General features: G+C 43.6%; 1 protein-coding gene across 1 annotated transcript; it reads right to left on the bottom strand.

Moving 5' to 3' along the window:
* Window positions 1-10,348: 10,348 nt before the first annotated feature.
* Window positions 10,349-50,073, bottom strand: MRPS9 (mitochondrial ribosomal protein S9). Its single transcript, XM_027554782.1, has 11 exons — window positions 49,891-50,073; window positions 43,755-43,934; window positions 36,020-36,082; window positions 35,900-35,930; window positions 28,696-28,775; window positions 19,748-19,833; window positions 18,589-18,664; window positions 16,082-16,250; window positions 15,052-15,160; window positions 14,031-14,200; window positions 10,349-12,765 (listed from the first exon to the last, which is right to left on the bottom strand). Exons 1-11 carry the CDS (start codon window positions 50,023-50,025, stop codon window positions 12,674-12,676), a joined length of 1,191 nt encoding a protein of 396 aa, XP_027410583.1. The 5' UTR covers window positions 50,026-50,073; the 3' UTR covers window positions 10,349-12,673.
* Between the last annotated feature and the right edge of the window lie 10,875 nt (window positions 50,074-60,948).

Raw genomic sequence — 60,948 nt, 5'->3', positions numbered from 1 at the left:
TCAATAACCTCAGATATGCAGATGGCACCACCCTTATAACAAAAACCAAAAAAGAACTAAAGAGCCTCTTGATGAAAGTGAAAGAGGAGAGTGGAAAAGTTGGCTTAAAGCTCAACATTCAGAAAACGAAGATCATGGCATCCGGTCCCATTACTTCATGGCATCCGGTCCCATCACTTCACGGCAAATGGATGGGAAAACAATGGAAAGAGTGACAAACTTTATTTTGGGGGCTCCAAAATCATTGCAGATGGTGAGTGCAGCCATGAAATTAAAAGATGCTTGCTCCTTGGAAGAAAAGCTTTGAGCAACCTAGACAGCATATTCAAAAGCAGAGACATTACTTTGTTGACAAAGGTCTGTCTAGTCAAAGCTATAGTTTTTCCAGTAGTCATGTAGGGATGTGAGAGTTGGACCATAAAGAAGGCTGAACGCTGAAGAATTGATGCTTTTGAATGGTGGTGTTGGAGAAGACTCTTGAGAGTCCCTTGGATTGCAAGGAGATCCAACCAGTCCATCCTACAGGAAATCAGTCCTGAATATTCATTGGAAGGACTGATGCTGAAGCTGAAACTCCAATACTTTGGCCACCTGATGTGAAGAACTGACTCATTTGAAAAGACCCTGATGCTAGGAAAGATTGAAGGCAGGAGAAGGGGACGACAGATGATGAGATAGTGGGATGGCATCACCAACTCGATGGACATGAGTTTGAGCAAGCTCGGGGAGTTGGTGATGGACAGGGAAGCCTGTATAGCGCAGTCCATGGGTTGCAGAGTTGGACGTGACTGAGCAACTGAACTGAACTGTACAGATACTGGCACAAGGCCACCCAAGGTCACCACGTACATTCCCTGCCTTGGACACAGCAGCGACTTCTCCAACAAGCCCTGATTCATTTTTAGTACAAAATAGTATTTAGAAATCAGGTTGAGTACGGTTGTACGCACAGCTGTGAGTAGTGGCTGTGTCGGCAAGCACCGTTTCCAGTGGATCATTTTCTGGAAAGGTGAGTTCCTGTCTTAGCACTGCAGGTCACCTGGCCTCCTGGCCCTGGTGCAGGAAACACCAGCATTACCCCTCAATCACTGAGAACCCCCCCCCAAAGGCCTCCCCCCCATTTTCCATCCTGGAAAGAGTCACTGGTCCATACCACTTTCACCATCAAATGCACCTGTGATCCGCATCTGCACTCTGCCTCCCTCCAGTCTAACAGAAGAAGGGAGCTTTCTCCTGTCTGCGGTTACAGCCTCCTCTGTCCTCACTTCCCTGGCTTCCCCAGGGCTTCTCTCCTCCATGTCACCCCCTTTCCTAACATCTTCTTCTCTTTCCCCGCTTCACTTCCTTCCCCACCTACACTTCCTCCATCTTCACTTCCTCCCCGCACCTTCACTTCCTTTTGCCATTATGGAAACACAAATTAAATCTACACTGAAACAACACAGAATGGCTAAAACAAAAACCAGTGACAACATCGAATGCAGAGACGTTGGACCTCTCACACCTGGCTAGAGGGAACGTAAAATGGTTCAGTCCCCCAGCCAATAGTTCAGTCGTGTCCGACTCTTTCCAACCCCATGGACTGTAGCCCGCCAGGCTCTGTCCATGGGATTCTCCAGGCAAGAATACTGTAGTGGGTTGCCATTCCCTTCTCCAGGGGATCTTCCCAACCCAGGATCGAACCACATCTTCTGCATTGGCAGGTGGATTCTTTACCACTCTGCCACCAGGGAAGCCTCTAACAGTTCAGCAGTTTCTCATAAAACCAAATAGGCAGTGACCATGTGACCCGCACGCTTGGGTCACTGTTCAGAGAAATGAAGATTTGAAAGTGAAAGTGATGTCACTCAGTCATGTCCAACTCTTTGCGACTCCATAGACTGTAGCCTACCAGGCTCCTCTGTCCATGGGATTTTCCAGGCAAGAGTACTGGAGTGGGCCACCATTTCCTTCTCCAAAGAAGACTTAGGTTCACACAAAAATACGTACCTAGAGGCTCACAACAGTTTTGTTTGACCTCAGACTGGAGGAAAGACTCCAGTTAAAACTGGAGTTTCAAGTTAGGGAAACAATTAAAAATTAGCCATATTCACCATTACGTGCAAAAATAGCCTCCCCCACACACAACAAAATAAAGTCAGTAGCGTAAAAATGCCTTTTATGAGCTCTTTCCTGCTTTGTAGTTGATGCAAACCAGCGGGTGATCAGGGAAAGTTCTTGTGTGATGAAAGGGGAAGTTTTCCATTTAATGTATTCATGTTCCAGGACTTTCTAACCCCTGAACAAAGTTTTGAGACATGAGAGGAGGGGGACATCCCTCCAGTTTAAATGCAGAGGTGCTGCCGGACTCACTAGGAGCCGCATGCTTCCTTCTTGATAACATCCTGACGCCTCTCATCATATAGATGAATCGGCAGGAATTAACACTCAGCTTTATTTCTTGCCTTTCTCATTAGAAAAACCCATAAACTTTACCTGTTACTTATGCTAATGTTTTTCAACAAACTTTGCTGTCTTATTTGCATAGTATCAGAATATTGCTTGAAATCTTGCATTCGTCTTAATTTCAAGCTCAGAGACACGTGAGCACCAGGATGAGCTAAAACCTCCCGGACTCCACACTTGGTACTCCATCGCACGCAGACAGCATTTTGTTTCTCCATCATCTGTTGATGGGCACTTGGGTTGTGACCACTTTCTGTAAATTTTAGAACTGATATGACAGCCTGGAGAGAGGGGTGAGGCCCCACTGCACTGCCCCACGAGCCATCCATCCTACCTGGGGGACACTGATGGTTAGGAACTGGGTCAACAAAGAGGAGACAGCTGATACTTACAGAGAAGTGGCAGGAGGACACAGGCTCCAAGATGAGAGAAAGTGTCTAGAAGGATGAGATCCAGGCCTCACAGAGACCAAGTGAAAGGGCCTCTGCAGTTAACACCCTGGTGATACTGGAAAAAGCCAGGCCCCCATGTGGTGGAAGCATCCTGGGCCAGGGCCTGGCAGAGCAGGGTGTGTGTGGGGTGTGGAAGGATATGGACAGGCACCAGGAGGAGGGGAAGTGGGCGGGGGCTGCGGGGGGGGGGGGCCCTGGGGAGCAACAGGCACACTCCCACCAAGGAAAGGAGCTGTGCAGACCTCCTGGGTCTGGGAGACCAGAGGACAGGCTGACCAGACAAGACTCACTCTCAGCAGAGGAACACCTGAGAACAGAATGGAGCTGGAGGAACAGCTGGCTGTCTGTGTCCACCAGGCAGAGCCCATGGGAAAGCCGGAGTCTTTGAAAAAGGGAATGGTCAGTGTTGACCTTGGCCATGGGGCTGGCACATGCACCCCAGAAACGGCAGGGTGCTCTGGGGATAAAGTCACAATTCATGCCATTGACCTGATCAAGGTAGTTCAGGGCACTGACCCTGAGGGTGTGCTTAGTTGCTCAGTCATGTCTAACTCTTTGCAACCCCACAGACTGTAGCCCACCAGGGTCCTCTGTCCCTGGGGATCCTCCAGGCAAGAATACTGGAGTGGGTTGCCACGTCCTCCTTCAGGGGATCCTCCCAACCCAGGGATTGAACCCAGGTCTCCTGTATTGCAGGCGATTATTTACCATCTGAGCCACCAGGGAAGCCAGGCCCTAAGGGTAAATGAAAGAAAAAACAGACATGCAAGAATGCTGGCGACACATTATTTACAGGATCATTTTTAACAAGCCCACGTGACCAACAGTATGGAAACTAGCTAAGTCCATGAGGGAGCATATGCTCAGTAGATGGACTATTATGAGGTCATTAAAATGATAATTATGAAGTTCACAGTGGTTACGACAGTAAATGAAAATGTTTTAAAATCGTGTGTGTGCTGCAATTACAACTACAGAAAATATGCGCTCATGTGAAAATATGCAAAATAGAACTCCTGAAAATGCTACTAGCTGTCAGTTGGGGATCATGGTAAGATTTATTATTCTTGTTCAATCACTAAGTCATGTCTGACTGCTTCCAACTCCAAGGACTATAGCCTACCAGGCTTCTCTGTCCATGGGATTTCCAAGGCAAGAACACTGGAGTGGGTTACCATTTCCCCTACAGGGGATCTTCCTGACCTGGGAATCAAACCTGCATCTCCTGAGTCTCTTGCATTGGTAGATGGGTTCTTTACCACCAAGCCACCTGGGAAGCCCGGATGGGTTTTTCTCTTTCTCCATTTGGTAAATTCACTTTGAATCTGAGTGCTGCCAGTGCTGGTTAGAACAACAGAAAAGCAGCTTTATATCTTATTAGTTCTCAGCCTATTGGAAAGAGCTGCTGCTGCTGCTAAGTCACTTTAGTGTGTCCGACTCTGTGTGACCAATGGCAACCTACTCCAGTACTCTTGCCTGGAAAATCCCATGGATGGAGGAGCCTGGTGGGTTGCAGTCCATGGGGTCGCTAGGAGTTGGACACGACTGAGTGACTTCCCTTTCACTTTTCACTTTCATGCATTGGAGAAGGAAATGGCAACCCACTCCAGTGTTCTTGCCTGGAGAATCCCAGGGACGGGGGAGCTGGTGGGCTGCCGTCTATGGGGTCATGGCTGAATTCTTCCCCGAGGTCCTCTGACAGTACGGAGGTCTAAGGAGACACATCTATGACACATCTGCCTTGGATGGGGGAGGCTGAGTGTTTCCAGCCAGGGCTGTCTCCTTCCCCAGTGCAGCCCGGGTCAGCCCGCAGGCACCTGGATGCTTCTGGCAGAAAACATGCTGATTAAACTCCTGCCACTCTCCGTCCACGTGTCCTGCCAGGATGAATTGTGGGCGGAGGGCAGGGAAGTGGAGAGATGGCCATCCTGGCCAAGTCCCTGGAGCTTCTGAGCCCCGGGGGCATGTCCCTGGGTGGGGTCTCATCCACCCCCACCCCTCCCACCTGAGACTCAGGATGAATCACCATCCTAAATGGGTTGATGCTGTGTCTCAGTCTTGTAACACTTGCCTTCCACTATTTTGAGTTAAATTCTCTCCACTTTTCTTTTTTTTTGTAAACTAGCATTTAGACAGTTTATTAATATTAAAAACGCTGATGTAAATGTATATTTTGAAATAGCAACTCAACATCTCAGGGGAGCCATGCTGTCCTGGGGGTGGCAGCTGGAGGAGGCAGCTGGGGCATCCAGCCTTCCCTCTGCAGGAAACTTCCTTCTCTGCAGGATGCTGTGGCCAAGTCCTGCGAAGGCAGATCTTGGTCATCTCCAACAATCCACCTCTTGGAAAAGGACCCAGTTTATCCTCAACACAAAAATAATTTATTTGTCACTATGTGCAGCAACAGAGAAGGCAATGGCACCCCACTCCAGTAGTCTTGCCTGGAAAATCCCATGGACAGAGGAACCTGGTAGGCTGCAGTCCATGGGGTCCCTAGAGTCAGACACGACTGAGCAACTTCACTTTCACTTTTCACTTTCATGCATTGGAGAAGGAAATGGCAACCCACTCCAGTATTCTTGCCTGGAGAATCCCAGGGACGGGGGAGCCTGGTGGGCTGCCATCTATGGGGTCCCACAGAGTCGGACACGACTGAAGTGGCTTAGCAGCGGCAGCAGCAACATATGGGAACTCAACCTCTTATGGTGATCCTTTTGCAATACAGGCAGACCTCGGAGGTGCTGTGGGTTTGCTTCCAGACCTCCATGGGTACAGCAAATATCACAATAAAGTGAGTCACATGAAATGTTTGGTTTCCCAGTGCATAAAAGTCACATTTATGCTATACTATAGTCTATTAAGTGTAGTATCATGTCTAAGAAATGTACAAACCTTAATTAAAAACATTTTATTGTTAAAAAACACTAACCATCATCTGAGCCCTCAGTCTTATTTTTTTCTCAGACCCATTGGAAGAGTCACTATCAATGGTGGCTATAGCCTTAAAAAATGTTTTTCATAAATAATGACTTGAAAGTTGAAATTACTCTTTGAGTAATTTCATGGACTGCAGGATGGATGCTGTGCTAGCTGGCATGAAAACAACTTTAATCTCATTGTCTCCATCAGAGATACTCTTGGGTCACTCTCAGTAAGCAGTATTATTCTGAAAGAAACTCAAACAAAATTATTTATTCATTCATTTTATTTTTGGGTCTTCATTGCTGCGAGAGTCTTCCCTAGTTGTGGCGAGCTGGGGTAACTCTCTAGTTGTGATCCACAGGCTTCCCATTGCAGTGAGCTCTCTCGTTGCAGAGCACAGGCTCCGGGGTGCATGGGCTTCAGTGGCTGCGGCTCCCAGGCTCTGGAGCACAGGCTTGATAGTTGTGACTCTTGGGCTGAGTTGCTTCAAGGCAAGAATGTCTTATCATCTGTGTGTGTTCACCGGAGCACTTTTCATTTTCTCTAAGGACCTTTCCTTTGCATCCACTAGCAGGCTGTTTGGCACAAGAATGTTAGCTGTCAGCCTGCCGTGGCTTTTGATGTGCTTTCTTCATTAAACTTAATCATTTTTGGCATTTTTTTTAAGACGTATTTATTTATTTTTGGCTGCACTGGGTCTTTGTTGCTGCGTGCAGGCTTTCTCTAGTTGCGGCGAGCGGGGGTTCTTCGACTCGGTGTGTGGGCCTCATGGCAGTGGCTTCTCTTGCTGCAGAGCACGGGCTCTAGAGCTTGGGTCAGCTGTTGAGGCACATCGGGTTAGTTGCTCCGCGGCACGTGGGATCTTCCGGGGTCAGGGATTGAACCCATGTCTCCTGCACTGGCAGGAGGATTCTCAACCACTGGACCACCAGGAAAGCCCCATTTCTAAATTTTTATTTCAAGTGAGAGAGACGTGGATCTTCCTTTCACTTGAACACTAGAGGCCACTGAAGAGCTATCAATTGGCCTAATTTCAATATTGTGTCTCTGAAAAGGTGGAGGCCCAAGGAGAAGGAGAGAGATCAGTAACGGCTGGTCAGTGGAGCAGTCACAACACACACACGTTAATCGATGAAGTTCCTGTCTTTTGTGGGTATGGCCCATGGCAGCCCAAAACAATTACAGTACAAAAACGTCAAAGGTTACTGATCACATGTCACCCTAGCAAATTTAATAATAATGAAAATGTTGGAAACATCAAGAGAATTACCAAAACGGGACACAGAAACACAAAGAGAGGAGATGCTTTTGGGAAATGGCACTGACAGCCTTGCTCAACACGGGTTTGCCGCAAACCTTCCATTTGTAAAAAAAAAAAATGCAGTATCTGGGAAGCACAGTAAAATAATGAAGTATGCCTGTGTGCAAATATCAAATCATTATGTTGCACACCTAAAACTAATATAGTAAAAAGGAATCAATTTTATAAGTGAGATAATTATATATTCAAATGTAAGCATATGAAAATATATCAGAATTTAGTTTCATCTGCAACGGATGGATCTGAAAATATAATTAATACGCCTGTTTCCAAGGGCCTTAGAACATCCATGGATCACCTAGGTGAACCTGGGGAGGAGCCGGGGAATCCACCCCTTCACCTCACCGCATGGAGTTGCTTATTCTGTTGTAAACTACTCCACCTTGTGGTTAAACAAAGGTACTGCCCGCTAAAAATCTGGACACGTCACGGTGAAAAATCACTATTTTATGTGATAGAAGTTATGAATGAGCTTTAAAAAGTTCAAACCACACATAAAAGGAGAAAGTGAAAAATTATCCATAATTTCACCGCCTAAAGATATCTAGACACAAGTAGATTCTATAAATCAAATACAGGCACATAATAAATTAATATCCTTTGATAGAAGAGAAATAGTCATCACTTGGCTTCTTCACTTTCAACGAATCAACGTCTCCAGATGATTCAGGAATGACAGCTGGTCAGGATTTGATCAGTTGGCATGTTGGAATAAAAACTCGGAACCCTGTCACCCAGCAATAAGGGAAGCCACCCCCTTGGTGCACCTCGGTGTCCCCGTCTGAGAAAAGGTCAGAGGTGTCAGAGGTTGCACCCCAGTGGGACCCCGCGTCTGGCCCCTGACCTCCTGGTTCCCGTGTGGGGAGCCTCTGGTTGGTGACCACTGGACCGAACGAGCCCCAGGCTCCCGCCCACTGGACGATGCTCCTTCCTCCCCAGTGGTACTCTCCTACCTGACGTCTCTCCAGGGCAAGGGGCCTGTGCTTCCATCTCATACCCTGGTTCCCACATGGATCCATGGTTCCCACATGGATTGGAAGTTTCATGGTTTCAATTTGCATCAACTTGAGAACCCCTGGTGCCGATGTGTGTGCGGGCCTCCAGCTTGCTCGGCATCTGTATGCAGAGATGCCTCCAGGGGGAGCCCCCCTACGCCGTGTGACAGGCCACAGTTCACTGATGCCCTTGTCGCCACCTGTGGGCAGCCAGGCCAGAGTGAAGGGAAGCCAGATCCAGGAGGGCCTGGAAGAGGGACCTCACCAGGAATCCAGCCAGCCTGGCGAGGTCAGCCCACCTCGCGACACGGCAACGCCCAGGGCACAGCGCCAGGCAGCAACAGTGGGCACCGACTTCCTGTCATTTCCTCAGGCAGGCGGCTGGTGTGCAGTGGGGCAACTGCCAGGAGCAGCTAGGGTGCAGTCTCTGGCCGCTGCCCTGTGGGCAGGACCCACCTCCTTCTCTGGGCAGTTTTAATGTTTCTGGTCAAATTGCTAGTCACAGTGGTTCTCTAGGAGTGGTTTCTGAGACTGCCCCGTGTCTCACTTCGGTTCTGAGGGGTCCAAGGAGCCCTGGAACGCCAGGATTCTGCCCCATTTTTCAGGCCGGAGGGCAGAGGCTGTGGGGACAGAGGACAGTGGTCTCCTGAGCAGCTGTCACTCCAGGCTTTGAGCCGACCTGCCAGGTGAGGGCGGCCCATCTTTGGCTCCGAGTCATTATCTCAGTCGACATTTCCCAGCAGGGCCTAATTGCCGTCTAATTGTTTTCTGTTTGTTGTGTGTCTCTAATTAGACACACACTTACGGCTTGGAGGACAGGAACTCCATCAAGGGTTTTCTGCAACCCCTGTCCTGCGGGACCCCAAAGCGCTTTGTCCCCAGTGAAGACGCTGCAGGCAGATGGACGATCTGGGTCAGACAGGCAGACGGGCTCAGCTCCTGAGTTACCTGAACCACCCACGACAGGTCGGCAGTGACAGCCCTCCCCGAGGTGGCCTGCTCACTCCCACGCCCCCTGCGAGCCAGGTGCTGGGCAGGAAGCAGAGTCCACGGCCCGCGTCTAATGGAGGAGACAGGTGCACAGACCAGCACCGCACGCCACGGTTGGGCTGAGGATGGGCGGATGCGAGGGCAGGAGGGGTGCTGGGGCCAGCGGCTGGGCTGCTCATGGGCACCAGGCAGGGTGGCCAGGTGGAGGGTCAGAGCTGGACCTGGTGGCAGTGTCAGGGGTCGGCCACCCCGCTGGCGCTGTTGGGGAGCTGCAGGCACGGCTGAGCCTGGGGCCAGGGGTGAGGGGCCCCAGACCACTCTGCACAGCCCTGAGGTGAGAGACCCAAGCCCGACCCTGGTGCCCAGGTCTCACCTCCGGGCACAGGACTGTCTGCCAGGCCTGTCCCTGCTCCACTACGGCTTCCTTGGGGGTGGCCTTCGGTCCCAAGTAGTCTGTGGGAAGAACCCCAAGGAACAAGCAAGCAAGACCCTGGACTGGGAGCTGAGCACCAGCCCCTTTCCTGCCCTGCAGGACGTCCACCCAGCCCCTCCCTCAGGGGTCACATACCCCGGCAGCCTCCCAAGAAGACCCTCCTTTTCAGTGTCAAGTCCAAGTGTGGGGCTTCTGCAACCTGCAACTGAGGTCCTCACGTAACTGACCTGCAATATTCTGCTTCATTAATCACCATCATGAAAAATGCCCCTCCCACCACCTGCCCCTCACTTCAAGGTAGCATACTGAAATCACAGGAGAAAAATTTAAGCAACAGTGGGGAAGCTGCAAGGGAACAGTGATGATGGCATCTCCGGCGGAGAGGTTGATGGCAGGTGAGACTCAATCAGGAGAGCTCGGGTGAACCCCTCACTCTCCACATGGAGAGGAAGACCCCACACTACAAGGTTGGCTCCCCGGGCAGGTTTCAATCAGGTGTTGGGAAAATGAAAAAGGAGTAAATTTGCATTTCTCCTGAGAAGTCTTCATAGAGGATCCAAAAGCGGTCCTAACTTTTGTGGAAGCTTTAAGCAGCCGTGATTTCGTGGGAAATGGCAACCCACTCCAGTATCATTGCCTGGAAAATCCCATGGTCAGAGGAACCTGGCAGGCTCTCATCCAAAGGATTGCAGAGTCGGATACGACTGAGCGACTAAGCATGCATGCAACAGGAATTTACCATTTTCATGAAGGGGTCTCCTCCCATGCTTTAAAGAAAATTTCCCAGAAGGAACCTGTCTGGCTGGTATTTATAATGTAGTAAGTAAATGTTTGATGAACAAAACTTGAATACAAAGAGGCACTAACATAGGAAGGCTAGACTGTGACCCTCCGTGCTGCTTCTGCAGGAACAGAGCCTGAAAGGCCGAGGCCCGGAGTAAAACCTAGGGTTTTCATTATCAGGGATGAGGAATCCAAGAGACCAGGAGCGACTGCTTGGAAGGCCTGGAGCAGGCGTGTGGTTACCGTCTCCAGGGACTGGCAAGCTTGGGCGAGGCCCCCAGAAGCTTAGAAACTCAAAGTTAAAGCAGGCCCTCGGTGCATTACATCATGACCCGTGAGTGTCTTCTGATTCTGATATCTAATTCTACCTATGGTTCCTTTTAAAAAACATCTGAATTTTATCACTTTGTTTAAAAAAACTAATGGCCTGAGTTGAAGGAACACAGTGATATGACTTTGAATTCCTTTTTTCCTACACTTTGCACCTCTATAGTAATTTATATTTTCCAAGAAATGACAGGAGAGAATTGACAAGATCTTGCTCAGTGCTGAAGCTCAGGAGTTTTTACAGCTTAGCACTCAAAGACGACTGCCAATTTTTAATAATGAGTTTACTGTTTCTTATCCAAGGGTTTACATATAGTAAGAAAAATTTCTATATCCCAAGGCTGGTCACCAAAGGTGGCAGTATTTTTGTGAGATGTTGATTTTTATGGCTCCTTGATTACGTTTTTAAACTTTTTCTTTTTTTGGCTGTGCGGGGTCTTCATTGCAGGGCCTGGGATTCTCGAGTTGTAGCGTGCAGGCTTGGCAGGCCCCTAGATGTGTGGCCTCAGTTCCCCTATCAAGGACGAGGCCCGCGTCCCCTCCCTCCAGTGGAAGGCGGATTCTCTACCACTGGACCACCAGGGAAGCAAGCCCCTCGACAGTTAATTTGGTGTAAAGAGTCACAGCCTTCACGATAGAGGTGCCTGATGTCAGCATCGTGCAAACGTGATGGGCTGACCTTCCCTTAGATACTGAGAGGTCCTCCTGGTTGGCCACCTCCCTCGTGTATGCGGGCCACACACCCGTGTCTGTGGGGCTGCCAAGTGGGGTGTAGCCTGGACGTCCTAACAGACGTGGAAGCTCTGGGTCTGCAGCGTCCAGCTAGCTACTCCATCCAGAGCATCGTGCTTCTGTGTGTTCTGAGGGGCCAAGGCAATGAAGCATCCTTCATTTTCAAGGACACTGCCTGTTCACACCATGACTCCCCCCGCCCATCCAGACTGAGACCCCCGCACACACATGGGTAACTGAACGATAGAGGATACGGGGGTCAGGGGCAGGTGGGTTTCCTGATGAGAATCACAACCCACGATGACCGGGCACCTACCGAGGCCCTGCGGGCCTGCGGACTGTCCTGATCCCCCAGTGCTTGTATCACATTTGGAAGGTAAAGTGGACACTCATGTCCTCCCCTCCCAGGCAGGCAGAGATCACGCCCAGGGCCCTCAACCCCTGCTCCCCCTGGGCCAGGCCCTCTCACCACACTGTCCGCTGTATCCAGGGCTGCACACGAAGACCAGACTTACTGTCCCACACAAAACCCCAAACCCGCTCACACCCGCGATTCCCAGTGTCACAGGGAGGGACCCCCAGGGCACCGTGCGAGCCCAGAGCCTCGGAACTGATTCATCCTGTGACTGCAAGTCCGTGTCCAACCTGGAGGGTACCGTGCTCCGTGAAATAAGCCAGACAGAGAAAGACAAACACTGCGTGGTACCACTTATACGTAGAATCTTAAAGGAAAAAAAACAAAAGTCAAACTCATAGAAACGGACAGAGGACTGGTGGCTGCCAGGGGCCCCGGGAGAGGCGGGCCTGTCGTCGTCGTCATCAGCGACTCGGCGGGGCTCCTGACAAAGACACTGCGCTGGCTCCATTCTTTTCGACAAGCATCTCATCCCTCAATTGTGAAAACTGTGTAGCTGTCTGGAAAATCGACAGCACGCGGAGGATGGAGTTCAAGTCTGTGCTGCTCTTAGGTCAGCAGTGTGGCTCCAGAGCTCAGATCCGTGGGCTGGGCCTTCCCATCTGAGAAAGGTCTCCTGGCTGGGTTTTGCTGAATGTTCCTTTCAGATCAAATACGCCAGGAGTCTGAGTTAGGCTTTGAAAACTCTCTTCTGAAAAAGTTTTAAAAGTGAAGCAGCAGAACAAAGCTAAAACATTTTAAGTAATTATTTTCAGAAGGCGACCTTCACAGCATCGCATTAGAGTACAGCATCTCACGAGGCAGCCGCCCAGCCGGCCCTGGTCTCCCGTGTGCCCCTCGCTTTCCCTCGAGGGACTCTCAGCGCTTCTTCCAGGTGAACTTCCTGCGGGCGCCCTCCTGGCCTGGCTTCTTACGCTCTCGGACACGGGGATCCGTGGTGAGCAGTCCAGCTGCAGCATAAAAAGAGACGCCTTTAGGAACCACGGAAGACGCAGGGAGGCAGTTGAGTCGCGTGAACCGACAGCTCCTGGAGTAAGAGGAAGCACCCAGGCCCACGGCCGACTCCCCGCCTCACATAAACCTCCAGACAGCAGCGTGCTTTCCCTCTTCGGGGCTATCTTCCTGATTTCTGGGACAAACACCAGGCACATTATTTGAGTCTGCTTGTCTTCTGCTCTGAGAGCTATGATCAATTCCTCTTTGGTTTTAAAACCTGTTCAACTAAGGACAAAGCTGTTCCTGTTTGGCATCACTAGTCACTGCAAGGAAAGCCTCCTGGCGCGCTTACCGTTACAGAAGCGCAAGTCTTACAGACACTGTGACTGTAAAGGTCTATACTGCCACACACTTCACCATCCAGGAGGTTTTTCTTTTCTACCTCTGGTCTCCATTATGTACAAGTAACATATGACTTCACGAACACATTTGAGAAAAGAAACTTACACTTTTTAATTTGTGTGACAATAGTATTTCTTGGGACTTTGTTTCAAGATCTAAAAAAAAAAAGTTTTAGAGTTGTGTTCTCAGCACAAGACTTCCATTCTGGGAGAGTAAAGTCAGTCTTGCTGGTGGCTTCCGCTCTCCCAGTCCTCAGGAGTGACTGCGAGTCACTCTCAGCCTCCGTTCCTGATGTTTGTAAGTATTACACAGGCTGGAGCTTTTCACTGTTTTCTTCACTCCTCCAACACTAGCACTTCTTTGCACTGTGTGCCAGGCTCACATATTTTGTTAAGAGTACTTTTAATGCTGCTGCTGCTGCTAAGTCACTTCAGTGGTGTCTGACTCTGTGCGGACCCATACACAGCAGCCCACCAGGCTCCCCCGTCCCTGGGATTCTCCAGGCAAGAACACTGGAGTGGGTTGCCATTTCCTTCTCCAATGCATGAAAGTGAAAAGTGAAAGTGAAGTTGCTCAGTCGTGTCTGACTCTTAGTGACCCCATGGACTGCAGCCCACAAGGCTGCTCCGTCCATGGGATTTTCCAGGCAAGAGTACTGGAGTGGGGTGCCATTGTACTTTTAATGGCCACACAGCAAAGGCAAAACTTCACTTAACCATATACCCATGGCTTTTGCACGTAATCGACTTAAAAGGTGTGGGAAAAAACAACGAGCTTGCATGGAAGGCAAACCAGACCTGTCTGAATTCTAGCTGAAAAGAAAAGTGCTGACGCTTTATTACTTTTCAGGGCTCACAGAAACTCAAGCTAGCCGTACCTTGGCGCATCCATTCAACCTCATCCTCGGTGATGAAGCTGCACAGGGCTCTGGACATGGCCAGGCGGATGGCCCCCGCCTGCGACGACCGCCCGCCCCCCGACACCGTGCAGGTCACGTCGTGCTTCCCAAGCCGGTCGAGGAAATGAAAGGGGAACATGAGCTGCTCTCTGAGGACATCACAAGAGATGGAGTTAGATTTGCGGCATATACACATGACTTCACAGAACGCTCACACTCTAGTCGTTTATAGGAACCACAACACACGCAGAGACACTGCTGTTTCGGATACTCAGACACCGTGAGAGTGGGGTCGGTCTCTTTTTTTCGGGTGCAGTGGCACAGCTTGCCTCACTGAGGGTGAGTGACGATGCTACTAAGGGAAGCTCTGCTCACCTGCTCGTTTGGGAGCTTAAATATATATCTGCTTTAATTCCTGAAACTTTTAAGATTCCCAAGCAAATGCTTATAAACATAAAGAAACTGAGACTAAAGTTGAGAAAAAAATCAGGAGATATGAGAGCATTTGCATCAGGGTGGTCAAGGTGAGAAAGAACCCCCAGGAAGCGGGGTCTGCACAGTCAGGAGGCAGGTACCCAGAATACAGCAAAAGTCTATGAGGACAGGGAACCACACCCAAAGGGGAGTAGCTAAAAACGGTCCCTCCACTAGTGATCTGAATTAACCTGGACTGGAGCTTCCCTGGTGGCTCAGTGATAAAGAACGAGCCTGCTAATGCAGGAGGTGCAGGTTTGATCCCTGGGTGGGGAAGATCCCTCGGAGAAGGGAATGGCAACCCACTTTAGCATCCTTGCCTGAGAAACCCCACGGACAGAGGAGCCTAGTGGGCTACGGTCCACGGGGTCGCAAAGCAGTCAGACATGACTTAGCAACCAAACAACAAACAACAAAGAGAAGCAATCGGGCAAACGCCAGGAAATCATAAGCCTTGTTGATCGGGATGTATCATCAAGTGTATTTCCTTTAGGATCAAAAAGCCAAACCCAAACGCAGATCTCACCTGTCTTGGGTCACTGGGAAGTAGAGCAGGTAGTCGACCCCATTTATTTCTATCTTCCCACTGCCATGGCCATAAACAACCGCCTCCGCATTTGCAGTCTTTCTCTTACCTTGAAAAATACAAGACATCTATGCGGTGAACATCTTGAAGCCCAGTGCTCTGAGTGAGGCAAAACTACATTAATTTCCTCCCCTCAGAGTAACAATACCTAACACTCTATATAGGAAAGTTCTATAATTATTACATGTCACACAAAAATAAAACAGGCAAACTATACCATAATTGATGTAATGAACTTATTATGGGGGTGTTTTGTTCTTTGATCCCATTTTAGAAGTACTACAACCAAGTAATTCACATTTGTTTACATTATTTTTTTTTAATTAAATTTACCTAGTATTCTTTTTTAAATTAATAAGAATATACTGAATCTCAACTGTAAATTTTTACAATACATGAACAGTATAATAAAGTATAACTAAAAGAAAAGGAATAAAAGGTTGAAATAAAAGGAATCCTCAGGGAAGATTACACTTCTTTGAAAATATTAACTGAAAATGACAAAGGAAGTGATGTTAAACTTTTTAGAGCTGCAGATGGATCATTTAATAGCTCAATTCTTTAAAGTGACACCATGTCAAATGGCTCTGGGCATCTACAAGGAAGACGTGAGCTGAGGACCTAAAGTTTTCGGGTTTCGTAGTTTTGGCGTCTGTCAGGCAGATTCACTGAACATTTTCAGTGAATCTAAGACACTCTGTGATAAACATCTTGTTGTTTCCACCAGCTGAAAATGTGAGAATACCAAGTGCTAATGTGATTGTGCAGGTTATGGGTCCACATCTTTTCTTGGGACATTAAAGGGTTCCGTTTTTCAAAATGTCAACAAGAATCTTAAAACCTTGGAAATCCAGTGTAACAACAGCAAAAATAAACAAACGGACACAATGAACAGCACAGGGCGAGAGCGCACACACGCCCCACCGTCTCCCCTCGCGCGGGGGCGCGCCTCGTCTCCAGGGCGCCTTACCTTGGCCTGTGCTGAAGGCCATGCCCTGCTCGTCATACTGCAAAGGCTCGATCAGATGTTTCTTCGACTGAACGGTCACTGTCCTGCGGAACCTGCCCACAAATTCCTCTTCAGCTGCATCGCACGGCAAGGCTGATAACCTTTCCAGCAGCCGGATGAACTGTGCATACTGCAGACAATAAAAATTCATTAGGAGATGGGAGTGTAATTGCATTTGCTAAGTTTTTTCTATTTTTATATACTTGATCTTTCCAGTGTTGCTTTTCTTGATGAATTCTGACAGGATGACACTCGCACTGCTTCTAAAACAGCGAGCAGGCGTGGCATTCTCCCTGGGCACCTCTGGTGCTCAATCGTTTCTTTAGAGAAACAAAGAGATGAACCTTTCAAAGAAAAATCCATTTTTCTGAATTGGGATATTACAAGAAAGTGAAATTTAAATTCCGTTTCAAAAAAATATTTCGATGATCTTTGAGTGTGACTTCTACTCTTTTACTAGAATTGCTATCAAGAGGAGCTTCATAAATAATTTCCAGTGAGTTTCGCACAGTAAAATGGGGAGAGTCTGATTTTGAGAAAATGTACCTCTTAAATTATATTTCATAATACACTTGGCAAATATATCTTTAGCTGTTCAAGCTGTGTTACTTTAATGTTTATGATTTCCTTTAAAACTGAACAATCAAGCTATTTAAAAATTCAAGAGATACTTGACTTAAAGGGCAACCTCTTGAAATAAATTATCCTTGCTACTCTGTGCATTTTTTTAATAGTTCTTGAACATGTGATTAGAAAGTAAACAACTTGGTATTAACCCCTTAAAATTAGCAGCAGAGCAGTCACTCTGAAGTGTTTATGCAGGAGGAGACAGCTGAAGCTTGACATCCCTGGTGAGCAGAGCGTGAAGCCCAGCTTTCTGATAACCTGATTTATGTTTTTGCCAACCCTAAAAATCAGGCTCGCCTTTATGACCTCTGCCTTTATAGTGAAAATCTGCCACTAATGATTTGAAATATATAAAAATCACACAGGTAAGATTCAAAGGGCTGCTTCAATGATTGCCTCCAAGGATGTTAGGAGAGAAGCGGTCTAAGGAAGGGTGAGATACTTAGGTACCCAGCCTGGTAGAGCTCCATCGCCTCCATTCACAGCTGTCCTTCCCCAGCTGCTCTCAGTTCCCCTGAATGTGCCGTGACACCCTCGAACCCACAAGCAGGTAACTACAGGTGTGACACAGCCGGCCTCAGGAACTGAGATCATGAGTCGGGCTATCACTGACCACTCCTGCCTCCTTCATCTCAACACCAGTTGTCAGCTTCAGGATTTCTTCCATTCGTCCAAAGTACAAAGGCCCCATATATTTACAGACAGATAGATGAATAGATGAGCCTATATATTTGGTTGTTTTGTTTTCATGGCTGTGCACCTTTAACAAAGTCTTTGGGATATTTCCAAAATGAAAACAAACTTGTTATTTTATTAAAAAATGAAAGGAGCCAGGAAATGGGAAACACAGAAATGATGCAGTCAGTTAAGAGGCAAAAGACAGATTTTTTTCAGCTGCACCCAACACAGCGATACCGACTTGGCAGTCAGGCTATTAGAAATCAACTCCGGCTCTACCACTCACCAAATGTCCAACACCTCACTTTAGCAAACTGCAACTTTTCCAACACATTAATTTCTGTAATAACTTAAGTGAAGAACAGAGAAATTTAAGTATATGACTTAAAATCTACACGGTGGCAAGGTGCTAATGTCAGTCACTGCCATTGGGAGGGAAAAAACCTTTCTTGAAACAATCTGTGAAATTTATCTATACTCTCATCTTCTAGAAATAATCTAAATCCAGAACATCAACATATTTAAAACATCAGATTTCCTCTGATAATTTTGAAATATGCAAGAATACTGAGCAAATAAGAATCTGGCTGAGACCTAACCACGGATCACCATCTTTACAGGCTTTTGGGAGCCTGCTAAAAATGTATATTCCTGGGTGATGCCGGTGGGAATTCTGAGCAAGGCCTGGACCGTGGGAGACCGAATTTTGTTCCCAGCATTCCAGGTGATTCTGACAATGGTGGTTTTGCTGATTCTAAGAACTGGCCACACAGACACTGCATATGCTAAGCAGGAAGGGCACCCTGTGCTTCGTTTCTTTCCTATTTCATCTGTAACGGCTCCTTATACTTACCATTGGCCTGTAAAATTAACACCCGCTCTATTGAAGGATGTAAAAAATGACACCCGCCACACTCCCCCCAAGACAACGGGCAGAGACACGGCCAGCACACTTGCAGGGGAGGGTCTGGGTCTTCTAGGCTGCCACCTTCCTGGCCTACGCACAGAATCAGCTTCAAATTTTTTTTTTTTTTAAAGGAAAACTGTCTTAGGAACACATGCCTCTTGAGGAACATTACTATTAGGATCCTAAATATTAATATAGTAATTGTCTACAATCTTACGGCACAGGTCCCCTTAAATTAAAAAGATTAATTACTCACGTCTTGATCTGACAGTTTTTCTACTAACATTTCTTCCAGTTCCTCCTTAATCAGCCATCTGCTGCCAATCGGGTCTCTGTTAAAATATCACATGTATTCTCTTTTAAATTAACCATGCAATGAGAGTTACACCATGAAAGATCCCACAAGTGGTAGCGATTCTTGACGGGGGAACACACTTTTGTATTAGTACTACACAGCTGTAAAATTCCATCCAAGTGAATAGTTTTTTTAGATAGGTTATTACATTTCCTCAGTCTACTTTAAAAGAAGAGATACCCAGTCTAGCAAATGTCCCGTTGGCAGAGTTAGACTCGGCAGTGTGAAACGTGCTGGATATTCAAGTCACCAGATTCCTCAAAAATTCAAATTGTGCTTGCTTTTCAATAATTTGTTTGAAAGGAGAGGTTATGGAAGCACAGTAATCTGTCAGTGGACTAAAGTAGTAATGAAAAGTAAAGAAAAGGCTAGGGGTAGTACTTACAGCCTAAACTAGCCGTGTTCCAAAACCGGGGTCTTTTGAACAAGAGAAAACACAGGAACGTGCTGTGCTCTGTGTGCTCAGTCAGGTCTCTGTGCCCGCAGGACCTCCAGCCCGCCAGGCTCCTCTGTCTCTGGGATTCTCCAGGCAAGAATGCTGGAGTGGGTTGCTACTCCTTCTCCAGGAGATCTTCCTAACCCAGGGATTGACCCCACATCTCTTGTGTCTCCCTTGCATTGGCAGGCAGGTTCTTTACCACTGTGTCATCTGGGTCAAAAATTTATGTCTTTTGAATAAGAGGAAATATATGACTAACCAGTCCAAAATTTAAAACCAGTTGGTCAAGTTGATGGATCTAGTCTATCACTGTTTGCTAAACGGATGCACAAATCTTTAAACACAAAATACATAAAACACACACACACACATACATACATAAGCACAAAAATTTTGAAGAAATAATATTCAAATACAGTAATTAAGTGCCATTTATGTATAAATCTGGAATGAAGTAATATAAAAATAACCTTAATATTTACATCCTCTCAAACACACAAAAAATTATAAAGATTAATGCTGAAATAATGAACACATTTTTAAGCTTTATGTAATGCCTAAGAAACACCAATGATAAGTGGAATGTTTTTAGTTAGTATTTTAACACCAAGAAGAACTTACTTGGATTTAGATTTTTCTGAAAACAGACCCTTGGCTCGCAGCTGGTCCTGCCGTTCTTCTGCGTGGAGCACCTTTCCATACGCTTCCTGTGGCAAGTAAAACACGCTAGACCGGGAGACAGCACGTTCTCATCACTACTTTCTACCTCCCTTGAGTCCCCTCATCTCAAAAGTACCCCTCCTCAATTCTCAAGTCACAGCTGCACAGCAAGTACTGCTGAAAATGCTCTTCCACAATACTGTTTCTCACTCAAACTGAAGCATGGTAGAGTAATTTCAATGAGACTTTAGCATTCTGCAGAGTAACACACTTCAACTGGATTTAAATAGCTCTATAAAAGGTTTACAACTAGCTCAGTGAGGATATTAAACACAAAATAAAGTTATAAATGATTTTCCTTAAGAATTCCTCAAACAAAACCAAAAACTTTCCTTAAAAAATTCCTAACTTATATAGCAATATGCCTTTAAACTTGGAGAAATACCACTAAAAATTATACTTAGCACTGAACAACTTTTCTAATATTTAATACTTATGTAATAGTTAAGTCTTCACCATGTAGTCTGTGTCTTTATAAGTTCTCTATTAATATTTACTTCTCATTATTTGATTTCTATTAATTTACTTTCTAACAAAGACTTCAAATCTATGTCACCTGTTAAACTGTAATGCAAGTAAGGGAAATTTACCATTTTGTTAGAATTGTAAAAAAGCAATAATCTGGCAACACAGGTGATTAATAAAATACATTTTTCCAGGAAATGAGTTTACAACAAGCAGAATAACGCAACCGTCTCCCAGTTTTTTTGACTGAGCCTATGTGAAGACTCACGTTGAATCGGTGTGTACTCATTCATCATTTCATACTAATTTCATGTGCGTGTTCGTTTATAATATACTAATCGACGGAACAGACACGCTCAAAGGATGAACTAGAGATGATTTATTTTTTTTCTTGCTAAATCATGAGAACATCCACTAATCTCAGAAGACACAACTGGTTACTCCGAGATGCCTGTCTGTATTTCAAACAGTCTTAATAATCTCCAGCTTGGGGGACAACCTTGTGTGGGGGCTGATCAGAGCACTATTTTATATTCAAAGCTGCCGACAGAGAGTCTGCTCTAAGAACAGGAGTGTCCCTGGCTGCTGCCTCTGTACTGACCAGTGCTTACATTTTATTATCTTCATTCTGCAACCTTTTCTCAGGAATCCATTTCTTTCAAGTGGAAAAGGGAGAACGGGCAGACGAAGGAAGAAAGGATGTGAGGACTGCACCTTTGATTTGCATAAACATAGGTGAGAAAAGCCCAGATCATACTCCATGGGCTAGGAATGGTGAGATGAGGACAGAGCTCATTTCCTGTGGCTGGGAGACTCCTGAGAGTGTGTTTTGTGTTGTTTGTTCTTGGAAGGAGAGTAGAACTGATAACTTAGACAAGAAGAAGAAAAGCAGCCACATGTAGAAACTGTGAAGCCGGGTTGAGCATCTCCAAAATGGTGAAGAATCACTAACCAGTCAGAGGTTCTACAGCTAAGACACCATCAGTAAAGCCCAATACCAGGTCAGAAATGCACCGTCTCAGGATCCACCCCAGACTTCCGGAAGAGGAACCTCTGACATGGGCTTACTGATCTGTTAGAACCATGCCCTGGAGTAATGTACACTGAAGTCCGGGTTTAAATACCGGAACTACGGAAAGAAATTAGGTTAATTCAATTCTATTGTCCAGATTAAAAATAACTACCTCTACAACTTGGACAGCAAGAAGATCAAACCAGTCAATCCTAAAGGAAATAAACCCTGAATATTCATTGGAAAGACTGATGGCTAAAGCTTCAATACTTTGGCCACCTGATGCAAAGAGCCAACTCACTGGAAAAGACCCTGATGCTGGGAAAGACTGAAGGCAGGAAAAGAAGGGGACAACAGAGGATGAGATGTTTGGATGGCATCACTGACTCAATGGACCTGAGTTTGAGCAACCTCTGGGAGATGGTGAAACACAGGGAAGCCTGGCGTGCTGCAGTCCATGCAGTCACAAAGAGTTGAACACGACTGAGCGACTAACACACCCAGCTTCTTAAAGATCTATTTAATTTTCTGGAATAACCAAGGCAACAAAAACAAAAATAGTTGACCTGCTTCATAGGTTAAGTTTCAAGTCAAAGTTTGGGCTGCTAAAGTTGTTATTGTTTGCTGGTGACTTCTGAGCAATGTTTACATTAAGTCCACATTTTTCTTAAACTTTTCACTCTGCTTTTATCTTCTGCAGTTCATATTTAGTTTCATAAAAATGCATAAATAGTGTATGTAAAATCACCAGAAAAAATGTCGAAAATGAGAAAAACCACCCATGAAGGTACACGCCAAATTTTGAACATGCTAAGTTCTAATCATTTATGGAGCTTCCCTGGTGGCTCAGATGTGCTTTGACAGTTGTGATCCATCAAGTCATATAATGCTCACATTAAAGCCCCTCATTCAGTTCTCTAAATATTTAGGAAAATATATGTAAAGTTCTTGGCACAATGCCTGGCCTATAGCAATGGCCAAGAAAGGACACAGGGGTGAGGTATGGCGTTTGGGTGTCAAATAAGCGAAACCACTTTATGTGCATGCCGTTTCTACCTTTCTTTCTCTTCTAAATAATAAACCCGCTCTTCAGAGCCTGTCCTGGCTACTCTGAGACAAGAGTCGTCTGGAAAGTACACCCTACAGCTTCAGCTCCCTGAAGAGGTGTGTGCACTAATTTACATCAGAAAATCCTCGAGAGTATAAAATACGCCAGGCACTGCCAACATCACAGATTATCAGGACTGGCTTCTGGTCTATTGTTCAATTTCCACTTAATTTTTAAGGGGCGCCAGAGGATTAGCCGTGACCCCAGCCACGCTAAGTTTATATACTGTATTTAATAGTATAATTTTCAAATATGACAGGAATAACCCAGATGTGAAATGCTGAATCATTAATCACAGCTATGATTAATATTTCATAAAATCAAAGCCAGTCTATCTACCCCTCATGTCATCAGATTTCCATAATGTATGAGTCGCATTTAGAAGGTGCCTAATTTGAAAATACCAGATGCTCAGGGTGCAAAAAAGAAATGCTTAAACTAAACTCTTCCAAGAGCATGAGCAATACGATTTTTAGTCTAAAGAAATCTGATTTTAGGCTTCCCAAATCTGTGTTGGTTTATTAATCATGTAGAAGTTCCAATTTTAGGAAAGGCAAACAAATAACATTTCTTAGGAGGGTGATACAGAAAATGTATGTATATATATTTTTTTGATATACAAAATATATACAACTAACAGTAATTACTATCTTAGCCACTAGTTCAATACAGTTGAGACTTTAAAATGTTTGTTGGGAAAAAGAAAATCACAGAAAATAAATTTCCTAAATAACAATCTTCTCAAAATTTTTTGGCTACTGGCATATACAAAACCAACTGAAATAAACATACATATAATTCATTTCTCGTGGATTTCATCATGCTGTTTATCTAGAGTTCCAAGAGACATATTTCCACGGGATGCTGTTTATCTAGAGTTCCAAGAGACATATTTCCACGGGAGACCATGGCTATCACTTCATGAACACAGTATGCTATACAGGTACACTTCATGTAATGCTATTCAGCACAAACAAAACAGTCTCACATACAGGTCACAGAGACAAGTTTCTGGGAAAGTACACACCAGGAGTAACTACACAGGAGTGCTTGTGACTCGATACCATACATTTTTACTACCTAAAGCTCCATCATATATTTAGAAAAATAATCTTATAAAAGAAGTGATCTGATTGAAATGAACAGAGGCGGTAAGTTGAATCGGTTTTTAAAAATTGATTTTCCAACATACAAGATCCACAACAGTAATTATTCACATGTGAGGAAAACGTATATTAAAGATACTTCCAGAACAGCAGATTCTGTTACTCAATTAGTTACCAAAGTAACTCTCCACTATTCTTGCCTGGAGAATCCCATGGACAGAGGAGCCTGGTGGGCTACATACAGTCCAAAAAGCTGCATGGAGTTGGACACAACTGAAGCGACACAGCACGCACAGATGCATGTCAAGAAAGGACTGCAAACAGCACGCAGATGCATGTCAGCATGGTCTGCAGCTTTCTAAAAGGAAGCCCTTAATGTAGCTGTAAAGTGGAATTCTGTAACATGTCACTGTGGGAAGGGTCACTGCTTTAAGTCCGTTTTTAAGAAGCGCTGCTTCCAAAGTTTTCAACGTGCACTACCCGGTGGCAGGGAGGATGTAAACTAAGGAAGAATCTGGGTGCCAGGTCCCTGGAACTTTCGTTAGTTGGGTCTGCAACAACGTAAGTGGAGATACACACCCCTCTGGGGCTGCTGTGTGAACCCAGAAGTTATGTAAGTCACTTAAAATAAACTGGAGAATTTCTACATGAGCCAGGCAAATGAATCCTGTTTATACCTACACTATCAGGATTAGAATCACTTCTTTTTTTTTCCACATTTTTAACTTTTTCCCCCCTAATTGGGTAGAATAGTTTAAGTATATAATAATCTGCTGCTGCTGCTACTAAGTCGCTTCAGTCATGTCCGACTCTGTGCCACCCCATAGATGGTAGCCCACCAGGCTTCTCCATCCCTGGGATTCTCCAGGCAAGAACACTGGAGTGGGTTGCCATTTCCTTCTCCAATGCATGAAAGTGAAAAGTGAAAGTGAAGTTGCTCAGTCGTGTCCGACTCTTAGCAACCCCATGGACTGCAGCCCACCAGGCTCGGGGATTTTCCAGGCAAGAGAACTGGAGTGGGTTGCCATTGCCCTCTCCAATCTACTTATTCCTTAATTTGACCTTTCTTTGGTTAAAAATTTCATCTGTGGCCATATACTTGCTTTGAATTATAGAAATATTCTGGCAATACTCCAATGTTTACTGTAAGACAAGTCATGAAATATAAATGAGGTTTCTAAATTCCCAGTGTAGCTTTTAGAGATGAAGAACCTTATCTTAAAGGTTATGGTGGGGAGAGCTGATGGAAAATTTCAATAAATGCTGAATGTTTCTGACAGCTTACAGTGTTTTCGAAGTGTCTCACACCCTTTCCCGAGCTCTGGTTTCATGGGACGTGAAAAGGTGTCTGGGTGGAGAGGTTTCAGGTCACTTCCTTTACTATCTTTTTTCATTCTGCTCCTGAAAGCTTAAATCATGTCTGAGAAATATACAAGTTCTACTGGTGAGTGGCTGTTAAGGAGATGGAAAGTCATCTGCTTTGGGTAAAAAAGGCAGATGAGCAGGGCTGTCCAGCACTGAGCCCCTTAATCCTCAGTGATCCTTTGAGAAACCATAAGGCTCTCATCTCCTCTTATTTAAAATGACCTTTACTGTTTAAGAATGTACTCATTAGTACTGTTTCACACTTCATTCACTACATACGTACATCTTACTATTTTGTAAAATAGATGGTTTTTATTGACTTTCCCAGGAACCTGGAGACAGCTGCATGGCTGTGCCCACAGGAGGGAGTTCCAGCCAACCTGCCTATGAACTCTCTGGGTGTAACACACTCAGAGTATAACACGCTCACTCAGGGTGTAACACACTCAGGGTATAACATGCTCACTCAGGGTGTAACACATTCAGGGTGCAACCCCTGAGGACCAGGACGTGCTCCTGCACCTTACATTCTCCCAGTAGCTTCACTTCCGGGCAAAACAATGAGCTGCTTCTTTCTGAGAATCCTCTGCTTCCCTCAAAACTGCCCCAACTTCTCCACAAAAGAACCGGATGGACTAACTTCAGGCCAGTGGGAAACAGTGCTCACTAAAGCTTTAGATCTCATCCTCAACTGGAAGCTGCAGCAGGCCTGTGTTACATAACTTTAACAGGCAGGCAGTGATCAGACATGGGAAAGCGGCTCCAACGTCATTACAGAAGGTCAACAGATGCCACAGAGGCCCCCGGCAGAGCCGCACACAGGCTTGGGATTGGTGCTCTTCTGCCAAAAAGCCTGGCCGAGGACGCCCATGGCTCACACCATCACAGACTGCCCAGGACATGGGAGAATCAGAGTTTGGCTTAGAGTCTTTTACCCCGTCACATGGGAAGAAATGACACCGACAGCAAGAGACGGTGGCAACAGTGATTCACTTCCCGCCCACCTGTCAGTCTTTGGGGGTTCGATGCCCTGGGCTGTGGTGGATGGTAGTAGGGAGGACTCCCCTCCCACAGAGCGAAGGGCACCCCTCCCCACCGAGAGAGGGCAGAGCAACACAGGGAGCAGCTTCGAGGTATATTGTCTTATATCACATGCGATGCCTGGTTCACCACAAACAGGGAGTGTTTAGTCACATACACAGTTCAGGGTTACAAGCAGCTTCTTGCATGACGCTGACCCACACCGGCCTGGCAAGGACAAGTGTGATTAACAACATGTGCCCTGCATGAGGTGCAAGCACTTGGCATGCACTTAGGGAAACTCCTATCCTTTTTCCCATACATATAATTAGTTTAAAATTTCATAAGGTGCAGTTTTTGAAAATACAAATTTTATTATCTGAATTAATATGCTCAAATTTAACCAAAACATCTGTAATTCACAGGTGTAAACTGTTCTGATGGACAACAAAAACAAATACCAAACCCACAGTGTTTGGGGGTCAAAACACGCAACAGACAAGACAGAGCTAAATTACTAGATTTAACTAAAATGCAGAAGCCCAAAGAACTCTCCTGTATGTAATGAAACTATATGATGCATAAAGGAAGACCGTTGATAAACTGAGTGTAATCTGACATTTGAGTTTAGACTGGGGTAGTATCTGATTGGCTGAGAAACCAACCAGATTCTTGAGTGATCCCTTTTAAAAACATATAAACTAAAGTTAGGCCTCTTCTCCGATGTGTAATTTCTTCATTATGATGGAATGCAACTAAATACCATGCCCTGAGGTTGCTCCGTTTCAGCCCAGACAAATGCAAATGGCTTGTCGGGTGACAGCTGTTTGATAAGGCTCCTCTCCACGACCCGCACGCTTTACTTTTTCCCGTGAAACTTGGGATGAAAGGCAGAAGGCAGGAAGAGAATTAATGTAGCATACAGTCTAAAGGCAATGCTACAACCGTGATTAAGTAGAAAAGTTAAAAGGCACAGATTTTCCACAGCTTCGCTGCGTGCAAGCCATCCGTGTAACAAGCTGACAGCCGAGCGCGCCAGCTCCATCACCTCTCCGACAGCTACTGCGCCGCTGCGCCCCTTTTCAGGGGGAATTTGCGTCTGTACCATGAAGCGTTGTACATTATTTCTGAGCTCTGCAGGGGGCTCGAGTCCATATGGAACCTTCACAAATATTACCACAGATCAAACCAGCGGCGTCAGGAGGCAGATTTGACATACCTATTTAAATGAGCGGCAGGGGTCCCCGGGCGGCCGCGGGCGGTGCGGAGAGCCTGGGCAGAGAGCGCGGCCGGCTCCATTACTCAGCAAAGATGCCCTCCGCATCCATCATTCATTTCATTTCTGCTGGGGCAAGAAGCTCATTTGCCCAAGGTCAACAGAAAGTGAAAGGAAGGTTTTCTTTTTTTCCACGCCCCTCCCCAAGAAATAAATGCACCTGACAACGGGGGATTCTATCCTCTGGCTTTGCAGAGCGCAAACACCAGCCAGCTTGACAAAGCAGAGTACCCATGTGCGCGCGGGCCAAGCTGCCCGAGAGTGCACTGGGGCCATGGAGGCCTGGAGACTGTTTCCGTTAACTGGGAGAAGTCATACTATGAATAAAATAAAACTTGACACCGTGTTCTAAAGATGAAGCGGGGTCTGTTGTTTAAAACTGGGTATCAGCATCCAGCCTTTTGTCACTGTAACTGTAGGAGATGCCCCAGTGTGTACACCATCAAACACCTGGGCTCTGCAAGAAAATACAACCTGTTCTCAGGACAGGCAAATGCGGTGGGGGGTCAAAATGTAGTGAAATCACTTCTTTGTGGGTCCTCTAGACCCTGATTCTAGCCTCATACACCGTGCTGGCCTATGAAAAACAAATTGTATTTGAATAACTAATCATTTCATGGCAAATAGATGGGGAAACAGTGGAAGCAATGACATATTTTCTTTTCTTGGGCTCCAGAATCACTGCAGACAGTGACAGACAGAAATTAAAAGACACTTGCTCCTCGTAAGGAAAGCTATGACAAACCTAGACAGTGTATGAAAAGCAGAGACATCCCTTTGCCAACAAAGGTCTGTACAGTCAAAGCTATGGTTTTTCCAGTAGTCATGTATGGATGTGAGAGCTGGACCATAAAGAAGGCTGAGCACCAAAGAACTGATGCTTTCAAACTGCGGTGCTGGAGCAGACTCTTGAGAGTCCCTTGGACTGCAAGGAGATCAAACCAGTCCATCCTAAAGGAAATCAGTCCTGGGTGTTCATTGGAAGGACTGATGAGGAAGCTCCAATACTCCAGCCACTTAACGCAAAGAGCTGACTCACTGGAAAAGATCCTGATACTGGGAAAGATGGGGGGCAGAAGGAGAAGAGGGGGACAGAGGACGAGATGACTTAGTGACTGAACAACGAGAGGGAAGGACTTTGCCTCTTCCCAGGTGAGTGAGTGCCCCATCACCCAATGATGTCTTTCCTGATTCTGGCCCTGTGATGCACACCCACACCTGCATACTGACCTGAGCATCTCTTTCTCAACACGACCTTTGGAAGTAAAAGCGTTTTAAGGACAAGCCATTCTGACATAACTTCTCTAGTGCTTACCTTTAGCAAAGATAAATTAATAAGATATAAAGCCTTTTAACATACTGTCTTACCTCTAGAAGTCTTACTTTTTGTCTGTTATGAAACGTACTAGGTAAATTCTGAAGCTGAGCAAAATCCCTGGTATCATTAGTTACTTAGCTAACAGTTCATGTTATTTACCATAAGTGTGATATACTTACATGCATTAATGAATAGTATGACTGTTTGCCAGTGTAAAAGAGAAAATGAAATGGGCGGCCATCTTCTCCCCACTGGACAGCTAATAAAAACCAAATGAAAACAAATAAGAAAAATAAAAATACAGAGACCAAATAGCCTGCATTTAATTGCGGTTTTGTAATTCTGCAATAAGACATGCTTTTAATTCTGATTAACTTTTAAAATAACAAAAAAAAGCATTAATAATTAGAATTGAGTTTGGCAGGTTTAACCTAAATTTAGGATATTTAATATTTCATACCCATTGATACAAAACAATGTTTATATTCCATAAAACATTCCTAAACATTTCACCATGAGGGTTTCCATAATTTGTTTTAAATTAACACACAAAATACCAGTATTATCTTGCTAGAACAAAACAATTTGTTTGGTTATTAATATAATGCACTCCCATAATCTTAAAAAGGAACACCAATAAAGTCAAATGTAATACAGTTAGGAAAATATAACACAGAAGAGAACGAAATGGATTTGTCTGTGCCACTCTGTTTCAACTCTGTGGAGACACACCTCCCAGAGTTTAAGAAGTCTAAAATAGAAGGGGCCCCACACAGGATGTTATGTGTGGTTCCTTTTGAAATACAGATAATCATTCACATCCAATAAACAGCAAACAAGCTGAGAAATGGCGTTGTAGCAGTAGATGAAGCCAACGTTAACTCCACGTCCTTGTGTGTGTATGGCAATGTTACTCTGTTAACCACTGGCAAGAACTCCGAACACGGAGGTTATACTCTCTACTGCACGAGTTGTAAACGCTTTTCTCCCCATCTGCCCGCCTTCCGACCTTGTCTGGGGTGTCCCTCACAGCCGAGACATGCACAGTGCGGCAGTGGACTCTGTCCCTGTTCCTTTATGGCGGTGCTTCTCAACTGCTTTTTCATTATCATCCCTACTAAGGAACCCTTACTAGACACTTTCTCCCTCATCGCCTGTCTCCCCAGGAAAGCTGAACACTGTAGATGCACCGAATATCTGCTGACACACACTGTGGCCCTTTCCAGGGCCACAAACATAGTAACAGCTAAGATTTTTTTGCCTCCTATGAACCAATTTACACTCCCTTGGGGGCAATACCACCCTCATTGAGAAAACCTGCTCTAAGACTCTGGGCTGTCTAAAAACTATTTTCCTATATACTATCTTCTGGAATTTTTCTATGTTTTTTCTGATCAGAAATTTAATCAATATGCAATTTATTAACACATCTGCGAGGCAGAAATCCAAGTACAACCTATTCTGTCCAATAAAGAGGGTCATTACTCCATCAGTTTTTTAAAGATAATATGCTCTTTTCTTTTGAAATGTCACCTGTACAGCATGTAGGGTATCTTCCTCTTCTGGGATAACTGGATTATACACAGGCCAATTTAAGTGAATACACTTAAAATGAAGGCCATTTTATAATAAATGGTGGAAAACAGGTGTGTACTGGTATCTCACTGTTGCTTTAGTTTGTGTCTTCCTGGAGCATCTTCTCATCCGCTTAGTTTCCACCATCTGAGTATGTTCTCCGGTGATGTGTGCTCGGTCTCTGGCTCATTTTTAAAGCAGGTGGTTGTTTTCTTATTGTTGAGTTTTAAGAGTTCTTCATACATTTTAGGTAACAGTCCTTTAACAGATGTGTCCTTTCTAAATATTTTTCTACCGGCCTATGTCTTGTCTTTTCATTCTCTTGACCATGTCGCTCATAGAGCAGAAAATTTTAACTGTAATGATATCCAATTCATCAATTCTGTCATGAACCATGCCTTCAGCGTTGTATCTAAAAAGCCAGGGGCAAACCCGTCTTCTAGGTTGCTCAGTACTGGTTCAGTTTCTCTAACAGGTACAGGCCAGTTCACACTGTCTACTTCCTCGTGCTCAAATTTCAGCACATGGCCTTTCAGTGAACTGGTCCACTCCATCTGGGTTATCAAGTGGGTGGGCATAGAGCTGTTCACAGTATTCCTTGATTATCCTTTTAATGTCCCAGGACCAGAATCGCTGCCCCCTTCCTTTGCTGATAACAATATTGTGTCCTCTCTCCATTTTTCCAGCTATGCCTGGCTAGAAGATTATCAGTTTTACTGTCTTCTCAAAGAACCAACTTTTGGTTTTGTTCATTTTCTCCCTTAATTTCCTTTTTTTCAATTTCACTGACTTCTCTTCTAACTTTTAATGTCTCTTTTCTTCTGCTTACTCTGATTTAACTTGCTTTTCTGTTTCTACTTTCCTCAGATGGATGTTTAGATAACTGAATTTAGATTTTCCTTCTTTTCTAATACATGCATTCAGTGCTACAGATTTCCCTCTGAGCACGGCTTTGGCCCACTCTTCTTATCTTAATAATCTTTCAGATATTAGAATCCCCCCACCAGAAGCAAGCTTAGAGATTATTGCTCTGGACTCCTTCACTGCATTTACATATGCCCACCTTCTGAGATAGAGATGCTTGTTGTGTGTGTTTATAAGTAAAAGTGGCATCTCTTGATCTATCCAACTATTTGTCCCTCTATTAGAGAGTGTGTAATTGAAAGAACTTAGGCTGCAAAGTCAAACTTCTTTGGTTTGTTTTTTAGCTTCTTTACTTAATAGTTGTGACCGTAACTGGGTTATTAACTCTTTTGTGAATCAGGCTGCTCATTTGTGAAAAAAAAAAAAAAAGAAAACCACAAAATAATCACGAGGATTATGAGAATAAATGAACAATACTTAAAACACATATATAAAAAAATACAGATGGCATCCAGCTGCATTCACATCACACACCTGCTGCAGAATGAATGTCTGTGCCCACCCCCACCTTGCAGGAGCCTTGAGCCCTATGGAGAAGCCGCTGCAATGAGAAGCCTGCATACCGTAAGTAGAGAGTAGCTCCTACTTGCTGCAACTAGGGAAAGTCCACACAGCAGCAAAGACCCAACACAGCCATAAATAAATAAATAAAATAAATTAAAAATTTTTTTAAAACCCAGAAAGTGAGAGTAATCCAAATGCTCTGCTGATGAAAATTCATCCTCACCAAAACAAGGTAAACTGAAGGAAACTTCTGGTGAAACAAGGAAACTGAAACACAACCCTCCGAACTGAATTAAATATCCTCAAGCAAACATTTGGAGTTTTTGGAGAACACTTTGAATCAACAGTTCAAAACTGAAAACAGAATGGACAAAAAACTCAAAGAAATGAGACAGCTTGATTAAATTCAGGGGAGAAACAGAAAAAGTTAAAAGAATCAGGAATGTAGACTAGCTTATAAGTAATTTAAAAGAGAATAGACTAAAACATAATACATTAAAAAAAAAAGGAAGCAACCCAAGAAATGAAAATGAGATAAAGAAGTTAAGAGTCAGAGTTGGTGTGACGGATCTGGAAGGCAACCAAGGAAGGAATAACACTTATATAATTGGAGTCCAAAGGAAAAGAATTAAAAGTGGAACAGAACTAAAATTTGTAACTGTTAAGAGAACTATTTCTGGATGTAAGGACTTGAATCTACCTATTGAAGAACTATCACCACTGTAATCTAACCCTCAATAATAATCAACTGGATGCCATGCTTTCACAAAGCTACTAAATAGACAAAAAACCCTTTAGACCACCAGGGAAGATGACTAGCCCAGAACTCCTCAAGGCAAGGCAACAACGGAGCAGCAGTTTCAGTAACTCAATGAAAGAAGTACGAACCAGAGACTTTCTCCTTCAGCGAAGCTGTCCTCCAAGTATCAAAGCTATGAAAAAACAATTTTAAAAACTCAAGAATTTCTATCCATGAGCCCTTTTGGAAAATCTACCAGGAAATGAATGAACTGCATTCAACCAACAGATGACCAGGGAAACCTTAGCAAAAGGAGCTGTGGATAGCTTTTAACCTCCCACATCGGAAAACAAGAAAAACAACAGTTATCTACTCACTAAAGCTGTTGTGAAAATTATGAGTTAATGTACGCAAAACATTGAGAACTGTACCTGGTCTGCTCTAAGTTTCAATAAATACCAGTTGGTGTATTATTCAGGACACTTTTCAAATCAATTAGAATCAAGTTACCCATGACAATTTTATACTTTTAAATATATCATTTAATATGATATATTAATGTATATTAATATATATGAATATCATTATAGACATTATGTTTTCCTCTTAGGTTTTCTTCTTCCATTCACCAGACTTGCTAGCACTTGATCAATTTCACCAATTTTTCAAAGGGTTAGTTGGTTTTATTTGTCCTACCTTTTCTTTTAAATTCCTTTAATTCAATCATCCATTTCATTCTTTTTCTGCCTTCTTGAACTGACTACTGTTCATTTTATTTCTAGTCTTTCTCAAAGCTTAATAAATACGTTTGCCTCTGTGTTAAACATTGTCCATATCCCATAGGGTTTAATATGAACTGTCATATATTTTTCAGCAGTCTGTAATCTCAATTTTGATTTCACTTTAACCCCAAAGTTTTACAGTTCTAATCCACATAATTTCTATTTTTATAATTTGTTGGGTTTTCTCTACAACCTACTGCATCATAATTCTATTAATATTCCACTGGCATCTGCATAGAAAATGTATTCTTTGTACTTCAATCTGTAGCTATAAAATCATGCTGTGTTACTCGAATTCTTTAGAGCGTTAGTTAACAGCTTTTTGCTTTAAATGTTTCCATGCTAAATGCCTGGTGCAAAAAGGTTCATGGTCGTCAAAGCCACTTAATGGATATTAGGTTTTATCAATATAAATTAACATTCCTGCCTCACTGAACCCTTCCCTAAGCTCCCTGAGTTCCATTCTGTCTGGTATTAGGGGTTCCTCTTTGCTTCTGTCATCAACTGGGTACATATCTTTGTTTTTCCCAATAATTTTTTAATCACTTGCTTTAAACAGCAGAGCAGGATTTTATGTTAACTCAATCTAGAAGCTTCCATCTTTTGATAAGGGGAGTGGGAGCACATTCAAAGTGCCATAATCTATTCAAATCTAAAATTCAATGATACTTTTTAACATACAAATCAATTTGTTCTGTATTTACAAAGTATAGCAAAATTGGTAAGTAGGTCAATAGACAGATGGCAAATTCTAGCTGATTCTAAAGGTATAGTGTTTGAAGTGAAAGTGAGTGTTACTTGCTCAGTTGTGCCTGACTCTTTGCGACCCCATGGACTGTAGGTAGCCCAGGCTCCTCTGTCCATGGAATACTCCAGGCCGGGAATGCTGGAGTGGGTAGCCACGCCCTTCTCCAGGGGATTTTTCGAACCCAGGGATCAAACCTGGGTTTCCTGCATTGCAGATGGATTCTTTACCATCTGAGCCACCAGGCGAGCCCCCAAAACACAGATAAATGTACTTAACTGAAATGTAAGAAAATCCTACCAACATGGACATGTTTCCAGGATAACACATGGGCATTTTGCAGGGATACACGGACACTTCAGTGGTTACAGTCCAGCTGACAGTAGCAAAAGCTTCCAACTACTGAGAAGCTGGTGTGACACCAAAGGACCAGGCTCAGAGCGGCAGACACACAAGAAGAGGCGCAACCAACAGAGACACAGAACAGAGAGAGAAGAACACAGGTGAGGAGCCTCCGGGGCTGAAAAATGGAGAAACCACTAAAAGAGGGGGAGCATCACTATCGTTATGATCATCTACAGAAAAGCTCTAAGTGTAAGCTACCGTGCACTATGCCTTCAGTTTTACTTCTAGAAAGCTGAGTTGTGTCTTTGATTTACATTCTAAATATAGCCTTCATTTATTATCTTCCCAGAAACTATTAATTGATGTCACAGTTTATTATCAACCACATGTAAGAGTTCAGAAAATATAAAAGACAGAAAATATTTATTAGAAGATTCAAAATACCTCTAGCAGGATCCAAAATAAAAGTTATCCTGAAAAGAGTGAAGCAGAGAATGACAGAATGCCTAGCTTTGAACAGAGGTGAACATTCAGCAAAAACAGCAATTTGGAACAAATTGATTTTTAATAGACATATCTACTCTCTTACCAATCAATTTATTGGCTCTGAAACACTCTAATGCCACCCACCAACTGAGCATCTGTGGCCAGAAGGCGCCCCTCCAGTGTCTCCACACATTTTCACTGCTGAGGTACACGCTTACTAAGAGTCAGTTGTGTTTATTCCCAAACGTGTTTATTATAATTGTACTCACTCCTACAATTACATGAATTAAGTATTCTATAAACAGATGAAACCTGGGTGAAAACAGAAAAAGACAGTAGCTGCTTCTCTGAAGACTAAGTTGAATGCTTTAGAAAGATTCAAAGGCAAGTTACTAAAAAAAAAAAAAAAGGTTTGTTCAACTTCAGTGTGGTTGGGGGGACATCTGCAGAAATATAAAAATACTGCTCTCTCAGACTTCTTAAGGAAGTTTAAGTTCTTTGCTCCGGTGTAAGGAAAGCGAAACTGAAACCTTTGATGGCACATCAGCGGGAAAGGTGCATGAAAGAAACGAGGAGGGACAGACGCACCCTCAAAGGCAAACTCTCCAGGGTTACAGCAAGTCTGCTCAATACAAATCTCTATTTCAAATGTTTTCAAGAAATGATTTCTGGCTTTAGTACTTTTTAAAGTAAATGACAACCCACCTCCCCCCCAAGCTTATCCAGGAAGCTTCTAATCTGAAATAGAAAATATATACATGCTATTTCCTGGTGACCTTAAAGTTTGCCCCATGCTTTCTCCAAGGTTTCAGTTGACATATTTAGAAGATAAAGAGAAAATCTTAAAAGAAACTAGAGAAGACAGGGGGCAAGAGAATAGTGATGACTAACTGCTCATCAGAAACAACAGATCACACAAATAAGACCAAAAATTTGTATTTAGTGAAAGTATGCTTACAAAATGAAGAACATGTAAAAATTCTCGTATTTAAAAAAGCTGAATTTGTCTCCAGCAGATCTATACCCAATTCTTCTTCAAAAAGGCACATCAGAATGCAAATAAACTGACATCAGTATAGGCGTAAACTCTAACCTGATCTAGTTTTAATATTATTTAGTGAAAAGGAAACAATCTGCAAAGCCCAGTTATTCATTATTAGTTATAAAATATTCCTGACTTCTTTCACAACAACCATGACACAGATTTCCACACACCTGAGTGACTGAGGATACCTAACAGCACTGTGGAAAGAAAGAGCTAGTTTATTCCTGAACAAACTCACCTCTCTGTTTTGGAAAAATCTCTTCGGGATGCTGTAAAATAAATTAAAAATGTATTAGGTAATTACTGTAACATAGAAAGCTAAGTGAAATTAGTAAAAAGTATTAATAAAGAGAACTACCTTCATTATGGGCCGGGCTCGCTTCTCAAACAAACCACTGGGAAAAAGGTAAGTGATCGCCCTCTGAAAAGACACACAAAATTAACACCAGTTGTAAAATCAAGTTCACGTTTATGACTAACAGTAACTGAGTGCTTACTATGTGCCAGGTACTGAACCAAGGGCTTCACGGGCACTATCTCGCTGTGTAGTCTTTTGAGTGAATTAATAAAACCACCACACACACATTCCCCAAAGGGCAGGCCCCAATCCCCCACCGCCGTGACACGTGGATGTTTTCAGAAGCTCTCTGAACGTTTCCTCGAACTTGGGAGAGGCTCTTCAACTATGTTTTCCCAAGTGCGTTCTCTTCAGTGCCTGCTTCTCAATGGGGATGCTCTTGGCATTTTGAAAGTGAGGCTGCCCTGTAGGCTAACTTCCCCCATACAGCAGGTCATTCTGTCATCCCTGGTCCTTCTCCCAAAACCTCCGGCAGGAACATACCCGATGCTCTTGACACATATCGCCCCGGCACGTTTCCAAATGCCCTTCACCTCCTGGGGGCAGTACTGCCCCCAACCTGAGATGGACCACGTAAGGCCCTGCAGTCTTCTCCAGCAGCCTCCTCACAATCAGAAGGAAAAGCAAACACAAAAAGCACGGGTCTTCATCCCTGCTGCACATCATCAGATGAAAGCCTGTGGACCCTACAACCCTTCCCGAGCTCAGGATGGACTGGCAGCCCCTGCAGCACCAGCGCTCTTCTTTCAGAACCTGTTTCTTCTGCACAGAAAACATGCGGGGGACTTCCCTGGTGGTCCAGGGACTAAACTCTGTGCTCCCAATGCAGGGCCCCAGGTTCGACTTCTGGTCAGCGAACTAGATCTCACATGCCACAATCAAGGCTCCATGCAGTCAAAGAAATATATATTTAAAGAAAACGTGCTAGACCAGATCCTGTCCCTAGAAGTAGGGCCTATAAATTCTGGGGGGGGAGGGGTGGCAAATTCAATTACACTAAGGAGCCTAGGTGTGTCTCTGGGTCAAGTTTTACTCATTCTGCCTTCCGGCAATAAAACCAACACTAAAAAACAAAAACAACAAAACTCGGGTCAAACACCAGAGTGCTACTTTTGTGAACTTTTTTCTTTTTGAAAAAACCAGGGGCTCCTCTATCTCCTTCTCTGCTGAAGGTGGACTTTTTATTTCATAAATGATGTTGAGATAAGTGGTCACCAATTGGAAAAAATAAAACTGGACCCAAACCTCACACCACATATCTGAGTAAACTCCAGATGAGTCAGAGAGCCAAAGGTGGAAAACGAAGTCAAAGCAGTACCAGAAGACAACATGGATGAGTTCCGTCAGGGCCTCCCCTGCTGGCCCGGAGGTAAAGAATCTGCCTGCAATGCAGGAGCCTTGGGTTCGATCTCTGGGGTCTGGAAGATCCCCTGGAGGAGGGCATGGCAACCCATTCCAATATTCTTGCCTGGAGAATCCCATGGACAGAGAAGCCTGCCAGACGATAGCCCATTGGGTCGCAGAGTCAGACACGACTCAGTGACTGAACAACAACAGAGAATCCTTTAGAAATTTATAAGACTACAGCGTGGCTTATCTAAATCCAAAACAAAAGAATGTAAAAAAAAAATTAACTCAAGTGTCACAGAGTAAAGTAAGGTATTTCTCATTTGTAAACATGCCGCTTACATCTTCAAATTTTCATGAGAATACTGGTGACTGCAGAGTTCCCTCCCATGAAGGCTAAATATGTAACTATATATTCTCAGGCTTTATGTCAAAGCATGAAAGGACTGCAGACGCCATGCGGGACATGGAAGCCCTGGGTCAGGACTGCAATCCCTATTAATTAGGGATCCCAGCTGGGCAGTGGGTCTGCAGCTGTTAACGTGATCAATGACTTACCTACATGTCATCTCTACTGATTCGCTTATAAATTACCAGCAAGTGAGACTAATGTACAGGTGCTAATTTATTTAAACTGTTCTCTGCAGCGCTACACAGCTTTATAAACTGCATCTGGCACCTAATGTTGGCTGTCAGTTGTACTTAGACATGCCTGTCCTAACGACTCTGTTCATTAGAAGTGAGCACAAATTATGAAATATTGTGAAAAATGATACATCAAATGGAATGGGCACAGCAAATCAATTAGAGAAACTTCACACAGCAGATTCGCACTTAGGAGAATAAAACACTCAGGTTTCGGAAGGAGGTCTATAATACCAATTAAAAAGTAATTGGTAGACTTCAGCAGTATTATATATCAATTTGCTGGCTTTTTTCCTGAATTTCTTGACTAAAGCAGAACTTAACTTTTAATTCCCAAATACACTCATTAGTAAATGCAAGTGCAATTCTGTATCCGTAATATTTAGGATAACTGAAATATCTCCAAACTTAAAATTGATAGGCTGAATCAAAAAGAAAGATGCAAATACTGGTGGTCCTCACCTTTTTGTGTATTTGCAGCATGACTTTGAGAAAAGGAATTTTGATGATCCATGTGAACCATCAAAAAGGGTTAAGAGTCAGTCAGCAATACTACAAAGGTCTGTTTACTCCAGCAAGCAACGTGTGACTGTGTCTATGACTTCTGGGGCCCTGACCACCACCCACCTGACCAGTCTGCAGCCCTGGGTCAAGATTTGCAGAAAATATTTCTACCCCACTCCTGTTATACATGACGGGGCTATTTCTCAGTTTCTGTACAAAAAGACTCTCTCTTGGCCAAACTACAACTGCTTGACATTGAATTACAACCCCACACAGCTCAGTGTTCATCTGACAGACACTACCACCCCCGACCACCCCAACCCAGCGCACAGTATTCTCAGATGAGAACACTCGTCTGATCAACGTCTGGCAGGCACCTGGGAAAGATTTATGGCACAGGAGTTGAGGTCCATGCCATTAAGGTCTACCTTCAAAATATTTAGCATGCATTTAAGTACTTTTTCAGCAAGATGCCACATACACAGACTACCACTGCTCGTCACGGGGTTCCCTGGCAGCTCAGTGGTAAAGGACCCGCCTGCCAATGCAGGAGACTTGGGTTCAATCCCTGGCTTGGGAAGATCCCCTGGAGGAGGGCATGGCAACCCACTGCAGTATTCTTGCGTCTGGAATCCCAAGGACAGAGGAGCCTGGCAGGCTACAGTCCGTGGGGCTGCAAAGAGTCGGACACGACTGAGCGACTGAGCACAGCACAGCACGCTGCTCGTCAGAGGGACTGCTTTTCCTGTCACCAGCAGCCCCAGTGATTTGGGAATGAAGAATGGTGCGCGGCTCCTTTCTTTTCAATATAACTGAATAAGTTAGACAAAATTCAAACTATTTTGAAATGGAGAACGTCTACACCTAATTTCTTTCTAGTGAATTTGCTATTTTACCAACTACCAGAGTATTTTTCATATAAATTTAGCATTAAATATTTTGCAAAAACATTTCCAGCAGATATACAATGCTGGAGCTTTATTAATAATAATAAAATTTCTAAATAATGTAACTTTAAATATCAACAGTGACAAGCAGAATTATTTTTATTCATAAATTCTACCGATGACATTTCTTCTTTATTTCACTAATCCACCTCAGCACTCTTTTTTAAAAGGCTTATTAAATTAAGGGTACACCAACATGCAAGGTTAGCGAGGTGGAGTTTTCATACTTTTACGTTATATATGCTTCTTTCACTGAGGCCAGAGGCCAGACTTCTAGTCCAGCTCAACCTTTTGGAATAAAGTTGTAAACCTAGAAGCCAATGAAAAAGGCCTATAAATGAGCTGACATAAATCTGTGATTTTACTTAGAAGGAAGGGCATATGGGTCCTCATGCCGAGTCCAGGGGCTCTTGGTTCTAACTCACACACCTAACAACCTGAGCTGTGCCAAAGGCAGGCAGGTGAAGGAGCGCCGAGAAGCAGAAGCAGAGATGGACACGTTGGCATGGAAGAAGGGCAGTGCCAGGTCATCCAGTACAGGGACAACACGTCCTCGGGGACCCCACAGTCTGACAACCATCCCAGAAAGGAAAATCCTGCAGCTCTGAAAGGTCCATTGCGCTCACCGTGTTCTACTAAGTAAGGCAGGGAGGCTGCATCTGATTGTAGAAAGTGTTATCCAAATCAAATCTTTGAAAGCATGGGAACAGCAGACTTTGGGTGAATGCCTTGTATAGTCTTGGCATCGGCAACAATAAACACCTGCCCTGTGAGGTTTTTTTTGAAGATGAAACATGGTGATGCATCCTGAGCACACACAGGAGGTTTCAGTAAGTGGCGGTATTCTTTGTTACAAATAACGATGAAAAGTAAGTTTCTCTCCCTTTGGACTTCCCTGGTGGTCTAGTGGTTAGGAATCCACCTGCCAATGCAAGAGGCACAGGTTCCTTCCCTGGTTGGGGAACTAAGATGCCACATGCCATGGACCAACTGAACCCACACGCATGGCAAGTGCAGAGTCTGTGTACCACAATGAAAGACCCTACACGCTGCAACTAACAGCTGACATGGTCAAATAAATTAATTTTTTAAAAAATATTTTCCTAACTTTATTGACTATGCCAAAGCTGTGTGGATCACAATAAACTGTGGAAAATTCTGAAGGAGATGGGAATACCAGACCACCTGACCTGCCTCTTGAGGAACCTGTATGCAGGTCAGGAAGCAACAGTTAGAGCTGGACATGGAACAACAGACTAGTTCCAAATAGGAAAAGGAGTACGTCAAGGCTGTATATTGTCACCCTGCTTATTTAACTTTTATGCAGAGTACATCATGAGAAACGCTGGGCTGGAGGAAGCACAAGCTTGGAATCAAGATTGCCGGGAGAAATATCAATAACCTCAGATATGCAGATGACACCACCCTTATGGCAGAAAGTGAAGAAGAACTAGAGTCTCTGGATGAAAGTGAAAAAGGAGAGTGAAAAAGTTGGCTTAAAGCTCAGCATTCAGAAAACTAAGATCATGGCATCCGGTCCCATCACTTTATGGCAAATAGAGAGAAAGAGTGGAAATAGTGGCAGACTTTATTTCTTTGGGCTCCAAAATCACTGCAGATGGTGACTGCAGCCATGAAATTGAAAAACGCTTACTCCTTGGAAGGAAAGTTGTGATCAACCTAGACAGTATATTGAAAAGCAGAGACATTACTTTGCCAACAAAGGTCCATATAGTCAGGGCTATGGTTTTTCCAGTGGTCATGTATGGATGTGAGAGTTGGACTATAAAGAAAGCTGAGTGCCCAAGAATTGATGCTTTTGAACTGTGGTGTTGGAGAAGACTCTTGAGAGTCCCTTGGATTGCAAGGAGATGCAATCAGTCCTTCCTAAAGGAAATCAGTCCTGAATATTCATTGGAAGGACTAATGCTGAAGCTGAAACTCCAATACTTTGACCACCTGATGCGAAGAGCTGACTCATTTGAAAAGACCCTGATGCTGTGAAAGACTGTGGGCAGGAGGAGAAGGGGATGACAGAGGATGAGATGGTTGGATGGCATCACTGACTCAATGGATATGAGTTTGGGTAAACTCCGGGAGTTGGTGATGGACAGGGAGGCCTGGCGTGCTGCAGTTCATGGGGTCGCAAAGAGTTGGACACAACTGAGCGACCGAACTGAACTGAACTTTGGATATCAAATTATTTATTTTTGTCCTTAGAAACAAGCATTTTGTCAGTATAGAAATGTTAAAGAAGACCCATAAACTGTACTGTCTCTTTCCAGTGATACATACAGCCAGACCTCTTACAGAAAGAATAGTTTCAGAAACATAAATGGAAACAGGAATTATAAAATGATACATGACTTCCCTGGTGGCTCAGATGGTAAAGCGTCTGCCTACAATGCTGGAGACCCAGGTTCAATCCCTTGGTTGGGAAGATCTCCTAGAGAAGGAAATGGCAACCCACTCCAGTATTCTTGCCTGGAAAATCCCATGGACAGAAGAGCCTGGTAGGCTACAGTCCACGGGGTTGCAAAGAGTCTGACACGACTGAGCAACTTCACTTTCACTTTCATACAACTACAATGCTTTGGTAATGGTTGGTTGTCACTATCCTCTTCTGCTTTAGCTAATGACAAGAGTCAACGGACATAAAGTGTGAGACTTGGTAAAGCTGGTCAGTCAGTGGCAGTAAAGTGGAAGGCAGTGGCACTGTGTCACAGAGAAGGGTTCCCATTTCCACATGGGCTGCCAGACATGGGCGAGGCGAGAGCACGCCCCAGCCCACAGCGCAGAGGGCTCTCGGGATGAAGCGGCCCCAGGATGAATCCACGTTCCCGACAGGACTGCAGAGTCTTCTCCCCAACACACTGCCTCATGGAGAGTCATGCAACCGAGGCCACTGGAGCACTGGTGACTGACTCAAGTCACGGCAGATTTTATTTATCACAGCAAATGGCAATGAGAGCAACGACACAACACATTAGTCTCCTGCTCCTTAGATTCTGAGGTCGAAAACAGGAGTTATTCTTTCAGAGATGGGGAAACCAAGTGACGATGCTGTGACTTGCTACACGGGTAAGTCCATGACACTGCAAGGACTCTAACGCCAGCTTCTGTATCTTTCTACAATGTCACTTCAACTACAACAAATTTCTCTTCTAAAGAAAGATTAGTAACAAAGTTCTCCATCTACATTCCTCACAAGAAATCCAGCCTCTACATATTTTTTTAAAAAGGTTCTATATATTTTAAAAGAAGATAGTGTATGTTTTTTTCATATTAATTCATGATTTCACTACTTTAGTGGCTAACTCTAAAGAGGATTTTTATTATGTTCAATTAGCACAATGATAAAAAATATTATCAACTTACTTTCACTGAACACACACACACACACAGTTTTAAAAGTACAGGAAAGCTGTGACCTCTCACACTTACAGCAAGATTTTAAACACATCTTCTCTGGAAAACAACTCTATATTTTAAGGGCCAGAACTAATAATACTGCTTCTACCTGACTGAATGACAGAATCTTTTAGATGTCTCTAAATAATATAAGAAGGATACTCTAGACGAAAGACACCAATATGTATCTTTTTTAAACTTCTTAACAAAAAAAGTTAGCTATTTTTATATGTGAAAAAATTGTTTTACATCTTCAATATTTTTGCCTAAATGAATTTCATGAATGATTTCAGTGATCATTATTTTAGCAACTGGTTAAGTATTAATAATAAGGAAAACCCAATCTCTAAAACACATAAAATAATAACAAATGGTGTAATGTGAATACAGTGGCACCCAATTTTCCTATGTAAAAATTACACAGTGAGCCCCGACTTAACTAGCTGTGTTCAGTCACTCAGTCATGTCCTGCTCATTGTGACCCCATGGGCTGTAGCCCACCAGGCTTCTCTGTCCATGGGATTTTCCAAGCAAGAATACTGGAGTGGGTTGCCATTTCCTTCTCCAGGGGGTCTCCCTGACCCAGGGATCAAACCCACGTCTCATTCAGCTCCTGCACTGGCAGGCAGGTTCTTTACTCACTGAGCCACCAGGGAAGCCCCTAGTTTAACAAGTCAATGAACGCAACAAATAAGTAAATAACTTGTATCCTTTAAAGTACAATAATAAAAAAACAATCTCTGATTCTTGTGAGTTTTAACTGACATCTAACACTTCATTTAAAGGCTTTACTGTTAAGAAGTCATGTTTCACTGAACAACGTTAGAAAAACAAAGCTCTGCCCTTGTTCCCGTGATTCCCAGAACAAGCACTGCACTTACATCAACATCCTCCTGGGTAAAGGTTTCTGGGTCCTCCCCCATCATGTTGGCCAAGTGTCTCTTCCCGATGTTGAACTCTTCAATCTGCTTTTTAATAAAGTCCACCGTGTAACTCTCACGTCTTAAGGCTGCAACATTTTTTTTTGTTGTTACAGCCGGGGAATGTTTGAGCCTTAATATCTAGCAGAAAATACAAATGGAAAGACAAGATTTTAAGTTAAACAATGATCTTATAGGCCACTGTCTCTAAATAAAAGAAGACATTTCAAACAATTGTCTTTTTAGGACGGTACTCAATTGATAGGAGCCTGGAAACGAGATAAAGCGTGCTTTTAAAAGCCTATGCTCACAAAGAAGCTTAAACTACTAACATTTCAACACATTAAAAATAATAATAAAAATAACTGGGTGATATGCTACCTCCATTATCTGCTAGAAATATCCACATTTGATACCAACTGGTCAATGTCAGCTGCTATGGGACTTGACGTATAGTGAATGAGGGTTAAACGGTACAGTGCATCCTCAGTCTTGTCTGACTCTTTGCACCCCATGAACTGTAACCTGCCAGGCTGCTCTGTCCGTTGGGATTCTCCAGGCAAGAAAACTGGAGTGGGTTGCCGTGCCCCCCTCCAGAGGATCTTCCAACCCAAGATGGAACCTGTGTCTCCTGCACTGACAGGGGGATTAGCGCCACCTGGGAAGCCCAGAGAGAAACACCACTCCCCTTAAAATAAGCCTGTGTACATGCAGACAGAAAGCAGCAAGCAGAAGACACAGACCTGGTGTGCGCTTCTCATGAACAGAATACCCTGACAAAGCAGAAGGACACTTCTGAGGTCAGGTTACAAGAAGACTCTCCTCCCCCTCTTCTCTCTCTTGATCAGACCAAGGAAAGCAAGACGTGGTGAGCTGCCCCCCAGGGGTCCACAGGCCAAGAACTGAGGGTGGTCTCTGGCCAACAGCCAGCACAACAGCTGCAAGGATGTGAATCCTGCCCACACCCACACTGAGCATGTGGGCAGCAGATTTCCGCCCCTGGCCTGAGATGACCATGGGCTGCTGCCTTGCGGGAGACCTTGAGCAGATGGCCCAGTGCAACTGTGCCTGGAATCCTGACTCACAGAGTCCACGAGGGAAATATCTGTTGTTTCAAGCTGCTATATTTGAGGTTAATTTGCTATACAGCAATAAGTAATCACTCAACACCCCAATTCGGAGAAGGCAATGGCACCCCACTCCAGTACTCTTGCCTGGAAAATCCCATGAACGGAGGAGCCTGGTAGGCTGCAGTCCATGGGGTTGCTGAGGGTCGGACCCTACTGAGCGACTTCACCTTCACTTTTCACTTTCAAGCATTGGAGAAGGAAATGGCAACCCACTCCAGTGTTCTTGCCTGGAGAATCCCAGGGACAGGGGAGCCTGGCGGGCTGCCGTCTATGGGGTCACACAGAGTTGGACACAATTGAAGCAACTTAGCAGCAACACCCCAATTACAACAATAAAGCGGAGTACAAGAAAGTTCACTTACTCTGTTTTATAAGGAAAGAGAGGTAGCAACGACGGGCATACCTTTTATCAAGTTTTCTTTAAATAAGAACTTGGTAAACTACATGAGGAAAACGAAAATTTTAATGACCCAGTATTTTCCATAATTAAAGTGACGAGGGACACACTGAAACATCTTTGCTACCAAAGGGCTTTCTTTCCTTTCCCATTGCTAACAAAATCGAATTTTAAAAAATTCAAAAATTATCTGGGGGAAAACACAACTAATGCACTCAGCTGTATAAAGCATCTGCTACAAACACCGGTCAATTTTCAAATCTGCTTTGCAAAGACTTTTGAAGAATTTGCCAGTAGTATTAAAACTACTGAAAACAAACTGGATGCTGTGATAAACACAGAACATTATAACCTCCAGGAGCCCACAAGATGAGAGATGAAAAGAACAGATCCTTAAGAGAGAGGCAGCAATGTTTTTTGCAGTAAAAGCAAAATACACAAGGGCTAAGCCATCGAGTATCATCCAGCATTCTTCTCTGGCGGACAGTCCGATCAACAAAGGCTTGTTGGCTCAGTACAAACTTAGAAAGTGCTCAGTAGAAAATCAAGAGGACATACTGATGTTTATAGTAACAGTTTTCAAAATAGAGATTGGCCTACTGCTTTTTCCTATTGTGAATGTCATAAATATTACAGAAAGCTAAATGAGCATTCTTACAGAAAATTGTACTGATAGGCATTAAGAATTCATGGATAACCTTTGTATTACACCGTGACTGTCAACTACTTATAACAAAGCCAAAACTACTTTTATTTGTGACAGTAAAAGAGACACGTGTACCCCAATGTTCAATGCGGCACTGTTTACGATAGCTAGGACATGGAAGCAACCTAGATGTCCATCGGCAGACAAATAGATAAGAAAGTTGTGGTACATATACACAGTGGAGTATTACTCAGCTATAAAAAAGAATGCATTTGAGTCAGTTCTAATGAGGTAGATGAAACTGGAGCCTATTTTACAGAGTAAGTCAGAAAGAAAGTAAATCAGAAAGTCAGTCAGAAGAAAGTAAGTCAGTCAGAAAGAAAAACACCAATACAGTATATTAATGTACATATATGGAATTTAGAAAGATGGTAATGATGACCCTACATATGAGACAGCAAAAGAGACACAGATGTAAAGAACAGACTTTTGGACTCTGTGGGAGAAGGCAAGGGTGGGATGATTTGAGAGAATAGCACTGAAACATGTACATTACCATATTTGAAATAGATGACCAGTTCAAGTTCAACGCATGAAATAGGGCACTCAAAGCCAGTGCACTGGGACAACCCGGAGGGATGGGATGGGGAGGGAGGTGGGAGGGAGAGGGACGGGGAGGGAGGCGGGGTTCAGGATCGGGGGAATGGGGAACACATGTACACCCGTGGCTGATCCATGTCAGTATATGGCAAAAACCACCACAACACTGTAAAGTAATTAGCCCCCAATTAAAATAAATAAATTTTAAAAAATCAAATATCTTAGCATAGCAAAACACTTTCTAATCCCGTCTCGCCATTCTCTCATCAGTTATTATACCAACTGTAGTTGCTAGAACCAATTATTTGTCGTTGCCAGAATCCACTGACTGTGCACATCTCTGGTGCTTGGGTACCTACTGCCATCTTCCTGGAACAGAATCCCTCCTTTCTCATGTAACTCCTGGCAGACTCTCCCATTACCTCCTCGAGAGGATGCTGTCATTCTATCCATTTCAGCTCGTGTGTGTTAGGCTCTGCATGTCTGTGCTCCTCTGTATTTACCTCTACAAATCTCACAGTACACTGTGCGCAGATCCTTGATATTCACAGGTTTAAAACCAGAAAAATCTGGCCATTCACAAGTAATATTCCCTCCTCCACTCAAATTTGGGACACCAAGATATCTGCACTTGTACTGCACTTGTACTGAAGCATTGATGTGAAACATGGATTCCACAGTTCTGGTACACAGGAGAAAACCCATCGCGGAGGCTCCCAACTGAGCACCCAGGAGTCACAGTTTAACAGAACTTATTTCTTTTTCCTTGTTGCATCAGTGTCTCTCAAACGTTTCTGACTGTGACTGATAGTAACAGCTATTGCTTATATCACTATCTGGAATTCACTTATACTTAATAAACAAAAAGTAAAAATACCCTCTATAAGAAGGCTTCCCTCGTGGCTCAGTGGTAAAGAATCTGCCTGCAATGTAGGAGATGAGCGTTCGATCCTTGGGTTGGGAAGAGACCCTGGAAAAGGAAATGGCAACCCACTCCAGTATTCTTGCCTAGAGAATTCCTTGGACAGAGCTGGTGGGCTACAGTCCATGCGGTTTGCAAAGAGTTGGACATGACTGAGCAACTAACAACAACAAAGACACATAAGAGGTGTTTAATAATAATAATAATAATTGGAGAGACTTGTACTATACATGTTAGGTAAAGAAACAAAAAGTAGAAGAGACTCCATTCTTTAAAAAAATATGCATTTCATGTATGTCTGTATGTGATTAAAAAAACATAAAGAAAGACACAGAAGGATACATGTATTAGCAACTTTGGGAGTTCCAGGGAGGGAAAAAAATACTCTTGGCCGCCTCCCCCACACTGTCTACAATAAAGACATTCTGTAACCTACAGTACCTTTCACAGAAAATTGTGTGTATACAAAAGGATATACTCAAAAGAGATGCATGAGAAAATAAAAACTTCCAGCCTATTTTCCAGTTAAAAAACAATAAAAACAAATGTTTGATGGGTAAATGGATGGATCGGTTGCTGTGAGCTAAAATGTAGAAGAAAAAATGAAAAAAAGACAGTATTCCTTTTTTCAACAGTTTTTGATCATAGTACTTGACTTCTTTACAATATCTGGTACTGCTAATCACTTTCCCTCCTTGCAACATTCTCCTGTTTTCTATCACTCCACACTGCCTGGTTTTTCTCCTACTTCTTTGGTAGGTCATTCCCAATCTCCTGGGGGCCCTTCTTTCTCTACTGTTTGTCCTTCAGGGTCTGGTCCTTCTTCATTTTCCTCACTGACTGCACCTTCCCCCAAATAATCTAATCCATTAATTATCACACACAAGGTAACAGAGGACTTGTAAACCAGCTCTCTTCTTGAACTATGGCTTGCCTCTCTTTGGGTCCACTTCAGATCAGATCAGATCAGATCAGTTGCTCAGTCGTGTCCGACTCTTTGCGACCCCATGAATCGCAGCATGCCGGGCCTCCCTGTCCAACACCAGCTCCCGAAGTTCACTGAGACTCATGTCCATCGAGTCAGTGATGCCATCCAGCCATCTCATCCTCTGTCGTCCCCTTCTCCTCTTGCCCCCAATCCCTCCCAGCATCAGAGTCTTTTCCAATGAGTTAACTCTTCGCATGAAGTGGCCAAAGTACTGGAGTTTCAGCTTTAGCATCATTCCTTCCAAAGAAATCCCAGGGCTGATCTCCTTCAGAATGGACTGGTTGGATCTCCTTGCAGTCCAAGGGACTCTCAAGAGCTATTTGAACTGTATGACAATGCACCTGGATATGGACCCATCATTTCTAGTCTCCTCCAGCTTTTGGGCAGGTTCAATTTTATATACAACTGAGTTGCTGCACAGCAGAGAAGTAAGAGAAGCCGTCTCTGTGAGCACAGCTATACACAGTGTAGAATAAACATCCCTGAAGTTTTTTTGATGTTATCTCTTTCCCAGTCCTGAAAATAGTAAAGTTAATATGAAAAGCTAGATTGTGCTGTAAACAAATGTGATATTGTTTAGTTTACTTTTGGTTCTACACAAATATTTTTTGTACAACATTAAAGAAAGTGGACGTCTTTCTAAAAAAAAAAAGAGTCTTCTCCAACACCACTTGGACACCACAAATATAACTATGCAATAAATGCAATTATTTCCAAAACTAAGCTCGTTTTTTTCCCCTCTCAAATTTTGTTCCTTTTACTCAGGTCCCATGTCAGTAAATGGCATTATCATCCAATCACTTCTGAAGCTAGAATCCTGGCTTCCCACTGGCCCCAGGATTAAATGTAACTTACAAGTTCTGGTCTCCATCAATCAGAGACATACTACCGAGAAAATTAACAGAATGGAAACTGCTCAGACGTAAGACACTTTATAAATGTTTCTCTCTCCTCTCCACTGTATGACCTCCTGCATTAAGTCTTTGGGCCACTGCAGGAGTCCAGTTCTCATCCACCTCCACCCTCTTGATCGGGGTCTCGGGGGCCAGGGCTGAACCCATAATCCACCCAGGCGACAGGTCAAGGGAGGGGTCGCTCTGTTTCTGTCTCAGGTAAGTTCCCCCTCACTGCACCCTGAGAAAACCAGCCACAACCTCAAAGGTTGGCCGCTGCAAGGCAATTCCACCCTGTTTACCTGAGACCTCTGTTGACCACCTAAGATCCCACAGGCCTCGGCTCCCAATGCTGGGGGCTGGGGTTCGATCTCCCGCCAGGGAACTAGACCTCATATGCCGCAACTAAAGAGATCTCGCACCCAGCAACTAAAGATCCTCAGAGAAACTAAAGACTCTGGAGGCGCCTGGCCACACCGCGTGCTACAGGGACCAGCACTGCCACCTTTCTCAAGCCTTACCTGGCATCTGGTACCTGTCTGCAGCCCAGAAGCCGCGGCTTTCCAGAGGCCTTGTTCCCGGGCGAAGCTAACCCTACCCGCAAGAAAGAGCCGGTAGGGAACTGCTGCGCCGCAGGACACACTGGGAGCTGCCATGTTGGGGGCAGGAGGCGCGGGCCGGAGGGTGATGGGGCAGGGCCTGCAAACTGCGCCGGCGCAGATGGGCGCCGGGTCCGCGAGGCTGCCGGAAGAGGCGCGGAGCAGGGGGCGTGTCCCGCCACCCCCCGTTGGCTCGTCGCTGATTGGGCGCGGGAGCACGCGGGGCGTGTCCGCCCCCGCCCCTGGTCCGGGTCCCTAGTCTACTTGGCATCCTGGTCTTTCTGGGCATCCTGAAGTCGGTGGCTCATCGAGTCTCCTTGGAACGACTTCCACATGGCTTCTCGCCAGCCCTTTCGTGCCACGCCCAGCTTGCCCTGGCCCCAGCTCCCCCTGCGCAGCCCTGACTTCACGCCCATTATTACGCAGCTCCTCTCCGAGCCTCTGCTCCCAGCCGACCGCGTCGGAGCACGGGTTTTCCCTCCTTCAACCTTCCCACCTGGGCCCGGGTCCAGGGTCTCCGTCCTTCTGCGGGAAACTGGTTATTTCCTAAGTGTATGATGCACAGGCTAACCCTTACACGGGCGGGAACAGACACTCCCCTACTGTCGGGCTTCACTGTAGCTCAGCTCGTAAAGAATATGCCCGCAATGCGGGAGACCTGGGTTCGATCCCTGGGTTGGGAAGATCACCTGGAGAAGGGAAAGGCTACTCACTGGGGAATTCCACGGACTGTCACAAAGAGTCGGACTCGACTCAGCAAATTTCACTCTTCCTTTCCCCTACTGGTGGCTCAGTGGTAAAGAATTCACATCCCAATGCAGGGGACAGGGCTTTGATCCCTGATCTGGAAAGATCTCCTGGAGAAGGAAATGGCAACCCACTCCAGTATTCTTGCCTGGGAAACCCCACGGGCAGAGCAGCCTGGCGGGCTACTGTCCATGGGGTTGCAAAGAGTGGGACAGGACTGAGTGACTGAACAACAACAATAACCCTTACTATTAGCAATACTAAGCCTCCCTGGAAACCCAATCAGAACTAAATATTAATAAATAGGTATGAATCCTGATGACTGTGCCTTACCTTCTGAGGCTTGTGCGCTCCTGACGGTAACTCCCAACATGCTTTCTACAAAATACTTATTAAAGGAAGCAGTAAACAGCTCTGAAAATGTTTCCAAACACTTAGATTTGAAAGACCAGTAAAATTAATACACAAACACACACATATGGAAAATCTGAGGTCAAGTTGTCAAGCAAATAAGTATCATCTGCTATTACTTATTTTGTAAAACAGAACATTTTAATTAGTAAGAAGGTAGAATTGACACAATTGCAGAATGAAATGTGGTCCTTTAATTGGAATCCATTTAGTTGTATGGTAAGTTCACTCTTCCATTCTTTTTGTTGTTACTTTTTAGGCCAGAAGTTGGCAGAGGCCCATGAACTAGCATTTGGGAACCAAGATTTAGCTCATGACAATTTCACCAAGTATAAAACAATCAAGTATGTTAAAACCGAATTTATATCATTAAAAAAATAACATGTCAGAGCACATAAAAACTACAGAAGTACTCAAATCAAGGTTAGAAATTGTGGAGGGTTTTTTTTTTTTCTCTAGAATTCATGTTATGATATTTTACTTAGATTTACTGCTGCTGCTACTGCTAAGTCGCTTCAGTCGTGTCCGACTCTGTGCGACCCCATAGACGGCAGCCCACCAGGCTCCCCCGTCCCTGGGATTCTTCAGGCAAGAACACTGGAGTGGGTTGCCATTTCCTTCTCCAATGCAAGGAAGTGAAAAGTGAAAGTGAAGTCTCTCAGTCGTGTCGGACTCTTAGCGACCCCATGGACTGCAGCCTACCAGGCTCCTCGGGATTTTCCAGGCAAGAGTACTGGAGTGGGGTGCCATCGCCTTCTGCTTAGATTTACCAGATTACAGTAAAGTCGTTAGTAAAGTAACTGTAATACATATCCCTTCTCTAGGGGCAACCCTTAGACTGCTGCATTCAATTTCCTGTGTAGCCTTTGAGTTTGGGAAGAAATACACCACTGTAAGTTAACACTGGGTGCATAAATCTGGAGACAGAAGGAAAGAGTGGAATCAGGAATGTACTGATAAACGTTTAAAATATGAAAAAAAAATCTTATGATTTTACCAAACAGCTGAAGTTTAGATTCATTTAATCTTTTCTCATTTACTGAGCACCCATTATGTTGGAGACGTCAGGCATTCTTGGTCCTATATCAGGATTATAAAATCCCAACTATCCAACATGGTGGAATCATGTAAATATGAAAGTTTGGTTCTAAAACCAGCTTCTAATATAAATATCAGGAGAGTCAAACACTGCACTAACAAAACAAGTGCTGCCAGATATGAACAGCAGAAACTGTTAGGTGCTGCTGGTGAGGGTGTAAATTGATACAGTTTTCCTGAAATCAATGAGTCAGTGATCTATGTTAAGATGAACACACCACATAACTTCACTGATTACGTTTCTAGGTATATACCCTGCAGAAATTCTTGCACAGTGTATCAGGATACATGCATGCAAATATGTACAGAATCATTTTCTTTTGTAACAACACAAAAAAACCCCCACACAGACACCTTTAAAGGATTCCTAGAAATCTCTGGAAATGCAGAGCTTTTTTGATCAATATGGAAAACTTTAAGGGGCTTCCCAGGTGGCACTAGTGGTAAAGAATCCACCTGCCAATGCAGAGAATGCCGGTTTGATCCCTGGGTTAGGAAGATCCCCTGGAGGAGGAAATGGCAGCCCACTCCAATATTCTTGCTGGGAAATGCCATGGACAGAGGACCCTGGGGGGCTACAGTCCATGGGGTCACAGAGAGTTGGATACGACTGAGCATGCACACAGTTTAGTTAGACCAGTGGCCTCCCCTTTTGATAATCTATTTACAAACATTTTTGAGGATATTCCCTAGGTTTAAGAAATTTGTGTTCTCTACTTAGACACTGTACAACCCTTTTTACTTAATAATCACCAGCTGAGTATCTTTGGCCAAGCTCAGTACCTCAAAATCCCATATTCCAGGATCTACTAAGGTCTCCTATTAACTGTTCCTTTGTTAGAAGCATCTGGTGATGAAGGTGGTTCCCTTGCCCCATGAGAAATAGAGCGGCCCCTCAGTCTTCTCTCATTAAAGAGATGGGACAGTCAGACACAAACAGAAAGGGTTGTAAAAATAACAGGCCACTGATGCTGCACAAAAGGGGTTCCAGAAAAGGGTGCCCCAATTTCTTCCCTGACACCCCCATTACATATTCCTTATGGTTCCTAAGGTTTCCAGTCCTTTGGGTTAAGACTGAAAGGTTGCAGTGTCTATCAGAAACTCTATTCAGTGGCCTGCCACATCACTGCACGCCCAAGGCTTGACATTAGTTATGTAGATGGTATCTCTAGGCAGAATCACTTTTGGCCTTAGGCCCCTTCAGTCTTCTGATTGCAAAACTGTCAGTGACTGAGGGGGCCCCCGATATTCTCTAGCGTCTGGGGCATTCCCTCTACCAATACCCTGCCTCTTTGCAGAGGGTGCATCAAGTGCAATCTCCCCCCTAGTGCCCCTGTTGTCCACACAGGCTGCAGTGGTCCTGTCTGGGTACCCATGGGCCTGCCAGGGCCAAATTGGCCCCAAAAGACAGACCTCCCCATTGGTAGTCTCTGAATTGACTCAAAACTGTTCCTTTTTATGGCTGAGTAATATTGGAGAGGAGTAATTCTAATGAAAAAGTTGTGGGTTCAAGTCTTACTCGTTTACTTATTTCATGATATGCATCAGAATTCCATTCCCTTTTAAAGCTACCTAATATTCCATCGTATGTACAGACCACGTTTGGTTTATCCATCCAAGTGTCCAGGGACACTTGAGTTGCTTTCACCTTTGAGCTTGTAAATAATGGTGCTACAGACATGAGTGTACAGTGTCTGTTCAGATCACTGCTTTCAGTTCTTTGGGGTATATACCTGGAAGCAGCATTGCAGGAGTCTTGTTTTTAACTTGGCCAGATTTTTAACTTAATCAACACAAGTGAGTGCCCATAAAAGATAACTTGATAATTTAAATCTACAACTTAAAAAGGCTCTAGTTGTACTGACCACTCCCAGCTAAACAGATAGTATACATGGGGTGTGAAAATGAGTAATGTTAATCTCACTGGAGTTTAAAAATATTTCTAAGGTAATTTTAGTACATAATTTCTATAGATCAAGCTTCTATTACAGTTTAAAAACTGAATCTGTCTCAGCCCACAAGTAAATGTATTCTCCCAAGATGCATGTATTTACCATATTGATTGAATTTTAATAAATAAGAAATAGAATAAATATCTCCTTTGGTTTTTTGCCCCACTGTGTTCAGTGTGAACCCCATCCATCTGCATATGCTCTTTACCTACCAGCTGTCAGTTATGTCTGCTATAAAACAGACAGCACTTAGGGAGCTGTCAGTCAACGCTGTTATGATGCTTCAAGAATCATTCCTTCAGGCTTCATTATCAAAAATAAAACAAATTTACATGAAACATAAAGGTGGATTGATCGCACGATTTGCTGTGCATGGAAAATGACTTCAAACACACACAAGTTCAAGGGGCCATGTGCTTGGTCTCCTTGACCGTGTTTGTAATTCGTTTGTTTAAAGTCATTTTTTAAAGTGCATTGCGACAGTGAAAGTGGTTATCCTGATAGAGTGGTGGGACTATATGTTGTTCCCCTACCTGAAATAATAGTGTGTAAAAAATGTTATATGTCATTGTGGGTGTCTCTTTATCCATGCCTGTGGCCTGGATTTGGGCTGCATCCAGGTCTCCCTTTTGATGGATGCTGAGTGAAGGTAAAAAAGACCTAGAAAAGAGGAACTAAATGAACACGATTGTAGCCTGGATATAGTCAAGAGCCTGGGGCTTGCAGAATGAAATAGAATTGGAATCAATAAAATCACTAAGGGCATGGCAAAAATAAACAATAATCAAATTCCAGAAAACCAGAACTAAAGTGTACTTCTTGAGGCATCAAAGAGACAATTTTAGGACCAAGAGAGGAAGTACCACTCTACCCAGCAGGGAGGCAACTTAAAAAGCGCATTACTCCTAAGAGGTTGATGCAACCTGAAAATGTAAATAAGTAGAAGAAGACTGTGATCAGACCTGAAAAATGAAAGTGTTCTCATTCAAAAATGTACTGAAGGGTAATTGTCAGTTTTTACTCGTAAAGGTGAGAGCAAATCTCTAGGGTCTCTATCAGAGAAAGTGCGTGGATTTAGATGGACCACAGGGTATGATTCTAAGCAATATAACAGAGAATTGTATAAATTGTACTTGCATGTACATATGGGCTTCCCTGATGGTTCAGATGGTAAAGAATCTGCTTGCAATGCAGGAGACCTGGGTTCGATTCCTGGGTCTGAAAAATCCCCTGGAGGAGAAAATGGCAAACTGCTCCAGTATTCTTGCCTGGAGAATCCCCATGGACAGAGGAACCTGGCAAGCTACAATTCACAGGGTTGCAAAGAGTCATACATGACTTAGTGACCAAAAAACAACAACACAAACACAAATCCCCAAATTATTCAGATTTTGCCTACTCAAAGATAGCTAGGAATGTTCAAGTTCTAAGACTCAAAGAATTCTTCCAGAAAGGTCAAACTTTCAGGGAAGTGGATACTTAGTGATTTGAAGACATTGGACAGACCTGCCCCACAACTCTGCTGACTGCCACCCAGCTGGAAAGTGGAGTTTGGTACGTTAAGAATTAAAGTAAAAAAATAATCTACACAGAGACTACTTTATCACCCACTATTTATTGATGTATACTTTGCAAGGCTCTGTGATAGGAACTATCTGGGTATTAAGATGATACCTGTCTTTCAGGAGCTTATTAACTTATAGGAAAAAAAGATATTTACACAAATCTAATCATTCTAGAGAGACTGTGATGTAGTTGTGAAAGAATCGCAAAGTAAAGTGGGAGTTTGCAAAGGAAAACATTACTCCCTGCCAAATGGATCAAGATGGTTTTATTTCCTAAATGTTTTAAAGAGCTGCAAATCAAAATAAGGAAACCATCGAACTCATTTCTTCACCATTATGCAGAACCACTTCTAAACTCTCTCTGAAAGCAATTAACCAACTCCATTTTACAAACCCTACAAAGTGGAATTTTCTATCTCAATTTATCAGATCAGGTGATTAAAAATTATTCTGCAATATCCTTAAATGACTCTCAAGAATTTGCACACCACCTTTCCTATTTCCAGTGAAGAAACATTCCTGGCCCATTTTCCAAGTGTTTTCCAAAATCAAGTATCCTACCTGAAAATTGAAATTGTGTCCAATTCCACTGAGCAGATCACAGCCTAGTGTGTGATTAAACCATCACATCTCTTTATGAATAAAGTTCACTGTGATTAGATTGTAAACACCTGCATGTTGTTATTTTAACTTTAGACTCAAAAGAACATTTTATCCTAGGAAAATGCAGGTTCCTGAAATAAGCATGTAAATTTTCAAATGAAGCTATTAGAGTTACATTCTTAATAACCTTGAAGTTTAGAAACATCTATGCTTACACGGTAAATCCATGATTTCCCGTCATTTATGTGTGCAGCACTCTTTAGATATAGGTTGCTGACCTCAGGGTACACACTTGTCAGATATTCATGTTCTTTGTGCCTTCATATCTAATTAGAGCAATGAGTTTCTTTATGTAGTCAGAACTCAAGTTCAATTTCAGAATTCAACCGTTCATGCAATTTATAACAGGGGAGATAAAATTGACAATACGAGCCTGCGTGACTTCCAGATTTTGTTATATGTTTCATCTACTGTTGGAAAGAGAAAGTGAAAGGAAAGAAATGGGATTTTGGTTTTCATCTTTTGTTTTTTGAGTCAATATTATAGAATTACGTCTTCCCAGCGGCAGGGAGGGACTCTCAAGAAACCACATATGGAAGCACTGGGTTATTAACGTTGCATCAATCTGTGCTCAGTTGTGTCTGGGGTGTATTACCTGGTAGTAAGTAACTGACGAAGTCATGGAACAGGGTGGTGAGTCAAGCACCATCTCCCTGGAACTGCACTGCGGGTGCTAAGATGTGCACCAGCCAAGTGGATGTCTAGGACCAGTGAAAGTGAAAGTCGCTCAGTTGTGTCCGATTCTTTGTGACCCTATGGTCTGTACAGTCCATGGAATTCTCCAGGCCAGAATACTGGAGTGGGTAGCCTTTCCCTTCTCCAGGGAATCTTCCCAACCCAGAAATTGATCCTGGGTCTCCCACATTACAGGTGGACTCTTTACCGTCTGAGCCCCTAGATCACAAGGGAAGCCCCTAGGATCACTACATCCAACTATATATCCAAGTCTCATACAGAGGCCTCTGATTAGCCAGAAATTAAATCATACCTGGAGCTCTAGCTGCAAGGGGCTCTTTAACTTCCCAGCTTTCGATGTGCAGGAGGGATGACATTTTTTTTTTTGTCATCTTGCTTACTGCTCTATTCCTAACAGTTTTCCAAACAGTACCCAGAACCTGGAACATAAACATCTGTTGAAGGAAGGAAATTGGAAGCTAATTCATGGTTTTTGCCACATCCGCTCAATGGGGATACGGTTTCCCAGGTGGCTCAATGGTAAAGAATCTGCCTGCAAACGCAGGACACACAGGTTCGGTCCCTGGGTTGGGAAGATCCCTTGGAGTAGGAAATGGCAACCTACTCCTGTATTCTTTCCTCGAGAATCCCGTGGGCAGAGAAGCATGGTGGGCTACAGTCCATGGGGTCGCAAAGAGTCCGATACGACTGATCTTAAAGGTATACTCAGTGGGGATATATGCAAAGGAGGCTTAGCGTGTACAGATGCTTAGATGAGATGAATTGGGGTCTTTGTCAAATCCCTGGAGGACAGAGTCCATGTCTGTTTCGTTCATACTGTGTCCCCAGCTCGACTATCAATAGACTCTTGCTGGTTGAATGAATGATAAGTAAAACATAAGCTGTCATTTTCTTCTGTCTCTACCTTTCTTTAGTGGTCAAGATTTACATATCGATTATTTTCCTATTTTTGTTTGCTATCGTATAGACATCATAGTGGATGCTTTTATCATTTGGTTTCCTTTCCCTAAGTCGAGGATGTGTATAAACTGAGGTTTGTGAGTATGTCTGTGTGCACCTCCTCTTCATGCTGACAGCTGAATTTATTTATTTTTTTAGATTACACTTTACTTATACTTTTAAAGACTATACTCCAGTATATATAACATTATAAAACGATGACTGTATTCTTTGTTCTGTGTAATACATCCTTGTGGTTTATTTTATTTTTTATTGGAGTGTCATCGCTTTACAACGCTGTGTTAGCTGAATTTATTTTGCTGCTTCGTTAACTCAGAGTAAGTCTGGCTGTTACAATAACAGTGCTGTTGTCTGCTGCGTCCGTTACTATTTTTACTGCACAGAAAAATATCCTTGAAGATCTTTACCCTCACAGAAGCTTTCTTCCTTCTAAGCCTAGAAAACGGCACCTTGGCTCTTGAAGCGAGGCTAATGCCACAGGATTAATCAGAAAGTGACGATCATCATGTCAGCGCTCCAAAAGCACGTCCTTGCTGTGGCTTTATTTCTGTGAGTGGGAGTGAAGGATACCCTCCCTTTTTCTACACTCATAAGTTTTTTTTATTCTTTATTTTTAAAACTCTGATTTTTCTTTTCCTAAAAAAGTCATTGGTGTTTCATTTTCTGTTCTAATACCTATAGGAACCTCCATTTCATTTTATGTGCAGACCCAGTTTCTGCATATTTCTATCAGTGAATTGTGATGATTATTTAATCGAATTACCCCAAATTCAGCACCTTTAGGAATTAATTAAAGGGAATTTATTGCACATTATACACAATTCCGTGTTTTATTTCACAAATTTACACTTCATAAGACTTCTTTCCAAAATTAGATTTACAACCATATCTACAGCAGAAAGTATACCTTATATTTATTCAATAATATATTTTTAAAGCATTTTTACATATTTTACGTCATTTGATTTTCACAACAACCTAATTATATTTCAAGTCTATTAGAAACTGTGTCAAGTTTGAATACACTGGCTTGATATTTTAAATGCTAAAAACTGATATTCACAATGGAGAAATGTTATTTGAGCTTTAAGAAGAAAAAGCCACCTATTGATACCGTGAAAGTAAAGTATTCAAAGGAAAAATAAAACATTAGGTAGACTGGTTGCAAAAATAGAGTTACTCCTTGCATTTCTTTGATGTTCTTAATTTCTAGAACACACAAACACACGTGTACACACACAGTCAATAAAGATTACCCTGAATAAGATGAAATAAATTCTTTAATAATTTTTGAAATAATTTCATCACCACAAACACAAATTTGCCCTAAATATTGATATCCAGGTTTCATGAAATGATCCTTTGGCCAGGGAGTCAAGCTTATTCTCCAAATTCAGGGTAAGAGTGAGTCAGCAAGGATTCAGAAAACAACTGGCTGAATGTTTCTTTTACTCTTTTTAAAATGCTTTATTTATTTTTGGCTGTGCTGGGTCTTCGTTGCTGCTTGTGGGGGCTATTTCTCATTATGGTGTGCAGGCTTCTCACTGCGACAGCTTCTCTTATTGAGGAACATGGGCTCTATAGAGCGTGGACTCAGCTTTGTGGTGCACAGGCTTAGTGGCTCCACCACATGTGGGGTCTTCCTAGACCAGGGATGGAACCCGTGTCCCCTGTATTGGCACGCAGATTCCTGTGCATTGACCCAGCAGGGACATCCTGCTGAGACATTTCTTCCATCACTTCCCTGCCATTGTCCTTCAGTGCCTTATTGTTCTCACCCTGTAAACTTTTTCTCTCTCTTTCTTTTTGTGGCAAAATAAACACAACTTAAAATTTATCTTGCAAAACTGAAACTCTGAACTCACAAAACAGTAACTCTTCATCCCTTCTCCTCTCCACCTCCTGACAACCACTATCTTATTAATTTTTTCTTTATGAATCTGAACCTCAAGGAACCTCAGGTAAGTGGAATCACACAGGACGCGTCTTTTTATGACTGGCTTACAGATGGCATAGTGGTAAAGAATCTGCCTGCAATGCAGAATATGCAAGAGACTTGGGTTTGGTCTCCGGGTCGGGAAGATCTCCTGGAGAAGGAAATGGCTACCCACTCCGTTATTCTGGCCTGGGAAATCCCATGAACAGAAGAGCCTAGAGGGCTACAGTCCATGGGGTCACAGAGTCAGACATGACTGAGCACACACACACACCCCTCACTTAACATGATAGCCTCAAAGCTCATCCATGTTATGACATATGTCAGAATTTCCTTTTTGAAGGCTGAATTGTATATTACTTTTCTCATCCATTCATCTGTCAGTGGCTGCTTGGTTGCCTCTTCATTTTAGCTATTATGAATACTGCCCTAAATATTGATAACTACTATGTAGTTATTATTTGCATGGAATATCTTCTTCCACCTTTTGTCTCCAATCTATTATCATCTTTCATCTAAAGTGATCCTCTTGAATTGGGTAGATAGTATATAGTTGGGTCATGTGTTTATCCATTCTGCCAATCTGTCTTTTTTTTTTTTTTAGAATAGTTTTATTGCTTTGCCAGACAAAGGGGGCCACAGCAAGTTAATGGTCTCTAAACTGTGCGTCCTTCAATCTCTGTCTTTTGATTGGAGAGTTTAATCCACTTACTCTCAAAGTAATTACTGTTAAAGAATTGATGTTCAATCGCAAAGTCATGTCCGACTCTTTGAGACCTCATGGCCTGTAGCATGACGGATTCCTCTGTCCTCCACTATCTCCCAGCGGCTTCCCAGGTGGCTAGTGGTAAAAAGAACCCTGCCAATGCAGGAGACATAATGAGATGCAGGTTCAGTCCCTGGGTCAGGAAGATCCCCTGGAGGAGGGCATTGCAACATATGCCAGTATTCT

Source organism: Bos indicus x Bos taurus, chromosome 11, assembly GCF_003369695.1.
Source record: "Bos indicus x Bos taurus breed Angus x Brahman F1 hybrid chromosome 11, Bos_hybrid_MaternalHap_v2.0, whole genome shotgun sequence".
NCBI lineage: Eukaryota > Metazoa > Chordata > Mammalia > Artiodactyla > Bovidae > Bos > Bos indicus x Bos taurus.
Note: the sequence above shows the minus strand (reverse complement) of the source record. Positions and strands in the feature narration are given on the sequence as shown.

What these genes read in the sequence shown, in the direction of transcription:
- MRPS9 (XM_027554782.1), bottom strand. Translation starts at nt 50,025, where the DNA reads ATGGCAGCTCCCAGTGTGTCCTGCGGCGCAGCAGTTCCCTACCGGCTC. An exon ending in AAAAACTGTCAGATCAAGAC is followed by an intron (nt 16,251 to 18,588) that starts GTGAGTAATTAA and finishes TATTGTCTGCAG; the next exon opens with TATGCACAGTTCATCCGGCT. An exon ending in GGCCTTCAGCACAGGCCAAG is followed by an intron (nt 15,161 to 16,081) that starts GTAAGGCGCCCT and finishes GTATTTTTCAAG; the next exon opens with GTAAGAGAAAGACTGCAAAT.